The sequence below is a fragment of the Arachis ipaensis genome, chromosome B5 (assembly GCF_059453495.1).
Source record: "Arachis ipaensis isolate K30076 ecotype BB chromosome B5, ASM5945349v1, whole genome shotgun sequence".
NCBI classification, from domain to species: Eukaryota; Viridiplantae; Streptophyta; class Magnoliopsida; order Fabales; family Fabaceae; genus Arachis; species Arachis ipaensis.
Window position 1 is genome coordinate 66,103,635 of NC_142440.1, and position 72,089 is coordinate 66,175,723.

A 72,089-nucleotide genomic window follows, 5' to 3' on the forward strand; every position below is an offset into this window, starting at 1 on the left:
GGAGAAAACTGCCCCGCAATGTGCATAAACGAACATGGTGGCAACCTGCAGTGAGGCCAACTGACCTCTGCACCTTCAAAGGAGTATAACTCGAGCTGTAGAGCTCCAAATAATGTGCTCCCAACGGCATTGGAAAGTAGACATCCAGGGCTTTCCAACAATGTATAATAGTATGGGGTGGACAATACATTTGAGCCTCCAGAACTGGCGTTTTCGCCAACGTTTGAGGGCTAACGTTACCTCAAACGCTGCACACCAAAGCCAGCGACCATACCCTCTTCAAATGATCATAACTTGAGTTGTAGATGTCCAATTGAAGTGATTCCAAGTGGGTTAGAAAGCTGACATTCAGAGCTTTCCAACCATATATGATAGTCTATATTGGGCATAAAATTGGCAACATGACAAGAGGACAAAGTTGGCCCCATAAATGTGCATAAGGGAGGCCAACGTTAGGGTCAAAGTTAGACCCCTAACGTTGGCTCAAACTTTTGGTCCAACTTTTGCTAACCTCAAAACCGGTTCAATTGGTTCACTTCGGTTCTTCTCCAAACTTCAAGAGCAATCAACCAAGGCCTCTTTCAACCCAATTCCACCAAGAGCAAAGGCCCATGATCATCACTCAAAGGCACAAGAAATAGATAAAATAGGAATTTCATTTAATTGTAATTTGTTTTTAATTTCATTTCCATTTTGTAAAGCCTATATAAGGCATCATTTTCATATTTGTGAGGAGGCTGGCTCCAGAAGGGAGCACGAGGATTCAAGAGCTCTCTTTAAATTTTCTTTTCTTTGTTTTTGAATCTTGGGTTGAGAATTGAAGAAATTCTGTTTCAATCTCACCTTGAGAATTCTCTCTGTTTACTTGTCAGCATAATTTCAGTGAATTGTGATTTGAATCAAAACTCTCTTTACTGCTTTCTTCTCTATTTTCTTCTGCAATTATTCTCTGTTGGATCAAGGAAGGAATTGAGATCTAGACTTGGTCTCTAGTCTCATCCAACCCCTGAGATCTTCAACCTCTCATTTAGATTTTGCAATTGAGCCAAGTTGCTCTCTGTTTTGATTTTAAAGTGATTTTCCAAATCTGTTGAACCTGCTGCATCTTTTACTTCTCTGTTTGATTGTCATTTACACTTCCGTGTTTGATTTCATGAATTCCAGTACCTAATTTCTTTTATTCTTCTTGCAATTTAACTTTCCAATTACTTGATCTACTGCTTTCTTTTAATTTCCAGCACCCACTCCCTTTTAATTTCATGCAATTTACATTTCTTGCAATTTAAGATTCTTGCAATTTACATTTCTTGCTTTTTAAGTTTCAATGCAATTTACTTTCTGCACTTTAATTTTCCTTGTCATTTACATTCTGTTGGCTTCAATTGTCACTCAAATCACTCAATGTTAGCTTGACTAAACTAATCACCCACTAAAGTTGCTTGATCCATCAATCCCTGTGGGATCGACCTCACTCCCGTGAGTTTTTATTACTTGATACGACCCGGTACACTTGCCGGTTAGATTTGTGTGTTTTGGGAGAAATTTATCTTTCAACAAAATATTCATCAAGTTTTTGGCGCCGTTGCCGGGGATTGATTAGATCAACAATGATTATGTGGGTGAGAAGTCTAGATCAAGCATTTTCTTTATTTTTGTTCTCTGTTCTAAGTTGAAACCAAGGTGTTTGAGTTATTGCCTCACTAAGAAATTCTCATCTCTGATATGAGTAATTTCAATTTTCATTGATGTTTGCAAAATACAAATGGAGTTCAACTCATCATTTGGTCAAACAAAATTTTATGGGATATCAACCACCATCACCAATCTCTAATGATGGCTGGGGATATCACCAAGAAACTTCAAATTCTGGGCACTCCAATTCATGGAGCTATGCTTCAGAACCACAAGATGAGAAAGAAAATCATATGGGATATTTCTTTCCACCACAAAATAATGCAAGTCATGATTCTAATGGTGGCTGGGAAGGGAATCCTAGTGCTCCATATGATAATCATCCAAAGATATCATCACTTGACCATACTTCAACCGAAAGCCCCTTTCAAAACTCACCACCCACACAAACTTCCATGAACCACTCAAGGCTTTCAGAGCTTGAGTCCAAGTTCGAAAAATATGCGAAAGAAGCACAAATATCTGAGAAAAGGCAAGAAGCTTTCTTCAAAAATATGAATGAAGAAGTAGAGAAAATAAGGAGGAGCTTAGAACCACTGAGCAAGAAAAATGAAGGCCAATTGATGGATATAAAAGAGGAAGTGGAGGAGCAAGAAAGTGAAGAAGTCATTCCAAACTCAAGTGAGGCAGAGAAGTACATAAAGGAGGAGTTCATGGAACCACCAATACAAAAGGCTCTGGATGAATACAAAACTCCAACAATCACACAACCACCAAAACTTGGATTCAAAGAAGTGAAGGCAATTGACAAAAGCACCAAGAAGAGGATTGTGACCAAGACACCAAGGACAACATTCATGAGAAGGTCAACTGCAAACAATCCTCCCCCTGATCCAGCAAGCAAGATCAATCAAGCCAATTTCACAAGGAAGCTTGCTGAGGAGAGACCAAGACAGGGGGCACTAGCTGAAACTTCTCCTCCTTTGAAGTCATTTCTCTTAACAAATTGGAAGAAAAGGAAGAAAGTAAAGAACAGGTAGACAGTAGGTACAATTCTTCTCCTTGCTTTGTTTAAATTTCAATAAATTGGCATATGATTACATTCTAAGTTTGGTGTTGCCCTGCAACAAACTGTTTTCCATTTTCATGGATGATTGCATCAATTTTACATGAAAGTGACACACCAAGATTCTAAGTTTGGTGTGCCACCTATTTTTTTTATGCAAATCAATCCAGCAACATCACTTGTCTGCATAATCATATTGCCTTTTACAGTGTTATTTTTCTTCTTAGTTGGATAATTTTTGTTTTCTCTTTGTTTCATTTATTTACTTGTTTTTAATGCTTCCCTTCATTAACTATTTTTGTTCATACATCACCAAGACATCCTTATTCATAACAGATTCTTCATTTGGTGATTGTATTTAACATATAACAGTTTCTTTTGTTTAGTTTTAGTTCAAATAAATTGACATAGGATTGCATTCTAAGTTTGGTGTTGCTATGCAACACAGTTTGCTTCAAATCTTTACTGGATACTTGCATTAATTCCAAGTAAAAGTGTCACACTAAGTTTGGTGTGCCACTTATCTTTTATGCAAAGTATTATGCTCACCTTCTTAAGCTTGCAATCACAATGTCTCTGTCTCTTGTGCCTTGATTATTATCTTTAATTTTGCTTGCTTGAAACACATGTACTACTAACATTCCTTGTGAAAGACATTCATGATCCATCTTAGCCCCATAGCCACGGTTCTAATAGTTGCTTGAGGATGAGCAAGCATTCTGAGTTTGGTATGGGAAGGAGGAGAATGGGAGGAAAATGACAACAATAGAGAAGATGAACTACAAGGTTGTAAAGTTCCTTTTCCTCTCATTTGTTTCAAGCACTATGAACTGCATGATTGTCTTTACCTTCTCTGTATGCATGTGTGTATGAAAAGGCATAGTTTGATTTCTAAATTGCAACATGGTGCTATGTCATTATGATTTCCAACTTGAGTTTTGTGAATTCAAAAGCAACAAAAGTATCATGATCATAAACAAACAAGGCATTAAAGAAGATTTTAGCATGTGCATAAAAGTATTGGTAAGCTAGTATGTTTGATTGTTGCTTAATTGCATTAGATTTTATTTAATTGAAGTTTTCATCTAGGACATTTTGTGAAATCTTTTAAAATCATGAAAACCTTGAAGAAGCAAATGCAAAATAAAGCAAGAAAAGAAAAAGGGAAAGAATGAGAAAGCTGAAGGCTCTGAGTACCAATGGCAATTTATTTGCTAAGTACTTGTGGTGTTTATGTATCAAGCCAAATGCTTGAAAACAAAACACTTAGAAGTCAAGGTTAGGCTCAAAGTGCAAAAGCACTCCCTCAAAGCTCAAGGCTCTGAGCATCAATGATTAGAGAGTCTAGAAAAGAAAAGAAAAATGAGCTTAATGAAGTCCTCTAATCAAATGCTTGTGGTGCTTATGTATCAAGTGGTAATGCTTGAAAACAAAGCATTTAGAAGTCGTAGCTTTGTTATCAACTCATGGGGCAAAGCACCCAAAAAGGAGAAGCTAATAAGAAAATCAAAAGCTTGTTTCAAGGAAGAAATATAAGAAAAAGATTTCATAAATTGAGCTAGATGGAAGCATCAATCATTTACATTTCTTTTGTGATTGTAGCATGCTTAGAAAACTAGCTTACCATGAACATTGAGTTGCTATTCTTCTTACCTTGGTTTGTCAATCTTTATTGCATGATTCTTTTCTTGCTTGGGGACAAGCAAGCTTTAAGTTTGGTGTTGTGATGACAAGTCATCTTAGCCTATTTTAACTAGCCTTTTTCTTTTGTTTTCAATTGAATTATGCACTTTCTTGAGCCATAAGCAAGCCAATTGGGTAGATTTTCATGTTTCCCTTGATTGAACTAACCATATATGAATTCATGCCATTTCATGAGGTTTTGTGCTATATTTGTTGCATATTATGAAAGAATGAAGATCTCATGATTTTGAGCATAGCTTTGATTAGTTTGGTTGATTAATGATAGGTGAAGAAAGCTTGGAGAAAGGTTGAAGCAAAGAGGAATGGCTAGGAGTGAAGAGAGGACAATGGAATAAGTGAAATTGAACCATGAAGCAAAAGGTTGGACCTAAAGTTAGCCTCAAAGTTAGACCCCTAACTTGAAGGCTAACGTTAGGCATGAAGAATTCTCCCTGGGATCCCCACGTTTGAGCCAACGTTAGCCCCCTAACTTGGAGGCTAACGTTGGCAAGAGAAACTTCCTCCCTGGCCATCCAACGTTGGTGCCAACGTTAGGGGTCTAACTTTGACCCTAACGTTGGCACATGAATTACAAAGGGGGAAGGAGCCAACGTTTGCGCCAACGTTAGCCCCCTAACTTGGAGGCTAACGTTGGCGCCACACACCACAAGGCATACAAGGGGTATACTTCCAACAAGAATAACTTGAGCTACAGAGCTCCAAATGAGGTGATTCAAGAAGCATTGGAAAGTAGGAATCAAGAGCTTTCCAAGCATATATGGCACTGCATGGTGGACACTAAAATTGAGGGAGAAAACTGCCCCGCAATGTGCATAAACGAACATGGTGGCAACCTGCAGTGAGGCCAACTGACCTCTGCACCTTCAAAGGAGTATAACTCGAGCTGTAGAGCTCCAAATAATGTGCTCCCAACGGCATTGGAAAGTAGACATCCAGGGCTTTCCAACAATGTATAATAGTATGGGGTGGACAATACATTTGAGCCTCCAGAACTGGCGTTTTCGCCAACGTTTGAGGGCTAACGTTACCTCAAACGCTGCACACCAAAGCCAGCGACCATGCCCTCTTCAAATGATCATAACTTGAGTTGTAGATGTCCAATTGAAGTGATTCCAAGTGGGTTAGAAAGCTGACATTCAGAGCTTTCCAACCATATATGATAGTCTATATTGGGCATAAAATTGGCAACATGACAAGAGGACAAAGTTGGCCCCATAAATGTGCATAAGGGAGGCCAACGTTAGGGTCAAAGTTAGACCCCTAACGTTGGCTCAAACTTTTGGTCCAACTTTTGCTAACCTCAAAACCGGTTCAATTGGTTCACTTCGGTTCTTCTCCAAACTTCAAGAGCAATCAACCAAGGCCTCTTTCAACCCAATTCCACCAAGAGCAAAGGCCCATGATCATCACTCAAAGGCACAAGAAATAGATAAAATAGGAATTTCATTTAATTGTAATTTGTTTTTAATTTCATTTCCATTTTGTAAAGCCTATATAAGGCATCATTTTCATATTTGTGAGGAGGCTGGCTCCAGAAGGGAGCACGAGGATTCAAGAGCTCTCTTTAAATTTTCTTTTCTTTGTTTTTGAATCTTGGGTTGAGAATTGAAGAAATTCTGTTTCAATCTCACCTTGAGAATTCTCTCTGTTTACTTGTCAGCATAATTTCAGTGAATTGTGATTTGAATCAAAACTCTCTTTACTGCTTTCTTCTCTATTTTCTTCTGCAATTATTCTCTGTTGGATCAAGGAAGGAATTGAGATCTAGACTTGGTCTCTAGTCTCATCCAACCCCTGAGATCTTCAACCTCTCATTTAGATTTTGCAATTGAGCCAAGTTGCTCTCTGTTTTGATTTTAAAGTGATTTTCCAAATCTGTTGAACCTGCTGCATCTTTTACTTCTCTGTTTGATTGTCATTTACACTTCCGTGTTTGATTTCATGAATTCCAGTACCTAATTTCTTTTATTCTTCTTGCAATTTAACTTTCCAATTACTTGATCTACTGCTTTCTTTTAATTTCCAGCACCCACTCCCTTTTAATTTCATGCAATTTACATTTCTTGCAATTTAAGATTCTTGCAATTTACATTTCTTGCTTTTTAAGTTTCAATGCAATTTACTTTCTGCACTTTAATTTTCCTTGTCATTTACATTCTGTTGGCTTCAATTGTCACTCAAATCACTCAATGTTAGCTTGACTAAACTAATCACCCACTAAAGTTGCTTGATCCATCAATCCCTGTGGGATCGACCTCACTCCCGTGAGTTTTTATTACTTGATACGACCCGGTACACTTGCCGGTTAGATTTGTGTGTTTTGGGAGAAATTTATCTTTCAACAAAATATTCATCACTGCTAGTCTTCCATTGAGCTGCTGGACTTCCTTGACACAGGTCAGACTTTTCATGTGAAGTATGGCCTGGCACTTATCTGGGTTTGCTTTGATTCCTCTTTGGGTGAGCATAAAGCCCAAGAATTTGCCAACTTCTACTGCAAAAGTGCATTTTGCAGGATTAAGTCTCATCCCATGCTTTCTTATGGTATCGAACACTTCAGTGAGGTCGGATAGCAATGTTTCTTCGTTTTGTGTCTTTACCAACATGTCATCGACATAAACTTCCATTAGCTTCCCAATGTGATTGGCAAAGACTTTGTTCATCAGTCTTTGGTAGGTGGCCCCTGCATTCTTGAGTCCGAAGGGCATGACTTTATAGCAGTAGTTTGCTCTTGGGGTTAAGAATGAGGTTTTCTCCTGGTCGGGTTGATACATCGGGATTTGGTTGTATCCCGAGTAAGCGTCCATGAAGGAGAGGTACTTGTATCCTGATGAAGTGTCGACTAGTGTGTCTATATTCGGGAGTGGGTTAGGATCGTTTGGGCAGGCTTTGTTGAGGTCATTGTATTCAGTGCACATCTACCATTTCCCATTTGACTTTTTAACCAATACTACATTGGCTAGCCACAATGGATATTTTACCTCCCTTATGAATCCTGCCTCCAGCAAAGCCTGTACCTGCTCCTTTATAGCTTGCGACCTCTCTGGGTCGAGGTTCCTATATCTCTGCTGTACTGGCCGAGACCCTGGATATACGGCTAACTTATGGCACATTAGTCCGGGATCAATACCGAGCATGTCTGCAGCCATCCATGCAAAGTGGTCGGAGTTATCCTTTAGGAGCTTTATTAGTAGTTCCTTTAGGTCTCCTTTCAGAATTGCCCTTATACTTGTTGTTTTATCTTGAGTGTCTCCGATTTGAACTTCTTTGGTTTCACCTTCTAGCTGAGGGCGGAGTTCTTCGCGAGCTCAAATTCCCCCGAGTTCTATAGTATTGGTTTCCTTTCCTCTGGGGTCACCTTTAAGATTCAGACTTTTGTTATAAAAGCATCGCGCAAGTTTTTGGTCTCCCTTTATGGTAGCGATCCCTTCCGAAGTTGGGAACTTAATGCATAGGTATGGAATAGAGACCACAGTGGTGAGCTAGTTCAGTGTTGTCCGACCTATTAGGGCGTTGTAGGCTGAGCTCACGTTGACTACAATGTAGTCTATGCTTAACGTCCTAGACCGAGTTCCTTTCCCAAAGGTTGTGTGTAGTGGGATGTACCCTAATGGCTGAATTGGGGCGTCTCCTAGCCCGAATATGCTATTTGGATATGCTTTGAGTTCCTTTTCCTGTAAGCCGAGCTTGTCGAATGCGGATTTGAATAGTATATCTGCAGAGCTTCCTTGATTGACTAATGTTCAGTGTAGGTTGGCATTAGCAAGAATTATGGTAACAACCACGGGGTCATCATGCCCCGGGATGATGCCCGCGGCTTCTTCTTGAGTGAAGGTAATAGTGGGGAGGTCGACCGACCTGTCCCCTTCTCCAAGATGTTATACCTCCTTAAGGTGTCTTTTGCGCGACGACTTAGAGATCATTCTTCCTGCGAATCCTCCATTTATCATGTGAACATGCCTCTCAGGGGTGTGAGGGGATGTTCAGCTCGTCTGATCTCTTCATCCCATCTTCTCTTCTTCGTTTTATCTACTTTGTTGGCCAGGAATCTGTCTAGTCTTCCTTCCCGAGCTAGCTTTTCTATGACGTTCTTTAGACCGTAGCACTCATTGGTAGGGTGCCCGTAGACTCAGTGGTATTCGCAATATCCTGTCTAACTTCCTCCTCTTTTATGCTTAATCGGACGAGGGGGCGGTATCTTCTCAGTGTTGCATTTCTCTTTGTAGACATCCACAAGGGACATCCTGAGGGGAGTGTAGTTGTGGTATTTTCTAGATTTTTCAGTAGGCTGGTCTTCCTTTTTCTTGGACTCTTTATCCTTGTCCCGAGATGGATAGGAGAATCCAGATTTTGGGGTTTCTCCTAATCGAGAGTTATCCTCAATATTCATGTACTTTTCTGCCCGCTCTTGTACCTCGTTCAGAGATGTTGGGTACTTTTTGGATATGGAGTGGCTAAAGGGTCCTTCTCGTAGGCCATTGATGAGACCCATGATGGCTGCTTCTGTCGGTAGACTTTGTATGTCCAGACATGCTTTGTTGAATCTTTCCATGTAATTACGGAGGCTTTCCCGATCTCCTTGCTTAATCCTTAGCAGGCTCGAAGCATGCTTGGCTTTGTCTTTCTGGATGAAGAATCTAGCTAAAAATTTCTTGGCAAGGTCATTGAAGCTTGCTATTGACCTTAGCGGCAAACTGTCAAACCACTTTATTGTCGGCTTAGTCAAAGTGGTCGGGAAAACTTTACAATGGATTGCATCTGAGGCATCTGTAAGATACATCCGACTTCTGAAATTGCTGAGATGATGGCTTGGATCAGACGAACCGTCATACAGGGTCATGTCGGGGGCTTTGAAGTCCTTCGAAACTTTAGCTTTCATGATCTCCTTTTGTGAACGGGTTTTGGTCCTTATGGGGGCTATGTTTGTGGCTGGATCGAGTGGTCTTAATTTTGAGATCAGCTTCAAGCTTCAGAAGCTTGTCCTCCAGCTCTCGACACTAACTTGTTTCTCTACGAAGATCTCGCTCAGCCTCCCGCTGCCGGTCGGCTTCTTGTTCAAGCTGTTTTAGGCGATGCTGTTGTTCACGGATAGCTTCCAAGATTTTTGTGTTCGGGGGTTGTTTATCTCCCTTATCTTGAGGTGTATCTTTTGGTGTGGCATCCGTGTTCTTATGCAGCGTTCTGTCCTCAAAGCCAGAGTTGTGATAGCTGTCAAGGTTGTCTTCTATGACAATAGGATGACTTCCAGGTCACCGGCAACGGCACCAATGTTTCGAGGGTTACCTGAAACTGAAGGTCGATCTCGGAGGAGATCTGCTGTTTGTGGCCGGAGCTGTCGTGTCCAACTTGCTGAGCCTTGAGATGTTGCTGATCCTTGATCACCGGAGGGTGGTAGTACCTGCAAGAGGCTCTGATGCTTAAGTTAACACGGGCTTTAAGCAGGTTTTTTGTGTAGAATTGGAGTATGAGTTATACCTGGGGGCTCCAGTGTATTTATAGTAGTGTGGAGTGACCTCCCTTGAGATAAGTTAGTTTTCTTAACTTATCTTTTGTGGGTGAGTCCCCTTATCTTTGGCCAGCCACCTTTAGGTGGGCTGTGACCTTCTGCCTCGAGCCTACTTGGGCCCTTATAGTAATTTGGTCGAGCTCTTTTGGGAAGAGGTCGGTGTCGACCAACCTTTATAAGAGGTCGGTCGTTTTTGTCTTCATCCAAGCCGGATCATGTAGCTCGATCCATGGTATGAACAGATACCATGGCCAACCCAAGAGGCGAATGCAAGGCCATCACACTAAGAAATGGGAAGGTGGTGGAAGAGATTTCCTCAAACCACAACTTACAAGAAAAAGAAGCTGCAAATGACTCAGAAACCAAGAAGGAAGAAGAGACACCTGATCCAGCTCCACCAAAGCATGTCTTGAATCCCTATGTACCAAAAGCACCTACCCACAAAGGCTGAGAAAAGATGGGAAGGACAGCCAGTTTTCTAGGTTCTTAGAAATCTTTAAGAAGCTTCAAATTAACATACCTTTTGCTGAGGCATTAGAGCAAATGCCACTCTATGCCAAGTTTCTAAAGGAGCTCATGACAAATAAAAGAAACTGGAGAGAAAAGGAAACTGTGGTGCTCACGGAGGAATATAGTGCCATCATACAAAAGAAGCTTTCCCAAAAGATGAAAGATCCTGGGAGCTTTCAAATCCCCTGCATCATATGGGGATATAAGCATTGAGAAGGTATTGTATGATATGAGAGCTAACATCAACCTTATATCCTTGGCCATGATGAAAAGAATGAGAATTGCAGAGGCCAAACAAACAAGAATGACACTTCAATTAGCTGATAGAACATTCAAATTTCCTCATGGGGTGGTGGAGGAGTTGTTGGTCAAGGTGGGGGAGTTCATATTCCTAGCTGATTTTGTTGTGCTTAATATGGAGGAAGAAGCTAACACATCAATGATATTAGAAAGACCATTCCTAGCTACTGCTGGGGCCATAATTGATGTACAAAAGGGAGAGTTAGTCTTAAGACTGTATGAAAAAAAGATGGTGTTCAATGTTTTCAAAGCAATGAGCTACCTAAAGGAATCTATTGGTGAATGCATGATGGTGGATACAATGGAGAAGCTAGTTCAAAGAGTCTTAGAAAAGGAACAAGTGAAGAAGAAATAGAGCAAGATCAACAAGCATCATGTGATAAACTACCACAAAAAATCATAGAAGGCTCAATCATGCTAGATAAGGTAAGCAAGAAGGAAGTGGAAGCACTAAAGTTAGAGCTGAAGACCCTGCCTCCAAGCTTGAAGTATGCCTACTTGGGTAACAGTAACACATATCCAGTAATCATTAATTCAAGCTTGAGTGAAGAACAAGAAGAGGAGCTTATCAATGTGCTGAGATAACACAAGGATGCCATAGGATGGACACTTTCAAATTTAAAGGGGATTAGCCCTTTAATATGCATGCATAAAATCGTTCTTGAGGAAGGTGCCAAGCCCTCAAGACAGCCACAAAGAAGATTAAATCCAACAATGAATGAAGTGGTTCAAAAAGAAGTGCTGAAGTTCTGGTAAGCAGGGGTGATCTACCCAATCTCAAACAGCCCTTGGGTGAGTGATGAGCGGATAATTTATACGCTTTTTGGCATTGTTTTTAGTATGTTTTTAGTATATTTTAGTTAGTTTTTATTATGTTTTTATTAGTTTTTAAATAAAAATCACATTTCTAGACTTTACTATGAATTTGTGTGTTTTTATGTGATTTCAGGTATTTTCTGGCTGAAATTGAGGGACCTGAGCAAAAATCTGATTCAGAGGCTGAAAAAGGACTACAGATGCTGTTGGATTCTGACCTCCCTACACTCGAAGTGGATTTTCTGGAGCTACAGAAGCCCTATTGGCGCGCTTTTAATTGCGTTGGAAAGTAGACATCCTGGGCTTTCCAGAAATATATAATAGTTCATACTTTTCTCAAGATTTGATGGCCCAAACCGGCGTTCCAAGTCAGCTTAAGAATTCTGGCGTCAAAACGCTAGAACTGGCACAAAAGCTGGAGTTAAACGCCCAAACTGGCACAAAAGCTGGCGTTTAACTCCAAGAAAAGTCTCTACACATGAAAGCTTCAATGCTCAACCCAAGCACACACCAAGTGGGCCCGGAAAAAGATTTCTGCATTAATTACCTATTTCTGTTACCCTAAGCTACTAGTTTTCTATAAATAGGACCTTTTGCTATTGTATTTTCATACTTTTACAAAGATACTTTTACAAAAAAGACTTTGATAGACCTTTTCACGTTTGGCAGCTGCCTTCACGGCCATGCCTAGACCCTTTTGTTCTTATGTATTTTCAACGGTGGAGTTTCTACACACCATAGATTAAGGTGTGGAGCTCTGCTGTTCTTCATGAATTAATGCAAAGTACTATTGTTTTTCTATTCAACTCAAGTCTATTTCTTCTCCAAGATATTCATTCGCACCCAAGAACATGATGAATATGATGATTATGTGAAACTCATCACCATTCTCACCTATGAACGCGTGCTTGACAACCACTTCCGTTCTACATGCAAACAAGCTTGAATGTGTATCTCTTGGGTTTCTAATATAAGATTAGAACCTTCGTGGTATAGGCTAGAATTATTGGCGGCCATTCCTGAGATTCGGAACGTCTAAACCTTGTCTGTGGTATTTTGAGTAGGATCTGGGAAGGGATGACTGTGACGAGCTTCAAACTCGCGAGTGTTGGGCGTGTGACAGACGCAAAAGGATCAATGGATCCTATTCCAACATGATCGAGAACCGATAGATGATTAACCGTCCGGTGACAGCGTGCGTACAATATTTTCACTGGGTGAACGGAAAGTAGCCATTGACAACGGTGATGCCAAACATAAAGCTTGGCATGGAAAGGAGTATGAATGATTGGAAGAAGGCAATAGGAAAACAGAGGTTCAGGAGGAACAAAGCATCTTCATACGCTTATCTGAAATTCCTACCAATGAATTACATAAGTATCTCTATCTCTATCTTTATTTTATGTTTTATTTATCTTTAATTATCAATCCTCCAAAACCATTTGAATCTGCCTTACTGAGATTTACAAGATGACCATAGCTTGCTTCAAGCCGACAGTCTCCGTGGGATCGACCCTTACTCACGTAAGGTATTACTTGGACGACCCAGTGCACTTGCTGGTTAGTTGTGTGAAATTGTGACAAAGTGTGATTCACGTTTGAGAGCTCCAAGTCTTTGGCGCCATTGTTGATGATCACAATTTCGTGCACCAAGTTTTTGGCGCCGTTGCCGGGGATTGTTCGAGTTTGGACAATTGACGGTTCATCTTGTTGCTTAGATTAGGTACTTTTCTTTTTATTTTTCAGAATTTTTAAGAATGAATTCTAGAGTTTCAAGGTGATGTTCTTATCATCACAAAAGCTGATTGATTCTCATCAATTTAGCTGCTGAATGTAATGTCCTGCTGAAGCTTGGCTAGCCATGTCTAATCTTTTTAGACTGAAGCTTTAGACTAACATTGCATGATTCCTGGAATTCTTACTAAAAGTTTTGAATCTCTTTGTTCTCTCTTCCATATGATTTTCAAAAAATCACAAAAAAATTTATAAAACCATAAAAATCAAAAATATTTTATGTTTCTTGTTTGAGTCTAGTATCAATTTTTAAGTTTGGTGTCAATTGCATGTCTTTATTCTTGCATTTTTCGAATATATGCATTATGTTCTTCATTGATCTTCAAGTTGTTCTTGATGATTTCAGTGCTCTGATCTTTAATTTCTCTTATTTTGTGTCCTTTGTTGTTTCTTATATGCATTTTCAAATTGTTATAGTCCTTAGTATACAAACTTCTAAGTTTGGTGTCTTGCATGCATTGTTTATTTGATCTTAGTTGTATTCTTTATTGTTTCTCATCATTAAAAGTTTAAAAATTTTTCAAAATTATGTCTTTTCAAGTCAATAATACAGAGAATTGAAGATTCAGAACATGCAGCAGAGGAATTACACAAAAAAAGCTAGGCATTCAAAACGCCCAGTGAAGAAGGAAAACTGGCGTTTAAACGCCAGCCAGGGTACCTGGCTGGGCGTTTAACGCCCAAAAAGGTAGCATTTTGGGTGTTAAATGCCAGAATGGATACCATTCTGGGCGTTTAACGCCAGGAGGACACTAGAGGGAAGATTTTGTTTTTAATTCAAATTTTTTTCAAATCTTCATAATTTTTCAAAATCAAATCTTTTTCAAATCATATCTTTTTAATCATATCTTTTCAAAATCAATTTCTTTTCAATTTTTTTTATTTATTACTATTTTCGAAAATCCTTGCTACAATTAGTGATTTAATTCAAACTTTTCAAGTTGTTACTTGCCTATTAAGAAAGGATCAAATTTTAAATTCTAGAATCATATCTTCTAATTTCTTGTTAGTCAAGTAATCAACTTTAATTTTAAAACCTTCTTTTTAAAAATTGATTTTCAATCATATCTTCTCAATCATATCTTTTCAATCACATCTTTTTCAAAAATTAATTTTCAATCATAACTTTTTAATTACTAATTTCAAAATCTTTTTCAAAATCACTTAATTTCTTTCCTAATTTTAATTTTTGAAAATCATCAATCAAATTTTCAAAATTTCTTGTAATTATTTCAAAATCTTTTACTTTAATTTCGAAAATTCTTCCCCTCTTCTCACATCCTTCTATTTAAGGACTAACACTCCTCCACTATCAACAATTCGAATTCTATCCTTCTTGATAAGTTCGAATTCTCTTCTATCTACCTTTTCCTTCTATTCTTCTTTTCCTCTGACACCTCAAGGAATCTCTATACTGTAACATAGAGGATTCCATACTTTCTTGTTCTCTTCTCTTTCATATGAGCAAGAGCAAAGACAAAGGCATCCTTGTTAAAGCTGATCCTGAACCTGAAAGGACCTTGAAGAGAAAGCTAAGAGAAGCTAAAGCACAACTCTCTCTAGAGGGCCTAACAGAGCTCTTCAAGGAGGAAGAAGCCATGGCAGCCGAAAATAACAATGCCAACAATGCAAGGAAGGTGCTTGGTGACTTTACTGTACCTACTCCCGACTTCTATGGGAGAAGCATCTCAATCCCTGCCATTGGAGCAAACAACTTTGAGCATAAGCCTCAATTAGTTTCTATAATGCAACAGAATTGCAAGTTTCATAGACTTCCATTGGAAGATCCTCATCAGTTCTTAGCTGAATTCTTGCAAATCTGTGACACTGTCAAGACCAATGGGGTTGATCCTGAGGTCTACAGACTTATGCTTTTCCCTTTTGCTGTAAGAGACAGAGCTAGGATGGTTGGATTCACAACCCAAAGAAAGTCTGAACTCTTGGGAAAAGCTAGTCAATGCCTTCTTAGAAAAGTTCTTTCCACCTCAAAAATTGAGCAAGCTTAGAGTGGAAGTCCAAACCTATAGACAGAAGGAAGGAGAATCCCTCTATGAAGCTTGGGAAAGATACAAGCAATTGATCAGAAGGTGTCCTTCTGACATGCTTTCTGAATGGAGCATCATAGGTATCTTCTATGATGGTCTGTCTGAACTATCCAAGATGTCATTGGACAGCTCTGCTGGAGGATCTCTTCATCTGAAGAAGACGCCTACAGAAGCTCAGGAACTCATTGAGATGGTTGCAAATAACCAATTCGTGTACACTTCTGAAAGGAACCCTGTGAATAATGGGACAAATCAGAAGAAAGGAGTTCTTGAGATTGATACTCTGAATGCCATACTGGCTCAGAACAAAATATTGACTCAACAAGTCAATATGATTTCTTAGAGTCTGTCTGGAATGCAAGCAGCAACAGGCAGCACCAAAGAAGCTTCATCTGAAGAAGAAGCTTATGATCCTGAGAACCCAGCAATGGAAGAGGTGAATTACATGGGAGAACCCTATGGAAACACCTATAATCCTTCATGGAAAAATCATCCAAATCTCTCATGGAAGGATCAACAGAGACCTCAACAAGGTTTCAACAACAGTAATGGTGGAAGAAACAGGTTTAGCAATAGCAAGCCTTTTCCATCATCTTCTCAGCAACAGACAGAGAATTCTAAGCAGAGCCACTCTGACTTAGCAACTATAGTCTCTGATCTAATTAAAACCACTCAAAGTTTCATGACTGAAACAAGGTCCTCCATTAGAAATTTGGAGGCACAAGTGGGTCAGCTGAGTAAGAAAATTACTGAACTCCCTCCTAGTATTCTCCCAAGCAATACAGAAGAGAATCCAAAGAGAGAGTGCAAGGCCATAAACACGTCTCACATGGCCGAACCTGGAGAGGAGGAAGAGGCAGTGATTTCCACTGAGGAAGACCTCAATGGACGTCCACTGGCCTCCATGGAATTCCCTGACGAGAAACCATGGGAATCTGAGGCTCACACAAAGACCATAGAGATTCTATTGAATTTACTCCTGCCATTCATGAGCTTTGATGAGTATTCTTCCTCTGAAGAGGATGAAGATGTTACTGAAGAGCAAGTTGCTAAGTACCTTGGAGCAATCATGAAGCTAAACGCCAAGTTATTTGGTAATGAGACTTAGGAGAATGAACCTCCATTGCTCACTAAAGAACTGGATGACTTGACTAGGCAGAAATTACCTCTGAAGAGACAAGATCCTGGAAAGTTCTCAATACCTTGTACCATAGGCACCATGACCTTTGAGAAAGCTTCGTGTGACCTAGGGTCAAGCATAAACCTCAAGCTAGGGATCTCACTGGAGATGGCAGACAATTCAAAGAAACAGGCTTATGGACTTGTAGAGGATGTCTTGGTAAAGGTTGAAGACCACTACATCCCTGCTAATTTCATAATCTTAGAGACTGGAAAGTGTGTGGATGAATCCATCATCCTTGGCAGACCCTTCCTAGCCACAGCAAAAGCTGTGATTGATGTTGACAGAGGAGAATTGATCATTCAAGTGAATGAAGACTCCCTTGTGTTTAAAGCTCAAGGATATCCCTCTGTAACCATGGAGAGGAAGCATGAAGAGCTTCTCTCAATACAGAGACAAACAGAGCCCCCACAGTCAAACTCTAAGTTTGGTGTTGGGAGGCCACAACCAAACTTTGAGTTTGGTGTTGAACCCTGATGAGCGGATATTTTATACGCTTTTTGGGGGTAATTTCATATAGTTTTTAGTATGTTTTAGATAGTTTTTAGTTTATCTTCATTAGTTTCTAGGAAAAATTCATATTTCTGGACTTTACTATGATTTTGTGTGTTTTTCTGTAATTTCAGGTATTTTCTGGCTGAAATTGAGGGAGCTGAGCAAAAATCTGATTCAGGCTGAAAAAGGACTGCTGATGCTGTTGGATTCTGACCTCCCTGCACTCAAAGTGGATTTTCTGGAGCTACAGAACTATAAATGGCGCGCTTCCAATTGCGTTGGAAAGTAGACATCCAGGGCTTTCCAGCAATATATAATAGTCCATACTTTGCTCAAGGATAGATTATGTAAACTGGCGTTCAACGCCAGTTCAATGCTGCTGTCTGGCGTCCAGCGCCAGAAACAAGTTACAAGTTGGAGTTCAACGCCAGAAAAGGATCCAAAGCTGGCGTTGAACGCCCAAAACAGCCCTACGCACGTGATTAGGTTAAGTCTCAGCCCCAGCACACACCAAGTGGGCCCCAGAAGTGGATTTCTGCACCATCCATCTTAGTTTACTCATTTTCTGTAAACCTAGTTTACTAGTCTAGTATTTAAACAACTTTTAGAGACTTGTTTTGCACCTCATGACATTTTAGATCTGAACTTTGTATCTTTTGATGGCATGAGTCTCTAAACTCCATTGTTGGGGGTGAGGAGCTATGCTGTGTCTCAATGAATTAATGCAAGTAATTCTGTTTTCCATTCAAACATGCGTGTTCCTATCTAAGATATCCATTCGCACTTCAATGTGAATATGATGAACGTGACAATCATCATCATTCCCCCACGAACGCGTGCCTGACAACCACTTCCGTTCCACCATAGAATGAATGAATATCTCTTGGATCTCTTAATCAGAATCCTCGTGGTATAAGCTAGATTGATGGCAGCATTCAAGAGAATCCGGAAAGTATAAACCTTGTCTGTGGTATTCCGAGTAGGATTCAGGGATTGAATGACTGTGACGAGCTTCAAACTCGAGAGTGCTGGGTGTAGTGACAGACGCAAAAGGATAGTAAATCCTATTCCGGTACAATTGAGAACCTGCAGATGATTAGCCGTGCGGTGACAGCGCATTTGGACCCGTTTCACTGGAAGGATGGAATGTAGCCATTGACAACGGTGATCCACCAACACACAGCTTGCCATAGGAGGACGTGCGTGCGTGTGAATCAGGAAACAGAGGAAAGCAGAAATTCAGAAGACAAAGCATCTCCAAAAACTCCAACATATTCTCCATCAGTGCATACAAGTATAATTTGTGTTCTGCCCTTTTATTCCTTGCAATCAAATTTGAAAAGTGAATTATTTTATTGTTTTCCTGACTAAGAGTTACAAGATAACCATAGATTACTTCAAGCCAACAATCTCCGTGGGATCGACCCTTACTCACGTAAGGTATTACTTGGACGACCCAGTGCACTTGCTGGTTAGTGGTACGAGTTGTAAAAAGTGTGATTTACAATTCGTGCACCAAGTTTTTGGCGCCGTTGCCGGGGATTGTTTGAGTTTGAACAACTGACGGTGAATCTTGTTGCTTAGATTAGGAAATTTTTGTCTTTTGGGTCAGAGTCTTTTATTTTCTTTTCAAAAATTTTTCAAAAATAATTTTTCTATTAAATCTCGTGCCAAACTTTAAGTTTGGTGTTTTCTTGTTGGTTTTCCTTTGTTTTTCGAAAATTTTATTTTGGTTTTCTGAAAATTTTAAGTTTGGTGTTCTTTCTTCATGTTCTTGTGTTCTTGTGAGTCTTCAAAGTGTTCTTGAGTTTTTCTTGCGTCTTGATCTTAAAATTTTTAAGTTTGGTGTTCCTTGGTATTTTCCTCCAAAATTTTCGAAAACAAGGAGCATTAGATCTAAAAATTTTAAATCTTGGGCTATCTTATTGTTTCTCTCTCTCCTCTTTAAATTTAAAAATATCTTTTCTCTCTATTTTTTAAAACAAATTTTTGAAAATTATTTTTAAAATTCAGATTTTTTTCAAAAATTTAAAATCTTTTTCAAATCATATCTTTTTCAAAACTTCCTGACCACTTTCTCTCCCCTCATTTTTTTTCGAAAATCTTCACCCATTTTTATTTATTTTATTTTAATTTATTTTATTTTCGAAATAAGTAAATAAATAAATAAATAAATAAAAATAAATTTTTTATTTGACATCATTTCCCTTTCTCTATCATGGATCTAAGTGGAAATGAACAGTCTAGGAGGACTCTGGGGTCATATGCTAACCCCTCTACTGCTTCATATGGGAGTAGTATCTGCATACCCTCCATTGGAGTCAGTAGCTTTGAGTTGAATCCTCAGCTCATTATCATGGTGCAGCAAAGCTGCCAGTATTCCGGTCTTCCACAGGAAGAACCTACAGAGTTTCTGGCACAGTTTTTACAAATTGCTGACACAGTACATGATAAGGAAGTAGATCAGGATGTCTACAGATTATTACTGTTTCCATTTGCTGTAAAAGACCAAGCCAAGAGGTGGTTGAATAACCAACCTAATGCCAGCATAAGGACATGGAAATAGCTGACAGAAAAATTCCTGAATTAATACTTTCCTCCAAAACAGATGACACAGCTAAGGCTGGACATCCAAGGCTTTAAACAAGGAGATAATGAATCTCTTTATGATGCCTGGGAGAGATACCGAGAGATGCTACGAAAATTCCCCTCTAAAATATTTTCAGAGTGGGTTCAGTTAGACATCTTCTATTATAGGCTTACAGAAAGAGCTCAGATCTCTCTAAATTACTCAGCTGGTGGATCTATCCACATGAGAAAGACAATTGAAGAAGCTCAAGAGCTCATTGATACAGTTGCTAGAAATCAGCATCTGTACCTAAGCAGTGACCCTTCCATGAAAGAAGAGGCTAAAACAGTAACTGTTGAACTCAGTCCTGCAGAGCAAGCTGCTAAATTCAATCAGCAATTGGATTTTCTAACAAAGCAGTTAGCTAAATTCAAGGATAAACTACAAGAGACAAGGATGGCTAATATAAATATGGAAGTACAATTAAAGCAAACAAAGCAGCAGCTGTCAAAACAAATAACAGAAGAATGCCAAGCAGTTAAATTAAGAAGTGGGAAAGCACTAAATACCCCAGTTCAAGGCAGCAGGAAACCAAGAAATGAGCAACCCACCCAAAATCCATCTGAGGACAGTAAGAGCCCAGGGAAAAATAATTCTGGCGCTAAAACGCCAGAAGTTGGGTGGAAGGCTGGCGCTGAACGCCCAGACCATGCTCAGGACTGGCGTTCAACGCCAGAAACAAGCAAGGATCTGGCGTTGAACGCCCAAAAGAAGCACAGTTCTGGCGTTCAAATGCCAGGAACAGATGAGGGGCTGGCGTCGAACGTCACTCCAGCTTCTAAATCTGGCACTCAATTGCCAGTAAGAGATTAGACACACACAAGTGCTAACAACAACCCATCTAAAAAGGCTTCTTCAACCACTACTGTAGGAAATAAACTTACAGCAACTAAGGTTGAGGAATATAAAGCCAAGATACCTTATCCTCAAAAACTCCGCCAAGAGGAGCAGGATAAGCAATTTGCTCGCTTTGCAGATTATCTCAGGACTCATGAAATAAAGATTCCATTTGCAGAGGCACTTGAGCAAATACCTTCTTATGCCAAGTTCATGAAAGAGATCTTGAGTCATAAGAAGGATTGGAGAGAAACTAAAAGAGTTCTCCTCACTGAAGAATGCAGTGCAGTCATTCTGAAAAGCTTTCCTGAAAAGCTTAAAGACCCTGGGAGTTTTCTGATACCATGCACATTAGAAGGTAATTGCACCAAGACAGCTTTATGTGATCTTGGGGCAAGCATCAACCTAATACCTGCATCCACTATCAGAAAGCTTGGTTTAACTGAAGAAGTTAAACCAACCCGGATATGTCTCCAACTTGCTGATGGCTCCATTAAATACCCATCAGGCGTGATTAAAGACATGATTGTCAGAGTTGGGCCATTCGCCTTTCCCACTGACTTTGTAGTGCTGGAAATGGAGGAGCACAATAGTGCCACTCTCATTCTAGGAAGACCCTTCCTAGCAACTGGACGAACTCTCATTGATGTCCAACAGGGGGAAATAACCCTGAGAGTCAATGATGACGAGTTTAAGTTGAATGCTGTCAAAGCCATACAGCATCCAGACACATCAAAAGACTGCATGAAAGTTGATCTTATTGACTCTTTGGTAAAAGAGATCAACATGGCTGAGAGTCTCGAATCAGAGTTGGAAGACATCTTTAAAGATGTTCAGCCTGATTTGGAGGATTCAGAGGGAATGAAAGAACCTCTAAAATTTCCTCTAGAAGAGGAAAAACCTCCTAAACCCAAGCTCAAACCATTACCACCATCCCTAAAATGCATATTCCAGTGATCATAAGCTCTGCTTTAAATCCACAGGAAGAGGAAGCACTTATTCAAGTGCTAAGGACACACAAGACAGCTCTTGGGTGGTCTATTGGTGACCTTAAGGGCATAAGCCCAGCTAGATGCATGCACAAAATCTTATTGGAGGATAATGCTAAACCAGTGGTTCAACCACAGAGGCGGCTAAATCCAGCCATGAAGGAAGTGGTGCAGAAAGAGGTCACCAAATTACTGGAGGCTGGGATCATTTATCCTATTTCTGATAGCCCCTGGGTGAGCCCTGTTCAAGTTGTCCCCAAAAAGGGAGGAATGACAGTGGTTCATAATGAAAAGAATGAACTGGTTCCTACAAGAACAGTTACAGGGTGGCGCATGTGTATTGACTACAGAAGGCTCAATACAGCCACCAGAAAGGATCATTTTCCTTTACCATTCATAGACCAGATACTAGAAAGACTGGTAGGTCATGATTATTACTGCTTTTTGGATGGCTACTCAGGCTATAACCAGATTGCAGTAGATCCCCAGGATCAAGAGAAAACAGCATTCACATGTCCATCTAGAGTGTTTGCTTATAGAAGGATGCCATTTGGGCTGTGTAATGCGCCTGCAACCTTCCAGAGATGCATGCTCTCTATTTTCTCTGATATGGTGGAAAAATTTTTGGAAGTCTTCATGGATGACTTCTCAGTATATGGAGACTCATTCAGCTCCTGTCTTGATCACCTGAAACTAGTTCTGAAAAGATGCCAAGAGACCAACCTGGTTTTAAACTGGGAAAAATGTCACTTTATGGTGACTGAAGGGATTGTCCTTGGGCATAAAATTTCAAACAAGGGAATAGAGGTGGATCAAGCAAAAATAGAGGTGATTGAAAAATTACCACCACCTGCCAATGTTAAGGCAATCAGAAGCTTTCTGGGGCATGCAGGATTCTATAGGAAGTTTATAAAGGATTTTTCAAAAATCGCAAAACCTCTGAGCAATCTGCTAGCTGCTGACACGCCATTTATGTTTGACACAGAGTGTCTGCAGGCATTTAAAATGCTGAAAGCCAAGCTGGTCACAGCACCAGTTATTTCTGCACCAGACTGGACATTACCATTTGAGCTAATGTGTGATGCCAGTGATCACGCCATTGGTGCAGTACTGGGATAGAGGCATGACAAGCTTCTGCATGTCATTTATTATGCTAGCCGCGTTTTAAATGATGCCCAAAAAAATTACACAACCACAGAAAAAGAATTGCTTGCAGTGGTTTATGCCATTGACAAGTTTAGATTATACTTAGTAGGATCAAAGGTGATTGTGTATACTGACCATGCTGCTCTTAAATATCTACTCACAAAGCAGGATTCAAAACCCAGGCTCATAAGATGGGTGTTGCTTCTGCAAGAGTTTGATATAGAAATAAGAGACAGAAAAGGGACAGAAAACTAAGCTGATCATCTGTCCCGGATAGAGCCAATAGAAGGGACGTCCCCCCCTCTCTTAAGATCTCTAAGACCTTTCCGGATGAGCATTTATTTGCCATTCAGGAAGCACCATGGTTTGCAGATATTGCGAACTATAAAGCTGCAAGGTTCATACCCAAAGAGTACAACAGGCAACAAAAGAAAAAACTAATTACTGATGCAAAGTACTACTTGTGGGATGAACCCTATCTCTTTAAGAGATGTGCAGACGGAATAATCCGGAGATGTGTGCCTAGAGAAGAAGCATAGAGGATCTTATGGCATTGCCATGGATCACAATATAGAGGCCATTTCGGAGGTGAGCGGACAGCCACCAAGGTCCTCCAATGTGGTTTCTATTGGCCCACACTCTATAGAGATTCCCGAGAGTTTGTACGTAACTGTGACAGTTGCCAAAGAGCTGGTAATCTGCCCCATGGTTACGCCATGCCTCAACAAGGAATCCTGGAGATTGAGTTGTTTGACGTATGGGGAATTGACTTCATGGGACCTTTCCCACCATCATACTCAAACACTTACATTCTGGTGGCAGTTGACTACGTATCAAAATGGGTAGAGGCCGTTGCCACACCCACCAATGATACTAAAACAGTCCTAAAGTTCCTCCAGAAATATATCTTCAGCAGGTTTGGGGTCCCTAGAGTACTAATCAGTGATGGGGGCACTCACTTCTGCAACAAACAGCTTTACTCTGCCATGGTCCGGTATGGGATTCGCCACAAGGTGGCGACTCCATATCATCCACAGACTAATGGGCAAGCTGAAGTCTCCAATAGAGAGCTAAAAAGAATCCTAGAACGGACTGTAAGTACCCATAGAAAGGATTGGGCAAGAAGCTTGGATGATGCTCTGTGGGCATACAGAACAGCATTCAAGACTCCTATAGGGACCTCTCCATACCAACTTGTGTATGGTAAGGCATGTCACCTGCCCGTGGAACTGGAACATAAAGCCTACTGGGCAACCAGATTCCTAAACTTTGATGCCAAATTAGCTGGAGAAAAAAGATTGCTCCAGCTAAATGAGCTAGAGGAATTCAGATTCACTACTTTCGAAAATGCCAAGCTTTATAAAGAAAAATAAAAAAAAGTGGCATGACAGAAAGCTGTCATCAAGAATCTTTGAACCAGGACAAAAAGTTCTGTTGTTTAACTCTAGGCTCAGGCTATTCCAGGGGAAACTTAAGTCCCGGTGGAGAGGACCATATGTGATTACAAGTGTATCACCATATGGTTATGTGGAGCTTCAAGATATTGATTCTGATAAGAAGTTCATTATTAAGGGACAGAGAATCAAGCACTATCTTGAAGGCAATGTTGAGCAAGAGTGCTCAAGGCTGAAGCTAGATTAAAAGCTCAGCAAGGTCCAGCTAAATACAATAAAGAAGTGCTTGCTGGGAGGCAACCCAGCCATGGGGCATCACTTCCTCTAAGCATTTTGCCCTATTCTTGATTTTATTTGTTTATATAAAGTTCACTGATACTAAGGTAAAGAGTCAATTGTATAAGTTCACAGAGTTACAGAAGGATTCTGCACACAAAATAGAGAAAAAGAGCTCACTGGCAAGAAAATGCCAGTGAGAGTCTGTTTTGGGCGTTCAACGCCCAAAAGAAGCATCCACTGGGCGTTGAACGCCAGTAAGGATAGCTATCTGGGCGTTAAACGCCAGAAAGAAGCATCTTCTGGGCGTTGAACGCCAGAAAGAAGCTCCTTCTGGGCGTTTAATGCCAGATTTATAGCATCCTGGGCGTTCAGAAAAATGCCCAGTGACAAAGGAGTTCTTGGCATTCAACGACAGAAAGAAGCAACAGCTGGGCGTTGAACGCCCAGGAGAGGCAGCATTTGGGCGTTGAACGCCCAAAACATGCAGCGTTTGGGCGTTCAAACACCAGGATGGTGGGGAGGAGGTGAATTCGTTTTTACTTCATATTTTTCATTCTAATTTTAATTTTCATGTTTCAATTCATGATTTCTTGCATAAACATGTTAAGAACCCTGATTTCTAAAATCCCTATTTTCCAAAAAAACCCTATTTTAAAAATATCAAATGTATCTTAATCCATAAGCACAAATCCTCTTTTTATCCAATTCAACTCTTTTTCAAAATTTTCAAAACAAATCTATCTCTTTTCATTCAAAAATCTTTTCAACTAATCAATATCTTTTTCAAATTTCCATACTATCTTTTTCAAAAATCCAAATCTATCTTTTTCAAATATCTTTCATATCTCTTCAATTTTAAATTATATCTTTTCTTATCATACTTAAATTTTTCTTAAAAATCATATCTTCTATCTTATCTTCCTCCCTATTTTCGAAAAACCCACCCCCCTCTCCCTCTAAATATGGGTTCGGCCTCCCTCCCCTCCCATCCACCATTGCACCTAGCTCTCCTTCTCTCCCTCTCATTTCTTTTCTTTTGCTTGAGGACATGCAAACCTCTAAGTTTGGTGTGTTTATCCGTGATCACTAAACCATACCCACTAAGATCATGGCTCCTAAAGGAAAACAACCCACTCCAAGAGGCAAGAAAGAAAGTATTCCAAAACCACTTTGGAATCAAGGGAAGTTCTTAACTAAAGAACATTCAGACCATTACTACAAAATAATGGGTCTAAGATCAGTGATCTCGGAAGTTAGATTCGATCTGAAAGAAGACGAATATCCGGAGATCCAGGAGCAAATTCGAATCAGGAACTGGGAGATCCTAGCTAATCCTGAAACGAAAGTGGGAAGGAATATGGTCCAGGAGTTCTATGCTAATATGTGGCATACAGACAGGCAAAGACTATCTGGATCTGCTATCTATGACTATCGGACATTGGTCAGAGGAAAGATTGTTCATACCCACCCTGACAAGATCAGGGAGATCTTAAAGCTGCCTCAGCTGAAAGATGATCCAGGCTCCTTCAATAGGAGAATGATGAGAACAGACAAGGGGCTGGATAAGATTCTAGAGGATATATGTATCCCTGGAGCCAGGTGGACCACCAGCACGAAAGGTGTCCCAATTCAACTCAAAAGAGAAGATTTCAAACCAGTCGCCAGAGGATGGCTGGACTTCATTGGGCATTCCGTGCTGCCCACTAGCAACTGTTCTGAAGTCACTATTAGAAGAGTAGTGATGATCCATTGCATCATGATGGGAAAAGAAGTGGAAGTTCATCAACTGATTTCAATTGAATTCTACAAAATTGCAAACAAAAATTCCAAAGATGCCAGGTTGGCTTATCCAAGCTAGATTTCTATGCTCTGCAAGGACGCTGGAGTAAGGATGGGAATAACTGAGTATATCTCAGTTGAGCGGCCAATCACCAAAGCATCAATGGAAAAACAACAAGCACAGGATGACCCCATCAATAAGAGAACACAGGAAATTCTCCCAGAAATCCCTCAATTTGAATACTGGGAGTATCTTGAAACATCTATTACCAAGATGCAAGAAGCTATGGAACAAATACAGAAAGAACAGAAGGAACAAAGTAGCATTCTTTGCTATTTGCTTAAAGAACAGGAGGAGCAAGGGTGTGATTTAAGGGAATTGAAGCGCCAGAAATTATCTCTTGAAGGACCAAGCACCCCGCAGATTAGAGGAACATCCACTTCCCAGAACAAAGGTTGTTAAATTCCAATCTTAGCCTTAACTCTATGATAACTGTTCTTATTTTAGTTTTACCTTAGGAGTCATATAGTAGTAATTAGTATCTATATTTTTGATTTTATCCCCAATTAAGCTATAATTTAATTTTATCATCATCATTAAACATGAATAAAATAGAAGAATTTCTTTAGAATAAGAGGCAATATTTTTCGAGTTTTTAATAAGGTAAATTCTAATTATTTACATGTGGTGGCAATACTTTCTGTCTTCTGAATGAATGCTTGAACAATGCATATGTCTTTTGAATTTGAGGTTTAAGACTGTTAAATACGTTGGCTCTTGAAAGAATGATGAACATGAGACAGGTTATTGATAATCTGAAAAATCATAAAAATGATTCTTGAAGCAAGAAAAAGCAGCAAAGAACAAAGCTTGTAGAAAAAAAAAGCAAGCAGAAAAAGCCAATAACCCTTAAAACCAAAAGGAAAGGGTAAATAAAAAGGATCCCATGGCTTTGAGCATCAGTGGATAGGAGGGCCTAAAGGAATAAAATCCTGGCTTAAGCGGCTAAACCAAGCTGTCCCTAACCATGTGCTTGTGGCGTGAAGGTGTCAAGTGAAAACTTGAGACTGAGCGGTTAAAGTCAAGGTCCAAAGAAAAAAGAAGAGTGTGCTTAAGAACCCTGGACACCTCTAATTGGGGACTTTAGCAAAGCTGAGTCACAATCTGAAAAGGTTCACCCAATTATATGTCTGTGACATTTATGTATCCGGTGGTAATACTGGAAAACAAAGTGCTTAGGGCCACGGCCAAGACTCATAAAGTAGCTGTATTCAAGAATCAACATACTGAACTAGGAGAATCAATATCACTATCTGAATTCTGAGTTCCTATAGATGCCAATCACTCTGAGCTTCAATGGATAAAGTGAGATGCCAAAACTGTTCAGAAGCAAAAAGCTACTAGTCCCGCTCATCTAAATAGAATCTGAGCTTCACTCCAAAAACTATGAGATATTATTTCTTCTTAAATTATTTGTATTCTATTTTATTTATCTAGTTGCTTGAGGGCAAGCAACAGTTTAAGCTTGGTGTTGTGATGAGCGGATATTTTATACGCTTTTTGGGGGTAATTTCATATAGTTTTTAGTATGTTTTAGTTAGTTTTTAGTTTATCTTCAATAGTTTCTAGGCAAAATTCATATTTCTGGACTTTACTATGAGTGTTTTTCTGTAATTTCAGGTATTTTCTGGCTGAAATTGAGGGAGCTGAGCAAAAATCTAATTCAGGCTGAAAACGGACTGCTGATGCTGTTGGATTCTGACCTTCGTGCACTCAAAGTGGCTTTTCGGGAGCTACAGAACTCCAAATGGCGCGCTTCCAATTGCGTTGGAAAGTAGACATCTAGGGATTTCCAGAAATATATAATAGTTCATATTTTGCTCAAGGATAGATGACGTAAACGGGCATTCAACGCCAGATCCATGCTGCTGTCTGGCGTCCAGCGCCAGAAACAAGTTACAAGTTGGAGTTCAACGCCAGAAAAGGATCTAAAGCTGGCGTTGAATGCCCAAAACAGCCCTACGCACGTGATTAGCTTAAGTCTCAGCCCCAGCACACACCAACTGGGCCCCAGAAGTGGATTTCTGCACCATCCATCTTAGTTTACTCATTTTCTGTAAACCTAGTTTACTAGTCTAGTATTTAAACAACTTTTAGAGACTTGTTTTGCACCTCATGACATTTTAGATCTGAACTTTGTATCTTTTGACGGCATGAGTCTCTAAACTCCATTGTTGGGGGTGAGGAGCTATGCTGTGTCTCAATGAATTAATGCAAGTAATTCTGTTTTCCATTCAAACATGCGTGTTCCTATCTAAGATATCCATTCGCACTTCAATGTGAATATGATGAACGTGACAATCATCATCATTCCCCCACGAATGCGTGCCTGACAACCACTTCCGTTCCACCATAGAATGAATGAATATCTCTTGGATCTCTTAATCAGAATCCTCGTGGTATAAGCTAGATTGATGGCAGCATTCAAGAGAATCCGGAAAGTCTAAACCTTGTCTGTGGTATTCCGAGTAGGATTCAGGGATTGAATGACTGTGACTAGTGGTAGCACAAATTGCGAATCACACTTTTCACAACTCGTACCACTAACCAGCAAGTGCACTGGGTCGTCCAAGTAATACCTTACGTGAGTAAGGGTCGAATCCCACGGAGATTGTTGGTTTGAAGCAATCTATGGTTATCTTGTAAATCTTAGTCAGGAAGTCAATTATGTTTATCAATTGAATTGTGAATAACCCAGAGAACATAAATTAAAGATTACTTGTTGTGTAGTAATGGAGAATATGTTGGAGTTTTGGAGATGCGTTGTCTTCTGAATCTCTGCTTTCCTCTGTCTTCTGATTCACGCACGCACGTCCTCCTATGGCAAGCTGTGTGTTGGTGGATCACCATTGTCAATGACTACCTTCCATCCTTCCAGTGAAAACTACGCTCACGCGCTCTGTCACAGCACGGCTAATCACTGGTTGGTTCTCGATCCGGTTGGAATAGGATTTACTATCCTTTTGCATCTGTCACTAACGCCCAGCCTTCAGGAGTTTGAAGCTCGTCACAGTCATTCAATCCTTGAATCCTACTCGGAATACCACAGACAAGGTTTAGACTTTCCGGATTCTCATGAATGCTGCCATCAGTTCTAGCTTATACCACGGAGATTCTGATTAAAGAATCTAAGAGATACTCATTCAATCGGATATAGAACGGAGGTGGTTGTCAGGCACACGTTCATGGTTTGAGGAAGGTGATGAATGTCACAGATCATCACCTTCATCACAGTTAAGCGCGAATGAACATCTTAGATAGGAACAAGCGTGTTTGAATGGAAAACAGGAATACTTGCATTAATTCATTGAGACACAGCAGAGCTCCTCACCCCCAACAATGGGGTTTAGAGACTCATGCCGTCAGAGAATACAAAGTTTAGATCTGAAATGTCATGAGATCCAAAATAAGTCTCTAAAAGTTGTTTAAATACTAAACTAGTAGCCTAGGGTTACAAAATATGAGTGGACTATGATGGATGATGCAGAGATCCACTTCTGGGGCCCACTTGGTGTGCTGGGGCCCACTTGGTGTGTGCTGGGGCTGAGACTTTAAGCAATCCACGTGCAGAGGCCATTTGTGGAGTTGAACGCCAGTTTTTGTGCCAGTTTGGGCGTTCAACTTCAGTTTTTGATCCTTTTCTGGCGCTGAACGCCAGAATTGGGCAGAGAACTGGCGTTGAACGCCAGTTTACGTCGTCTATCCTTATGCAAAGTATGGACTATTATATATTTCTGGAAATCCCTGGATGTCTACTTTCCAACGCAATTGGAAGCATGCCATTTCGAGTTCCGTAGCTCCAGAAAATCCACTTTGAGTGCAGGGAGGTCAGAATCCAACAGCATCAGCAGTCCTTTTTCAGCCTGAATCAGATTTTTGCTCAGCTCCTTCAATTTCAGCCAGAAAAATACCTGAAATTATAGAAAAACACACAACTCATAGTAAAGTCCAGAAATATAAATTTTTCCTAAAAACTACTAGAAATAGACTAAAAACTAACTAAAACATACTCTAAACTATATGAAATTATCCCCAAAAAGCGTATAAAATATCCGCTCATCACAACACCAAACTTAAACTGTTGCTTGTCCTCAAGCAACTAGACAAATAAAATAGAAGACTAATAGGTTGAGAAGCAATAATATCTCAGAGTTTTTGATTGAAGCTCAGATCCTAATTAGATGAGCGGGACTAGTAGCTTTTTGCTTCTGAACAGTTTTGGCATCTCACTTTATCCATTGAAGCTCAGAGTGATTGGCATCTATAGGAACTCAGAATTCAGATAGTGTTATTGATTCTCTTAGTTCAGTGTGATGATTCTTGAACACAGCTTCTTTATGAGTCTTGGCCGTGGCCCTAAGCACTTTGTTTTCCAGTATTACTACCGGATACATAAATGCCACAGACACATAACTGGGTGAACCTTTTCAGATTGTGACTCAGCTTTGCTAAAGTCCCCAGTTAGAGGTGTCCAGAGTTCTTAAGCACACTCTTCTTTTTGCTTGGACCTTGACTTTAACCGCTCAGTCTCAAGTTTTCACTTGACACCTTCACGCCACAAGCACATGGTTAGGGACAGCTTGGTTTAGCCGCTTAGGCCAGGATTTTATTCCTTCGTGGCCCTCCTATCCACTGATGCTCAAAGCCTTGGGATCCTTTTCATTACCCTTGCCTTTTGGTTTTAAGGGCTATTGGCTCTTTCTGTTTGCTTTTTCTTTTTCTTTCTATATTATTTTTTTTTTCGCTACTTTTTTTTTTTCTGCAAGCTTTGTTCTTTGCTGCTTTTTCTTGCTTCAAGAATCATTTTTTTATGATTTTTCAGATTATCAATAACATGTCTCATGTTCATCATTCTTTTAAGAGCCTACATATTTAACAGTCTTAAGCAACAAATTCAAAAGACATATGCACTGTTCAAGCATTCATTCAGAAGACAGAAAGCATTGCCACCACATTTAACTAATTAGAATTTCTCTTATTAAAACTCGAAATTCTATTGCTTCTTATTGAAAAGATCTACTACTTTATTCATGTTTGCTGATGATGAGAAAAATAAACTATAGCTTAATTGGAGATAAAATCAAAATAGATACTAATTACTACTATATGACTCCTAAGGTAAAATTAAAATAAGAACAGTTATCACAGAGTTAAGGCTAAGATTAGAACTCAACAACCTTGAGGTTTGGGAAGTGGATGTTCCTCTAGTCTGTGAGGTGCTTGGTCCTTCAAGAGAGAATTTCTGCGCTTTAGTTCCTTTAAATCACGCCCTTGCTCCTCTTGGAGTGGGTTGTTTTCCTTTAGGGGCCATGATCTTAGTGATCACGGATAAGCACACCAAACTTAGAGCTTTGCTTGTCCTCAAGCAAAAGAAAAAGAAGGAGATGGGTAGAAGGAGAGCTCCTTCCCACCATCCTGGCGTTTGAACGCCCAAACACTGCCTGTTTTGGGCGTTCAACGCCCAAATGCTGCTCTCCTGGGCGTTCAACGCCCAGTTGTTGCCCTTTTCTGGCGTTGAACGCCAGATAGCTATCCTTACTGGCGTTCAGTGCCCACTGGATGCCCATTTTGGGAGCTGAACGCCAAAAATGGCCTTCACTGGTGTTTTCTTGCCAGTAAGCTCCTTATCTTTGTTTTGTGTGTAGATTCCTTCTGTAACCCTGTAAACTTATGCAAATGATTCTTTACCTTAGTGTCAGTGAACTTTATATAAACAAATAAAAATAAAAATAGGGCAAAATGCTTAGAGGATTGTTGCCCCATGGCTGGGTTGCCTCCCAGCAAGCGCTTCTTTATTGTCTTTAGCTGGACCTTGCTGAGCTTTTAATCTAGCTTCAGCCTTGAGCATTCTTGCTCAGTGTTGCCTTCAAGATAATGCTTGATTCGCTGTCCATTGACAATGAACTTCTTATCAGAATCAATATCTTGAAGCTCCACATAACCATATGGTGACACACTTGTAATCACGTATGGTCCCCTCCACCGGGATTTCAGTTTCCTGGGGAATAGCCTGAGTCTAGAGTTAAACAATAGGACCTTCTGTCCTGGTTCAAAGATTCTAGATGATAGCTTTCTGTCATGCCATTTTTTTTATTTTTCTTTATAAAGCTTGGCATTTTCGAAAGCTGTGAATCTGAATTCCTCTAGCTCATTTAGCTGGAGCAATCGTTTTTCTCCTGCTAATTTGGCATCTAAGTTTAGGAATCTGGTTGCCCAATAAGCTTTATGTTCCAGTTCCACGGGCAGGTGACATGCCTTACCATACACAAGTTGGTATGGAGAGGTCCCTATAGGGGTCTTGAATGCTGTTCTGTAAGCCCACAGAGCATCATCCAAGCTCCTTGCCCAATCCTTTCTACGGGTATTTACTGTCCGTTCTAGGATTCTCTTTAATTCTCTGTTAGAGACTTCAGCCTGCCCATTGGTTTGTGGATGATATGGAGTGGCCACCTTGTGGCGAATTCCATACCGAACCATGGCAGAGTAAAGCTGTTTATTGCAGAAGTGAGTGCCCCCATCGCTGATTAACACTCTAGGGACACCAAACCTGCTAAAGATATGTTTCTGGAGGAATTTCAGCACTGTTTTAGTATCATTGGAGGGTGTGGCGATAGCCTCAACCCATTTTGATACATAGTCAACTGCCACCAGAATATAAGTGTTTGAGTATGATGGTGGGAAAGGTCCCATGAAGTCAATTCCCCATACATCAAACAACTCTATTTCCAAGATTCCTTGTTGAGGCATGGCGTAACCATGAGGCAGATTACCAGCTCTTTGGCAACTATCACAATTACGTACAAACTCTCGGGAATCTTTATAGAGTGTGGGCCAATAGAAGCCACATTGGAGGACCTTGGTGGCTGTTCGCTCACCTCCGAAATGGCCTCCATATTGAGATCCGTGGCAATGCCATAGGATTCTCTGTGCTTCCTCTCTGGGGACACACCTACGGATAATTCCGTCTGCACATCTCTTAAAGAGATAAGGTTCATCCCACAAGTAGTACTTTGCATCAGTAACTAATTTCTTCTTTTGTATTCTATTGTACTCCTTGGGTATGAACCTTGCAGCTTTATAGTTTGCAATATCGGCAAACCATGGTGCTTCCTGAATGGCAAATAGATGCTCATCAGGGAACGTCTCAGAGATCTCAAGAAAGGGGAGGGACGTCCCTTTCACTGGCTCTATCCGGGATAGATGATCAGCCACTTGGTTCTCTGTCCCTTTTCTGTCTCTTATTTCTATATCAAACTCTTGCAGAAGCAATACCCATCTGATGAGCCTGGGTTTTGAATCCTGCTTTGTGAGTAGATACTTAAGAGCAGCATGGTCAGTGTACACAATCACCTTTGATCCTACTAAGTAGGATCTGAACTTGTCAATGGCGTAAACCACTGCAAGTAATTCCTTTTCTGTGGTTGTGTAATTTTTCTGGGCATCATTTAAAACGCGACTGGCATAATAAATGACATGCAGAAGCTTGTCATGCCTCTGTCCCAGTACTGCACCAATGGCATGATCACTGGCATCACACATTAACTCAAATGGCAATGTCCAGTCTGGTGCAGAAATGACTGGTGCTATGACCAGCTTAGCTTTCAGCGTTTCAAACGCCTGTAGGCATGCTGTGTCAAACACAAATGGCGTGTCAGCAGCTAGCAGATTGCTTTGGGGTTTTGCGATTTTTGAAAAATCCTTTATAAACCTCCTATAGAATCCTGCATGCCCCAAAAAGCTTCTGATTGCCTTAACATTGGCAGGTGGTGGTAATTTTTCAATTACCTCTATTTTTGCTTGATCTACCTCTATTCCCTTGTTTGAGATTTTATGCCCAAGAACAATTCCTTCAGTCACCATGAAGTGACACTTTTCCCAGTTTAAAACTAGGTTGGTTTCTTGGCATCTTTTCAGAACAAGTTTCAGGTGATCAAGACAGGAGCTGAATGAGTCTCCATATACTGAGAAGTTATCCATGAAGACTTCCAGAAATTTTTCCACCATGTCAGAGAAAATAGAGAGCATGCATCTCTGGAAGGTTGCAGGTGCATTGCATAGCCCAAAGGGCATCCTTCTATAAGCAAACACTCCGGATGGACATGTGAATGCTGTTTTCTCTTGATCCTGGGGATCTACTGCAATCTGGTTATAGCCTGAGTAGCCATCCAAAAAGCAGTAATAATCATGACCTGCTAGTCTCTCTAGTATCTGGTCTATGAATGGTAAAGGAAAATGATCCTTTCTGGTGGCTGTATTGAGCCTTCTGTAGTCAATACACATGTGCCACCCTGTAACTGTTCTTGTAGGAACCAGTTCATTTTTTTCATTATGAATCACTGTCATGCCTCCCTTTTTTGGGACGACTTGAACAGGGCTCACCCAGGGGCTATCAGAAATGGGATAAATAATCCCAGCCTCTAGTAATTTGGTGACCTCTTTCTGCACCACTTCCTTCATGGCTGGATTTAGCCGCCTCTGTGGTTGAACCACTGGTTTGGCATTATCCTCCAATAGGATTTTGTGCATGCATCTGGCTGGGCTTATGCCCTTAAGGTCACCTATGGACCACCCAAGAGCTGTCTTGTGTGTCCTTAGCACTTGAATAAGTGCTTCCTCTTCCTGTGAATTTAAAGCAGAGCTTATGATCACTGGAAAGGTGTCACCTTCTCCTAGAAATGCATATTTCAAGGATGGTGGCAGTGGCTTGAGCTCTGGTTTAGGAGGTTTTTCCTCTTTCAGAAGAAAGTTCAGAGGCTCTTTCATGTCCCCTGAATCCTCCAAATCAGGCTGAACATCTTTAAAGATGTCTTCCAACTCTGATTCGAGACTCTCAGCCATGTTGATCTCTTCTACCAAAGAGTCAATAAGGTCAACTTTCATGCAGTCTGTTGATGTGTCTGGATGCTGCATGGCTTTGACAGCGTTCAACTTGAACTCGTCATCGTTGACTCTCAGGGTTATTTCCCCCTGCTGGACGTCAATGAGGGATCGTCCAGTTGCTAGGAAGGGTCTTCCTAGAATGAGAGTAGCACTCTTGTGCTCCTCCATTTCCAGCACAACAAAGTCAGTGGGAAAGGCGAATGGCCCAACTCTGACAATCATGTCCTCAATCACGCCTGATGGGTATTTAGTAGAACCATCAGCAAGTTGGAGACATATCCGGGTTGGTTTAACTTCCTCAGTTAAGCCAAGCTTCCTAATAGTGGATGCAGGTATTAGGTTGATACTTGCCCCAAGATCGCATAAAGCTGTCTTGGTGCAATCACCTTCTAATATGCATGGTATCAGAAAACTCCCAGGGTCTTTAAGCTTTTCAAGAAAGCTTTTCAGAATGACTGCACTGCATTCTTCAGTGAGGAGAACTCTTTCTGTTTCTCTCCACTCCTTTTTATGACTCAAGATCTCTTTCATGAACTTGGCATAAGAAGGTATTTGCTCAAGTGCCTCTGCAAATGGAATCTTTATTTCAAGAGTCCTTAGATAATCTGCAAAGCGAGCAAATTGCTTATCCTGCTCCTCTTTCCGGAGTTTTTGAGGATAAGGTATCTTGGCTTTATATTCCTCAACCTTAGTGGTTAAAGAAGCCTTTTTAGAGGGGTTGTTGTCAGCACTTATGTGTGTCTGATCCCTCACTGGCAATTGCGTACCAGAGTCAGAAGCTGGAGTGACGTTAGACGCCAGCTCACTGTCTGTTCCTGGCGCCTGAACGCCAGAAATGTGCCCCTGTTGGGCGTTCAGCGCCAGATTCTTGCCCATTTCTGGCGTTGAACGCCACCCCTGCCTTGTTTCTGGCGCTGAACGCCAGTTTTGGGCATGGTCTGGGCGTTCAGCGCCAGCCTTCCACCCATTTTCTGGCGTTTTAGTGCCAGAATTATTTTTCCCTGGGCTCTTACTGTCCTCAGGGGAATCTTTGGTGGGTTGCTTATTTCTTGAATTTTTGATGCCTTGAGGTGGGGTATTTAATGTTTTCCCACTTCTTAATTGAACTGCTTGGCATTCTTCTGCTATTTGCTTTGATAGCTGCTGCTTTGTTTGCTTAAATTGTTCTTCCATATGTATATTAGCTATCCTTGTCTCCTGTAACCTGTCTTTGAATTCAGCTAGCTGCTTTGTTAGAAAATCTAATTGCTGATTGAATTCAGCAGCTTGTTTTACAGTACTGAATTCAGCAGTTACTGTTTTAACCTCTTCATTCATGGAAGGGTTGCTGCTTAGATACAGATGCTGATTCCTGGCAACTGTATCAATGAGCTCTTGAGCCTCTTCGATTGTCTTTCTCATATGGATAGATCCACCAGCTGAGTAATCTAAAGACATCTGAGCTCCTTCTGCAAGCCCATAGTAGAAGATGTCTAACTGAACCCACTCTGAAAACATTTCAGAGGGGCATTTTTGTAGCATCTCTCTGTATCTCTCCCAGGCATCATAAAGAGATTCATTATCTCCTTGTTTAAAGCCTTGGATGTCCAGCCTTAGCTGTGTCATCCTTTTTGGAGGGAAATATTGATTCAGGAATTTTTCTGTCAGCTGTTTCCATGTTCTTATGCTGGCCTTAGGTTGGTTATTTAACCACCTCTTGGCTTGATCTTTTACAGCAAATGGAAACAGTAATAGTCTGTAGACATCCTGATCTATTTCCTTATCATGTACTGTGTCAGCAATTTGTAAAAATTGTGCCAGAAACTCTGTAGGTTCTTCCTGTGGAAGACCAGAATACTGGCAACTTTGCTGCACCATGATAATGAGCTGAGGATTCAACTCAAAGCTACTAACTCCAATGGAGGGTATGCATATGCTACTCCCATATGAAGCAGTAGAGGGGTTAGAATATGACCCCAGAGTCCTCCTGGACTGTTCATTTCCACTTATGTCCATGATGGATTTCTATGGATATAACTTGGACTGATTTATCTTTTTTATTTATTTTATTTTATAAGAAGTAAATACTTAAATAAAATAAAATAACTAAAAAGAATTTGAATTTTGAAAATTATAATTTTTTTTTAAATTTAAAAATAATTAGTTAAAAAAACGAAATTTTTTTGAAAAAGAGGGAAGATATTTTCGAAAATTAGAGAGAGAGAGAGTTAGTTAGGTAGTTTTGAAAAAGTTAAGAAACACACAAAAAGTTAGTTAGTTAGTTGAAACAAATTTGAAAAGATAAGAAGTTAGGAAGTTAGAAGAGATATTTTGAAAAGATATTTTTGAATTTAGTGAGGAGAGAGAAGAACAATAAGATAGTACAAGATTTAAAATTTTTAGATCTAATGCTCCTTGTTTTCGAAAAATTTGGAGGGAAAACACCAAGGAACACCAAACTTAAAAAATTTTAAGATCAAGACACAAGGAAAACTCAAGAACACTTTGAAGACTCACAAGAACACCAAACTTAAAATTTTTAGAAAACCAAACCAAAATTTTCGAAAATCAAAGGGGAATCAACAAGAAAACACCAAACTTAAAGTTTGGCACAGGATTTAATAGAAAAATTATTTTTGAAAAAGAAGGTTTTAAAAAGAGTATAAAAGATTCTAACCCAATCAAATTAATGTTCTAGCCAAATGAGTTATGGGACCTTATTAAAGTTTGGCACAGGATTTAATAGAAAAATTATTTTTGAAAAAGAAGGTTTTAAAAAGAGTATAAAAGATTCTAACCCAATCAAATTAATGTTCTAGCCAAATGAGTTATGGGACCTTATTAATAGAAAAATTATTTTTGAAAAAGGTTTTTTTTTTTTTTTTAAAAAATATGATAGCCAATTACTATGAACATAAACACCACGTTCTAATTAACTGAGCTATAAATTTAAAGTGTTTTAACAAGGGATAAATAATAAAAGACTCTAAACCAAAAAAAAAAAAAGAAGATTTTTCCTAATCTAAGCAACAAAATAATCCGTCAGTTGTTCAAACACGAACAATCCCCGGCAACGGCGCCAAAAACTTGGTAGCACAAATTGCGAATCACACTTTTCACAACTCGTACCACTAACCAGCAAGTGCACTGGGTCGTCCAAGTAATACCTTACGTGAGTAAGGGTCGAATCCCACGGAGATTGTTAGTTTGAAGCAATCTATGGTTATCTTGTAAATCTTAGTCAGGAAGTCAATTATGTTTATCAATTGAATTGTGAATAACCCAGAGAGCATAAATTAAAGATTACTTGTTGTGTAGTAATGGAGAATATGTTGGAGTTTTGGAGATGCTTTGTCTTCTGAATCTCTGCTTTCCTCTGTCTTCTGATTCACGCACGCACGTCCTCCTATGGCAAGCTGTGTGTTGGTGGATCACCGTTGTCAATGACTACCTTCCATCCTTCCAGTGAAAACTACGCTCACGCGCTCTGTCACAGCACGGCTAATCACCGGTTGGTTCTCGATCCGGTTGGAATAGGATTTACTATCCTTTTGCATCTGTCACTAACGCCCAGCCTTCAGGAGTTTGAAGCTCGTCACAGTCATTCAATCCTTGAATCCTACTCGGAATACCACAGACAAGGTTTAGACTTTCCGGATTCTCATGAATGCTGCCATCAGTTCTAGCTTATACCACGGAGATTCTGATTAAAGAATCTAAGAGATACTCATTCAATCGGATATAGAACGGAGGTGGTTGTCAGGCACACGTTCATGGTTTGAGGAAGGTGATGAATGTCACAGATCATCACCTTCATCACAGTTAAGCGCGAATGAACATCTTAGATAGGAACAAGCGTGTTTGAATGGAAAACAGGAATACTTGCATTAATTCATTGAGACACAGCAGAGCTCCTCACCCCCAACAATGGGGTTTAGAGACTCATGCCATCAGAGAATACAAAGTTTAGATCTGAAATGTCATGAGATCCAAAATAAGTCTCTAAAAGTTGTTTAAATACTAAACTAGTAGCCTAGGGTTACAAAATATGAGTGGACTATGATGGATGATGCAGAGATCCACTTCTGGGGCCCACTTGGTGTGCTGGGGCCCACTTGGTGTGTGCTGGGGCTGAGACTTTAAGCAATCCACGTGCAGAGGCCATTTGTGGAGTTGAACGCCAGTTTTTGTGCCAGTTTGGGCGTTCAACTTCAGTTTTTGATCCTTTTCTGGCGCTGAACGCCAGAATTGGGCAGAGAACTGGCGTTGAACGCCAGTTTACGTCGTCTATCCTTGTGCAAAGTATGGACTATTATATATTGCTGGAAAGCCCTGGATGTCTACTTTCCAACGCAATTGGAAGAATGCCATTTCGAGTTCTGTAGCTCCAGAAAATCCACTTTACGTGCAGGGAGGTCAGAATCCAACAGCATCAGCAGTCCTTTTTCAGCCTGAATCAGATTTTTGCTCAGCTCCTTCAATTTTAGCCAGAAAAATACCTGAAATTACAGAAAAACACACAACTCATAGTAAAGTCCAGAAATATAAATTTTTCCTAAAAACTACTAGAAATAGACTAAAAACTAACTAAAACATACTCTAAACTATATGAAATTATCCCCAAAAAGCGTATAAAATATCCGCTCATCAACTAGCTTCAAACTCGAGAGTGCTGGGCATAGTGACAGACGCAAAAGGATAGTAAATTCTATTCCGGTACGATTGAGAACCTGCAGATGATTAGCCGTGCGGTGACAGCGCATTTGGACCTTTTTCACTAGAAGGATGGATGGTAGCCATTGACAATGGTGATCCACCAACACACAGCTTGCCATAGGAGGACGTGTGTGTGAATCAGGAAACAGAGGAAAGCAGAAATTCAGAAGACAAAGCATCTCCAAAAACTCCAACATATTCTCCATCAGTGCATACAAGTATAATTTGTGTTCTGCCCTTTTATTCCTTGCAATCAAATTTGATAAGTGAATTATTTTATTGTTTTCCTGACTAAGAGTTACAAGATAACCATAGATTGCTTCAAGCCAACAATCTCCGTGGGATCGACCCTTACTCACGTAAGGTATTACTTGGACGACCCAGTGCACTTGCTGGTTAGTGGTACGAGTTGTAAAAAGTGTGATTTACAATTCGTGCACAAAACCCCCACATTCAAACTCTAAAGTTTGGTGTTGGGAGGTTCCAACATTGCTCTAAACATCTGTGAGGCTCCATGAGAGCCCACTGTGAAGCTATTGACATTAAAGAAGCGCTTGTTGGGAGGCAACCCAATCTTTAATTATCTATGTTAAATTTCTATTTTCTTTTGTTATTTTATGCTTTCTGTAGGTTGATGATCATGTGAAGTCACAAAAACAATTGAAAAAGAAAAAACAGACTGATAAATAGAATGAAAAATAGAACACCCTGGAGGAGAAGCTTACTGGTGTTTAAACGCCAGTAAGGGTAGCAGAATGGGCGTTAAACGCCCAGCCTGGCACCATTCTGGGCGTTTAACGCCAGAAATGGGCACAGAGCTGGAATTTAACGCCAGAAAAGGGCAAGAAGCTGGCGTTAAACGTCATAAATGGGCAGCAACCTGGTGTTTAACGCCAGGATTAGCAGAAAAGGGCGTTTTGCACGCCACTTGGTGCAGGGATGAAAAATCCTTGACAACTCAGGATCTGTGGATCCCACAGGATCCCCACCTACCCACCTCTCTCTCTCTTCTTCACCCATTCACCAATCACCTCAATACCTCTTCCCCAAAAACCCCTCACCTATTAAATCCCACCATTCTCTTCACCACTCACATCCATCCTTCATAAAACCCCACCTACCTCACCATTCAAATTCAAACCACTTTCCCACCCAAACCCACCCATAATGGCCAAACCATACCCGCCTCTCCACTCCTATATAAACCCATCTTCACTCCTTCATTTTCACACAACATACACACTACTTCTCCCCCTTGGCCGAAACACTAAGCCCCCTCCGTCTCCTCTATTTCTTCTTCTTCTACTCTCTTCTTTCTTCTTTTGCTCGAGAACGAGCAAACCTTCTAAGTTTGATGTGGTAAAAGCGTTGCTTTTTGTTTTTCCATAACCATTTATGGCACCTAAGGCCGGAGAAACCTCTAAAAAGAGGAAAGGGAAGACAAAAGCTTCCACCTCCGAGTCATGGGAGATGGAGAGATTCATCTCAAGGGTGCACCAAGACCACTTCTATGATGTTGTGGCCAAGAAGAAGGTGATCCCCGAGGTCCCTTTCAAACTCAAAAAGGGTGAATATCTGGAGATCCGACATGAGATTTGAAGAAGAGGTTGGGAAGTTCTCACCAACCCCATTCAACAAGTCGGAATCTTAATGGTTCAAGAGTTCTATGCCAATGCATGGATCACCAAGAACCATGATCAAAGTATGAACCCGGACCTAAAGAATTGGCTTACAATGGTTCGGGGGAAATGCTTAGATTTTAGTCCGGAGAATGTAAGGTTGGCATTCAACTTGCCCATGATGCAAGGAGATGCACACCCCTACACTAGAAGGGTCAACTTTGATCAAAGGTTGGACCAAGTCCTCATAGATATCTGTGAAGAGGGCGCTCAATGGAAGAGAGATTCAAGAGGGAAGCCGGTTCAACTAAGAAGGCATGACCTCAATCCTGTGGCTAAGGGATGGTTAGAGTTCATCCAACGCTCAATCATTCCCACTAGCAACCAGTCTGAAGTTACTATAGACCGGGCTATCATGATCCATAGCATCATGATTAGGGAGGAAGTAGAAGTTCATGAAGTTATATCCCAAGAACTCTCCAAGGTGGCGGACAAGTCCTCTACTTTGGCAAGGTTAGCCTTCCCTCATCTCATTTGTCACCTCTGCAATTCAGCTGGAATTGACATAGAGGAAGACATCCTCATTGATGAGGATAAGCCCATCACTAAGAAAAGGATGGAGAAAACAAGAGATCCCACTCATGGACATGAGGAAATTCCTCACCATGAAATCCCTGAGATGCCTCAAGGGATGCATTTTTCTCCACAAAACTATTGGGAGCAAATCAACACCTCCCTAGGAGAATTAAGTTCCAATATGGGACAACTAAGGGTGGAGCACCAAGAGCATTCCATCCTCCTCCATGAAATTAGAGAAGACCAAAGAGTCATGAGAGAGGAGCAACAAAGGCAAGGAAGAGACATTGAGGAGCTCAAGCACTCCATAAGATCTTCAAGAGGAAGAACTAGCCGCCATCACTAAAGTGGACCCGTTCTTTAATTTCCTTGTTCTTTATTTCTCTGTTTTTTGAAAATTATGCTTTATGTTTATCTATGTTTGTGTCTTTATTACATGATCATTAGTGTCTTAGTGTCTATGCCTTCAAGCTATGAAAATGAATCCATCACCTTTCTTAAATGAAAAATGTTTTTAATTGAAAAAGAAAAAGAAGTGAATGAATTTCAAATTTTAAAACAGTTTAGTTATTTTGATGTGGTGGTAATACTATTGTTTTTCTGAATGAATGCTTGAACAGTGCATATTTTTTGAATTTGTTGATTCATGAATGTTAAAATTGTTGGCTCTTGAAAGAATGATGGAAAAGGAGAAATGTTATTTGATAATCTAAAAAATCATAAAATTGATTCTTGAAGCAAGAAAAAGCAGTGAAAAGCTTGCAGAAAAATATATATATATATATATGCGAAAAAAATGCGAAAAAAAAGAAAAAAAAAAGAGAGAAAGAAAGAAAAAGAAAAAGCAAACAGAAAAAGCCAATAGCCCTTTAAACCAAAAGGCAAGGGTAAAATAAAAAGGATCCAAGGCTTTGAGCATCAGTGGATAGAAGGGCCCACAGGAATAAATTCCTAGCCTAAGCGGCTAAACCAAGCTGTCCCTAACCATGTGCTTGTGGCGTGAAGGTGTCAAGTGAAAACTTGAGACTGAGCGGTTAAAGTCATGGTCCAAAAGCAAAAAGAGTGTGCTTAAGAGCTCTAGACACCTATAATTGGGGACTCTAGCAAAGCTGAGTCACAATCTAAAAAGGTTCACCCAGTTATGTGTCTGTGGCATTTATGTATCCGGTGGTAATACTGGAAAACAAAATGCTTTGGGTCACGGCCAAGACTCATAAAGTAGCTATGTTCAAGAATCAACATACTTAACTAGGAGAATCAACAACACTATATGGATTCTGAGTTCCTATAGAAGCCAATCATTCTGAACTTCAAAGGATAAAGTGAGATGCCAAAACTCTTCAGAAGCAAAAAAGCTAAAAGCCCCGCTCATCTAATTAATACTGATCTTCATAGATGTTTTTGGAATTCATTGTATATTCTCTTCTTTTTATTCTATTTGATTTTCAGTTGCTTGGGGACAAGCAACAATTTAAGTTTGGTGTTGTGATGAGCGAATAATTTATACGCTTTTTGGCATTGTTTTTAGTATGTTTTTAGTATATTTTAGTTAGTTTTTATTATGTTTTTATTAGTTTTTAAATAAAAATCACATTTCTGGACTTTACTATGAGTTTGTATGTTTTTCTGTGATTTCAGATATTTTCTGGCTGAAATTGAGGGACCTGAGCAAAAATCTGATTCAGAGACTGAAAAAGGACTACAGATGCTGTTGGATTCTGACCTCCCTGCACTCGAAGTGAATTTTCTGGAGCTACAGAAGCCCAATTGGCGCGCTCTCAATTGCGTTGGAAAGTAGACATCCTGGGCTTTCCAGAAATATATAATAGTTCATACTTTTTCCAAGATTTGATGGCCCAAACCGGCGTTCCAAGTCAGCTTAAGAATTCTGGCGTCAAAATGCCAGAACTGGCACGAAAGCTGGAGTTAAACGCCCAAACTGGCACAAAAGCTGGCGTTTAACTCCAAGAAAAGTTTCTACACATGAAAGCTTCAATGCTCAGCCCAAGCACACACCAAGTGGGCCCAGAAAAAGATTTCTACATTAATTACCTATTTCTGTAACCCTAGGCTACTAGTTTTCTATAAATAGGACCTTTTGCTATTGTATTTTCATACTTTTACAAAGATACTTTTACAAAAAAGACTTTGATAGACCTTTTCACGTTTGGGGGCTGGCCTCACGGCCATGCCTAAACCCTTTTGTTTTTATGTATTTTCAACGGTGGAGTTTCTACACACCATAGATTAAGGTGTGGAGCTCTGCTGTTCTTCATGAATTAATGCAAAGTACTATTGTTTTTCTATTCAACTCAAGTCTATTTCTTCTCCAAGATATTCATTCGCACCCAAGAACATGATGAATGTGATGATTATGTGACACTCATCACCATTCTCACCTATAAACGCGTGCCTGACAACCACTTCCGTTCTACATGCAAACAAGCTTGAATGTGTATCTCTTGGGTTTCTAAACTAAGATTAGAACCTTCGTGGTATAGGCTAGAATTATTGGTGGCCATTCCTGATATTCGGAACGTGTAAACCTTGTCTGTGGTATTCTGAGTAGGATCTGGGAATGGATGACTGTGACGAGCTTCAAACTCGCGAGTGTTAGGCGTGTGACAGATGCAAAAGGATCAATGGATCCTATTCCAACATGATCGAGAACCAAAAGATGATTAGCCGTGCGGTGACAGCGTGTGTAGAACATTTTCACTGAGAGAACGGGAAGTAGCCATTGACAACGGTGATGCCCAACATAAAGCTTGCCATGGAAAGGAGTATGAATGATTGGAATAAGGCAATAGGAAAGCAGAGGTTTAGGAGGAACAAAGCATCTTCATACGCTTATCTGAAATTCCTACCAATGAATTACATAAGTATCTCTATCTCTATCTTTAATTTATGTTTTATTTATCTTTAATTATCAATCTTCCATAACCATTTGAATCTGCCTGACTGAGATTTACAAGAGGACCATAGCTTGCTTCAAGCCGACAGTCTCCGTGGGATCGACCCTTACACACGTAAGGTATTACTTGGACGACCCAGTGCACTTGCTGGTTAGTTGTGCAAAATTGTGACAAAGTGTGATTCACGTTTGAGAGCTCCAAGTCTTTGGCGCCATTGTTGATGATCACAATTTTGTGCACCAGTGAGCCCAGTGCAAGTAGTCCTCAAGAAGGGAGGAATCACAGTTGTCCCAAATGAAAGAAATGAGTTGATACCAGCAAGAACAGTGGCTGGATGGCGCATGTGCATAGATTATAGGAAGCTCAATGAAGCCACAAGGAAGGACCACTTTCCTCTACCCTTCATGGATCAAGTGTTGGAGAGGCTTGCTGGACATGAATACTACTGTTTCTTGGATGGATACTCAGGCTACAATCAGATTGTAGTAGACCCTAAAGATCAAGAGAAGACTTCCTTTACTTGTCCTTATGGTGTTTTTGCATATAGACGAATGCCCTTTTGATTGTGCAATGCACCTGCCACATTCCAAAGGTGCATGCCGTCCATTTTTTCTGATATAATTGAAAGGTTTATTGAAGTTTTTATTGATGATTTTTCTGTGTTTGGTGATTCATTTTCTAAGTGCTTACACCATCTTGCCTTGGTGCTAAAGAGATGCCAAAAGACCAACCTAGTTTTGAATTGGAAAAAGTGTCATTTTATGGTCACCGAAGGGGTGGTCCTTGGCCACAAAATCTCTAAGAAAAGCATAGAGGTGGACAGAGCCAAGGTGGAAGTGATTGAGAAATTACCTCCACCTTGCAATGTCAAACAATTAGAAGTTTCTTGGGGCGTGCTGGGTTTTATAGAAGGTTCATTAGATATTTTTCAAAGATTGCCAAACCTTTAAGTAACTTGCTTGTCTCTAATGTACCTTTTATCTTTGATAGAGAATGCATGAAAAAGTAGGCTCTCCTCTGCACCTATTATAGCACCACCTAGTTGGGATTTACCTTTTGAACTTATGTGTGATGCATCAAATTTTGCCATTGGTGCTATCTTAGAAAAAAGGAAAGACAAGCTAGTGCATATCATCTATTATGCTAGCAAGGTTCTTAATAAGACTCAAAGGAACTACACCACCACAGAGAAGGAACTCCTTGCTATAGTCTTTGCATTTGTTAAGTTTAGATCATATCTCATTGATTCTAAAGTCATTGTGTTTACTGACCAAGCAGCACTTAAGTACTTGTTAACCAAGAAAGAATCCAAGCTCAGATTGATAAGATGGATCTTGTTACTCCAAGAGTTCAACATTGAGATTAAGGATAGAAGTAGAGTAGAGAACAAGGTGGTTGACCACCTATCAAGAATCCCAAATGAGGAAGATGAAGCACACAACCTTGCAGTGAATGAGAGCTTTCCGGATGAGCAGTTGATGATGATCCAAGAAGCCCTCTGGTTTGCGGATATAGCCAATTTTAAGGCTATTGGAGAGCTGCCTTCCAACATCAAGAAGCATATGAGAAGAAAGATCATCAATGATGCCAAGCACTATATTTAGGATGAGCCCTATCTCTTCAAGAAGTGTGCTGATGGGATTCTAAGAAGATGCATTTCTCATGTGGAAGGACAAGAGGTCCTTTGGCATTGCCATGGATCCACATATGAAGGACATTTTAGTGGAGAAAGGACTACAACCAGGGTGTTGCAATGTGGATTCTTTTGTCCTACATTATTCGAAGATGCAAAGGAGTTTGTGACAAGGTGCAATGAATATCAAAGAGCTGGCACCTTACCCAAGAAAAATGAAATGCCACAAAAATTCATCATGGAGTTGGAGTTGTTTAATGTTTGGGGGATTGATTTTATGGGACCATTCGGATTTTAAGAAAAATTGTCGTGTCGGTGTAGAATTTTCTCAAATGAATGAATTCTTCGTTGCAAGTACAGTTCAAGACCAACAAACAATCGTCCCAATAAAAAATTTAGTTGGTTGTCACAAATAAATAACCCCAATGAAAATAAACCGAAGTATTTGGACTCCGGGTCGTCTCCCTAGGATAACAATGTAATGCTTAGTTATTCGCTATGAAGGGGTAAAAAGGGGGTTTTTGGTTCATGAGATGACAAGAGAATAAATTTAGCAAGTGAATAAAGGAAGTAAGATAAATAACTCTTGGCTAAGACTTGGGTAATTGAGATCGCCATCCTTGTCAACAAACCGAATATTGATAATCATGAGAGGCCAACCTATTAAGTCTACTTCCCAAAAGCTTTAAGTACGTAACGTTTACTCCTAAGCTTGAAGTACGTCAAATAGATTTGATCACATCCACCCTTAAGTCCTAACCTACCTACTAATTAACTTAGTAGTGGGTTAGCGTCAATGGATGTCAGATTGATCACCATGGGTTCTCAAATCACCAAATCTATCATACCCAATGACTCAAGGTTACCCAATTCCCTTGGCTTAGGCCAAGAGTTGACAAAACTACTAAAAAATTAAAGAGAGCATTTCATCAAACACATAGAGTGCAATAAAAGTAAGCATCATAAATTGCAAGAATAGTAAAATCTAACAACTATTAAGTGCAAGAGAAATAAGATCACAACTCAATTCATCAATAAAAAGAACTTCAACACTAAATTGCATTAAAAACAAATCAAATCTAACATGAGTTCATCATCACAAAAGAGAGCAAAACGAGAAATTAACATCACAATTAAGAAAATCAAGATGTGGAAATGAGAAATTATAAAAGAGACAAGATGAGATCAAGTAATTGAACTTGAATTTAAGATAATCTACCCTAATCCTAACCTAATTCTAGAGATAAGAGGGAGCTTCTCTCTCTAGAAAACTAACTAAAGGCTCATGTTGGCTAAAACTAATTGCTCCTCCTTTGCTTGGACTTCAATTCTGCATGAAATACACTCAGAAACAAGTTGGATTTGGGCCTGGGCAGCTAGAAATCGCACCCAGTGTTTTGCCTTCAAGTGGGCCATGTAAGAGTGTTGGCGCGCGCGTGCCATGTGCGCGTGCGCGTCGATTGGTAATTTCTCCATCCGCGCAGAAGCGGCATGTACACGTGCGCGTCCATGGGCGAGATCTCTTTTGCGCGTGCGCGCCTTGTGCGCGTGCGCGTCCTTTGATGCACTCCCAATCTTTGTTTCTTCATGCATTCTCCCCTTTGTATGCTTTTCTACTCACTTCTCCTATCCAATACTTGCCTTATAACCTGAAATTACTCAACATACACATCAAGGCATCGAATGGAATTAAAGTGAATCAAAATTACCAATTTAGGGCCTAAAAAGCATGTTTTTCACTTAAGCGAAAATCAAGGGAGAATCATAAAACCATGCTATTTCATTGAATAAATGTGGAAAAAGGTGATAAAATCCCCCAAAATAAGCACATGATAAATCACGAAATCGGCGTTTATCAAATCTCCCCACACTTAAACTAAGCACATCAAGGCATCGAATGGAATTAAAGTGAATCAAAATCACCAATTTAGGGCCTAAAAAGCATGTTTTTACACTTAAGCGAAAATCAAGGGAGAATCATAAAACCATGCTATTTCATTGAATAAATGTGGAAAAAGGTGATAAAATCCCCCAAAATAAGCACATGATAAATCACGAAATCGGGGTTTATCAAATCTTCCCACACTTAAACTAAGCATGTCCTCATGCTAAAATCAAGAAGAAGCAAATGGTATTAACATTTATTCAATGCAACTACTAAATGCAATCTATCTATATGCAATCTATTTACATGATGTAATAGCTTAGTCAAAATAAATCAATCTCCAAGAATACACATACAAGCACAAGGGCCAAGATATTAGCGATCAAGCAAACCACAATTGGATTGAATCATTGAAAGAGTTCACAAACTTGCAAGAAAAGGTGATCATGGGTGGAAACACGTAATTGAGCAATCGAACCCTCACCGGATGTGTATCCGCTCTAGTCACTCAAGTGTATGGGGTTGATTCACTCAATTCTCCCCTAATCATGTTTTTCAAGATTTGTTTTTCATCTAACAATCAACAATTACTTTATGCATGCATACACATATCACGAGGGCTTTCCCATAGGTTGTAATGGGGCTAGGGTCAAGGTAGGATGCATATGGTCAGGTGAGCTTGAAATTTGAATCTTTGATTAACTTTAACTTCCCACCTAACCTATGACAACCTATACAATTGTAAATAATCCTAGCTATCCATTTCTCACTTTTTCACATACTCATGCATTCTCTTTTTGATTACCACCCATATGCATTGACTTTTATTGAACCTTGTTTTGGGGCATTTTTGTCCCCTTTTTATTGTAATTCTTTTTCTTTCTTTTCTATATATTTTCTTTTTTTTCTTCTTATATATATATATATATTTTTTTTTTCTTTTTGTTTTTCTCATTTTTTTTCAAACTAAAAATATATACAAGAACATCAATGCATATGGTTTACACATGATTAATACATGAGTATGTTTCCAATTCCCAAAATTCTCAACACAAATACAAAAACACGCTTTTATCTTTACCCAATGTTCCAAACTTTTCCAAAATCAAATAATGAACACTCTCACTAGCCTAAGCTAATCAAAGATCCAAACAAGGGACATTTGTTGTTTTTCACTTAAGCTTGTAATGTGCTACAATTATGAACAAATGGGTTAAGCATAGGCTCAAAATTGGCTAACAATGGAAGATAAAAGGTAGGCTATTTGGGTAAGTGAGCTATTTGAACAATGGCCTCAATCATATAAATGTATGTATACACAAAATAATGGACATAAAGAATCAAACAAATCAAATATTACAATCATAGAATGAGAATGATGCACACAAGAATGAAAAGAAGTGGTCATAGGATGTAACCACACAATTAGGCTCAAGTCTCACATGCTTGTGTTCTTTGCTCAAAACATGATCCACAAATATATAGTTCAAGCAAGTTCTAAAAATTTTTTTTTAACCAATTGGGTGGTACCCTAAAAATGAATTTCTTAAAAATTTTCATCATATTGACTATGCTTATTCTAATGCAATGTTGTGATTTATAAATTTTTTTTTTAAAAAAAAATTTCCTAGTTTATCCCTTTTTCAATCAAAACATAATTCTTATATAAAAAGGGTCAACTAGATTTTTAACAATCCAGAACACTTTTCTAATCAAAACAAGAGCATCTACAATAGCAAATATATATAGTCATCCCAAAATGATCTAAAATATAAAGTGCAAAATAAAATAAGGTAGCAGAAAACATAAATAGATGTCCGAAAGTTCACCACGTCAATGTAAACACCGGTCACGAACGGTGACCTCCCGACACTTTAGAATCAAGCATCGTCCTCGATGCTACTGCTAAAGCTCGGGATGGGGGTCGACAATCGCGCCGGGCTCCTCAGGCTCAAGCTGTGGAACTAGGACTGGCTGCGGCTCTGGATGTGGCTGCGGATCCTCAGGGGGCTGCTGGACCTCGGTGGTGGTCTGTGTCTCTGGAGGTGCATCCTGATGGATCGGCTCCTCAGCCAGCTCATCCTCCTGATCCTACTTGTCAGAATCTGGAGAGTCTGGAGCAGCGGTAGCTTGATGCCCTGTAATACAAACACCTGGTCGACGCGATCGAGACGTCGCATGACACGACGCTCGAAGCACTCCATAAAGCGAAGAAGGTGCTGCACCAGCAGATAGGTCGGCTCAGGTACTGGTGTTGGTGGTTGTAAGGGTGTTGCGGCTGCTGAGGAGGAGGCGGGTCCTGCTACCGTGGAGGATGAGGGTCTAGCTGCTTCAACCACCGCTCTCGCTCGAGAACGGTGGCTGGTCGGGGGCTTCTCGTGCACCCATCCACCCCATGGAATGGTAACCTCCTTGTCGTCGTCTTCTGGGGGTGGTGGTGTCACATCATCATCCTCCCACAGGACATCAGCTAGCTCAGCTAAATTAGTAACCAGTGTAAGAAACGGTAGCAAGCCGCGAATATGAGCTCTCCACATGCTATGCCTGATCATCCAGGGGAAATACACCTCTTTCCCTTCCATGACACACCCAATCAGAACTAGCATATCCATCGGAATCTCTGAGAAGTGAGTGGTAGGCAGGACATAGTAGGCAAATATCTGCTGCCAGGTCCTAGCCTCCTTAGACAGATATGTAGATAGCATCCCCTTAGGCTTCTTGTTGTTTGAATCCATCACCTAGGGAGCGTCTAGTGTAGCAATCACGCGCTTAAGCGCCTCATAGTCAAAAGTCGTGGAGAGGAGAGCTACCTCTGCCTGCTGGTAGGCACAAGTTTCAGGAGTACCAACTCTGCAAAGCAGTGCATCTCCTATGGCGGCCTCAGTGATCATAATCTCTCTACCCCTTTAACTGCACTGAATCCAAGCCCGGTTGGAAGAAGTTACGGTAAAACTCCTTAACCCTTGAGATGTTAATCCTTCCCAAGTCCCTATCAACGAAATCTAATCCCAACTCTGAAATGCAGGTGTTTATGGCACGCCTTACTTCATTAGGAAGGTTCAGCTTCTTCTTAATGTATAGATTCTTCTTCTTATAACTGGAGAAGCGTAGGTCGTAGTAGAGGTTGGGGAATTTGGTTGAATCAGTGGATGGGAGTAGCTGATTTTCTTTGTCTTCTTCATTTAGCGGATTCTTGGCATAGTTAGCATATGGTGAGGGGGTAGAGGTCTTAGAGCGCTTCCTCTTTTTGGAAGTAGTGGCTATAGCGTTTCTCTTATCCGACATCCTGAAAAATAGAGATGATACAATATAAGCAGATAGCCAAATAGATACAAAGCACTCAAATAAAAGCATACTCATGAAGTGAATAAAGAAAGGAGATTTCTTGGAATACAATCAAACAGAATTTAAAATTCAAACAAAACATCAAACCAAGAATTCAAACCATATTTTTCACATTACTTGTTCATCAAGCTTAGGAAACACCATATCCAAAATAATGATAAAAAGAGTTAGGTTGAAAACCAAAAGAAGTTTGTTGGTTAAACAAGTTAAAGTTAGAGATCAGTTTGAAAATCAGTGATATGGTGGTTACTAGTTCAATTCAAAAAGGAATGCACAAAATAAGAATATAAACATGTTCACGATCATGAAATGCAATAGGTCATTGATGATGAAATATGATATGGCTAGAAAGCAACTAACATGGAACAAACCATCAATCAATGCAATGATCACTAGAGTCAAATGAATTTGTGTTGGTGAAGTCAAATCATTAAAGAAAGAATCAATCAAGAAGCATCCAACATTAAATTCAATAGTGTATAAAAGTTACAAGTTGAAAAAAGGTGAAAAACCTTATGGTCTCTGTGGCTTAATGTCAATTATGAATGAACATGTGAATCAAATTAGCCTCACAGATTAAAACTTTCAACTTGTATATTTATGCAAAAGATGCCTGACATTTTAAGGAAATCATAAGTGATGGTCAATTAGAAAAGTCATTCAAACTATTCAATGCCTATATGCAAATCATCATGTATAACAAGCAAAGAGTATAAGCAAGACCAAAACTTGTCCCTGAGGATTTTCCAAAATTATTTAGGTAACAAAGTGCTAATTGAAACAGAAATCATCAACTAGAGTTTGCTATACCAATCAAAGCATTGTGAGTTCATGGAATATGGTTAAGAAAAAATCTGGCAGTGTCTCAGTAGTAAATTGGCTATTTCTAAGGTTCAAACAGCAAATCATGTTCCATATGAGTTCATCAGTACTTGAAAACACAAAACCATATATATGAATTCACATGGAGATAACAACAGCCAATAATGCAGCAGCGAATCAAATAGTACAAAGAACAGCAGCAGTTGCTTCGTCAATCAAAACACAAGCAAGCAGCATCACCTATCAAATGAACACAGAACAATCCAAGAGAACAGAGAAATTCGACGAAACATAGCAACTTCACACAGCAGCAAGAGATTTCAATTAATCCTAAATCTACTACTCAGCCCAGATTCGCTAACCACCTAAACCAAACTAAACTAACTAACTAAGCTAATCTACTAAACTAATGCAATTAACATAAAGCAGTAAAGAGGGAAGCAGAACCGGGGAAGTAGAAACCTGTAAGCCAAGCGGAAGCAGAATTGGAAAGAAGGGATGGAGAGGAAAACAATATGGGGTTCCCAACGGTGATACCCGCTCTACTGACGACGGCGCCGTGGCTGTACTCGTGGTGGAGCAGGCCGCCGTGATGCTGTGAAAGAGTAGAAACAGAGAGGGTCGAGTGGAAGAGAGGGAGTGAGGAAGAGGGGGTTGGGTGGTGACAGCGGCGGCGATGGTCGCGGGACGCTCGCCGGAGGGCGGCCAGTGGTTGATTGCTCAGATATGAGAGGTTGAAGATGGAGGGAGAGAAGAAATAGAACATTGGAGAGAAGAAGAGGGTTGTTGCGCGAATGCGCTAGGGCTTCGCGTCCCTGGGGTAAGTGAAAATTCGAATCCACGCGTGCGCGCACCATGCACGTCCACGTGGGTGGAGATAATTAAGGATTGTCGCGGAAGTGCCATACGCGCCTACGCGTAGATGGGAGAATTAGGGATCGGCGCGGACGCGTACGGTGCACGTCCGCCGGGTGCTGGGCCAGAGGCACAAAAGAGGCCCAGAGTTGGCACAACTCTCGGGTCCTTTGGCCTGGGTGATGCTAAAACACATCGACGCGCGCGCGCACTATGCGCTTGCGCGTGGATGGCTTGAACTTATGGAATGGACGTGGAGGCGCCAAGTTGGCCAACGCGTGGGTAGTGAAACAAGGAGTGGCGCGAACGCGTACAGTGCGTCCGTGTGGGTCGAGAAACAGAGTTGGCCCAAAAGTGGAAGAACTCTCTGGTCCTTGGCCCAGAGTGTCGAAATGTGTAGCCATCGCGCGCACGCGCTTTGCGCTTGCGTGTGGCTTGGGTTTTTTTTTTTTTTTTGAATATCAAAGAGAGCTTATAACCTTCCTATCCTCCTCTAAAATTTTAAAACTAGATAAGGTGCAAAATCAAGCATATTTTTTAGATATAGGGAATTTTTCAAACAAATTGAGGAAACTTGCAAGCCAAACAAAAACTCAAATTCAAAGAATCATCCCTAATTAAAGCATAAAATGTATAGACACCTTAACAAGCAAAGCGAAAGGTACCAAGAAGCAAGGGATTTATATACAATGGAACTCAATTCATTCATTCGTTATATCTACAAGGGAATGGAAAGAGTTTACCATGGTGGGGTGTCTCCCTAATAAACCACTATTTTATGGTTTATCTTTTGCTTAATTGAGTGGTTTTTATCAACTCTTGACCCACTTACTCATACTATTTGCATGGTTTTACAATTCCTTCCCAGAATTTGTGCTATGATTGAAAACATGCTTCTTTGATCTTATATTTGCTAATATTAATCCTCTCTTATTGCCATTCGATTCCTTGATATGTGTGTTAAGTGATTTCAGAGATTACAGGGCAGGAATGACTCAGAGGATGGAAAGGAAGGATGCAAAAGTGGAAGGAATACAAGAAGTTGAAGAAGTTGCTAAGCTGTCCAGCCTGACCTCTTCGCACTCAAACGGTCATAACTTGAGCTACAGAGGTTCAATTGAGATGGTTCCAGTTTCGTTGGAAAGCTAACGTCCGGGGTTTTGCAACGATATATAATTTGCCATAGCTTCCTTGAAGCCAGGTAACGCAATCGTGTGGATCACGCGGACGCGTGACCTGGCAAAAATGTAATCCACGCAAACGCGTGGATGACGCCTCCGCGTCACTTTGCCGCGACCTGAACGTAATAGAAATTACTGGGGTTGATTTCTGGGCTATTTTTGACCCAGTTTTCGGTCCAAAAAACACAGATTAGAGGCTATAAAGTGGGGGAATGCCTCCATTCATCAACATGCTTTCATAATTCATAATCTTAGGTTTAGATGTAGTTTCAGAGAGAGAGATTCTCTCCTCTCTCTTAGGATTAGTATTTAGGATTTCTCTTAATTTTAGGATTGCTTCTCAATCCCAGGTTCAATGTTCCTTTTATTTATTTTATCAATTTAGTTTATGAACTCTTTATGTTTAGATTGATTTTCTTTTATTAATGCAATTGAGGTATTTCAGATTTATCACTTCTTCTATTGTTTGTTATTAATTGATGTTCTAAGTTAGATCCTAACTTGATTTTAGAGTTGATTGATATTTGGAGACCCTTGAGTTGAATTACTCAAGAGAAAAATTGTAATTGGGTTTATTGTTGGCTGGCTCTCTAGTCACTAACGCTAATCCTTCCCAAGGGAGAGAATTAGAACTTGTGAATAGAAGTAGACTTCCAACTTACTTGACTTTTTTTTTACTTTACTTGGTAAAGGATAACTAAGTAGAGGCAACCTTCAATTATCAATTGATCTTGAGAAAAATCCAACAAGGATAGAACTTCCAATTAATCTCTCCTAATCAAGGCTTTTTATTGTTATTATTTTATTTCCTCTGCCATTGCTATTCTTGCTTTTTATCTTAATCAAAAACCCCAAAACAGACTTTTTCATAACCAATAATAAGAACACCTCCCTGCAATTCCTTGAGAAGACGACCCGAGGTTTGAATACTTCGGTTATAAATTTTAAAGAGGTTTGTTACTTGTGACAACCAAACGTTTGTACGAAAGGAGTTTTTGTTAGCTTAGAAACTATACTTACAACGCGATAATATATTTGTGAATTTCTTTACCGATAGAAAATCCATTCATCACTCCCACCAAGCACTTTTGGTTTAGGTCCTTAAGTTGGACATTTGGGAGGCTTCTTGTCAAGGTGGCTTATGTTTGTACCCATCCTTAAACCTCCAAAAGTGCTTGTCCTCCAATCGATTGTCAGAAGTTCCAACCATTTTCAATAAGCTTTGGTGAGGTCCTCTCCAAGACACGAGCTCCCAAAATTGATTTTCAGAATTCTAATTGATTGCATTGACTTTGTCCGAGTGACGAGAAAGCAGAATTCTCATGGATGCACCAAACTACTCTCTTTGACCCATTTACTTGAGCATTACCCCAATCCATGTTCTTCAATTTTGAGCTTCCAACCATAATGAGTCTAGATTTACAATGCCAACCACTAAACATCCTTCTCTTTTACTTAATTCCACAAAGCGCCCTAACTTGGCCATCCGTCTCAAGCAAACCATACTCAAGTGGGATAATAAAGCTGAGAGTTAGAAGTTTTATCCACTCAAGCAAAGGATTGGGTGGCGAACTAGGTGAAGGAGTTCCCAAGGGTCTTGATAAAGCATGCTCTACTCCCGTCCATCCTCTTCTGGGAAGTTCCACCATTTGGCAAGGTTCTTCAAGTTTCTCCTCATGCCAAGCTTCCTCAAGTTCACATTCTTTTTCACCAATTTCTTCTATCTCCTCCCCATCACTCTCATCATAGATAGGAGGTCTAGTGAAGTATATCTCCTCATCAAGTGCAAGCATTTTGGGGAAGGACTCTTCAAACTCGAAAGGATCATATGTTGACGCCGAATCATCATAGATAGGAGGGCTTGTTGCTTGGAACACTTCTTCCAGTTCTTCACTTACAATGGGTTTTGAAGGCTGTACATCCTTCTCAACCTTGCTTTCTAACCCATTGGGAGAAGGCTCAACAATATCGTCAAGGGAGTTGATCAATGTGGGCAAAAAATCACTAGTGATGGAAACCACTTCTTGATCATTTTCCTCCAACTCTCCATTTACTTTTGCAACTTTACTCTCCTTTTTAACATCCTCTATGAGCTCAACATATCCCAAACATCTATCCACTACTTCCTTTTGCTCGCTAATCTCTATCTTCTCCTCTTGTTGAATTTCTTGCTTCAACTCTTCTTCCTCACCTTGGAGCTTCAAAATTATTCCCTCGCTAGGCTCCTTGATAGCTTCTCCGTATTCAACAATGGGAGTGCTCAGGGTACATGAACCTAGGTGAGATGTTAGGTGATTCACGGCTTTTTCCATGCTAGCTACCCTTACTCTTAGCTCCTTAAACTTAGCTTCATCCTCCTCTTGTCGCCTTAAGATGCGAGATTCAAGATCTCTTAGTTCTAATATGAAGGCTTCGTCGGGAGGTGGTGGTGAAAGATAGGGTTCAGTGTTTGAGGAAAGATTGTCAATATTGGAAGGTGCTTCATATTAGGGAAATTCTTGAGGTGGTATATGCGGAACTTGTGGTTCTTGGGAGTATTGGTATGGGGATGGTGGTTGTTCTAGATGTGATTCAAATGGTGGTTAATATGGTGTGGGTGAGTTATGGTCATATGGAGTTAAATAGTGATGTGAGGCTTGTGAGTATGGGGTGTGGCTATATTGAGGAATGGGATCACATGCATATGATGATTGTGGTTGACAACCACAATAAGGATTATCACACACATTGGATTGATACACATTAGGATCAAGATTATATCCATAGGAGTTCGTAGGAGGTTGTTGCCATGAAGGTTGTTCATAAGCTTGAGGTTCCTCCCATCCTTGAATTCCAAACCCTTGATGCATATTCTCATTGGAGCTTTCATTTCCTACAACATAGTTTGAACTACACTCATAGCCAAAAGGATGAGAATTCATAGTGAAAGAGAAAATAAAAAAAATCAATAAGAAACAAAAAAAATAAAATCCTAACTAGTAAAAACTAGCAAACAAACCAAAATTCAAGTTATTCACAATATATACAATAGCCAATAACATAGCACCATTGTGTTCCCCGGCAATGGTGCCATTTTGATTTTAAGAAAAATTGTCGTGTCGGTGTAGAATTTTCTCAAATGAATGAATTGTTCGTTGCAAGTATAGTTCTACACCAACAAACAATCTTCCCAATCAAAAATTTAGTTGGTTGTCACAAATAACTAACCCCGATGAAAATTAACCGAAGTATTTGGACTCTGGGTCGTCTCCTTAGGATAACAATGTAATTCTTAGCTATTGGCTATGAAGGGGTAAAAAGAGGGGTTTTTGGTTCATGAGATGACAAGAGAATAAATTTAGCAAGTGAATAAAGGAAGTAAGATAAATAACTCTTGGCTAAGACTTGGGTAATTGAGATCGCCATCCTTGTCAACAAACCGAATATTGATAATCATGAGAGGCCAACCTATTAAGTCTACTTCCCAAAAGCTTTAAGTACGTAACGTTTACTCCTAAGCTTGAAGTACGTCAAATAGATTTGATCACATCCACCCTTAAGTCCTAACCTACCTACTAATTAACATAGTAGTGGGTTAGCGTCAATGGGTGTCAGATTGATCACCATGGGTTCTCAAATCACCAAATCTATCATACCCAATGACTCAAGGTTACTCAATTCCCTTGGCTTAGGCCAAGAGTTGACAAAACTACTCAAAAATTAAAGAGATCATTTTGTCAAACACATAAAGTGCAATAAAAGTAAGCATCATAAATTGCAAGAATAGTAAAATCTAACAACTATTAAGTGCAAGAGAAATAAGATCACAACTCAATTCATCAATAAAAAGAACATCAACACTAAATTTCATTAAAAACAAATCAAATCCAACATGAGTTCATCATCACAAAAGAGAGCAAAACGAGAAATTAACATCACAATTAAGAAAATCAAGATGTGGAAATGAGAAATTATAAAAGAGACAAGATGAGATCAAGTAATTGAACTTGAATTTAAGATAATCTATCATAATGCTAACCTAATTCTAGAGAGAAGAGGGACCTTCTCTCTCTAGAAAACTAACTAAAGGCTCATGTTGGCTAAAACTAATTGCTCCTCCTTTGCTTGGACTTCAATTCTGCATGAAATACACTCAGAAACAAGTTGGATTTGGGCATGGGCAGCTCAGAAATCGCCCCCAGCGTTTTGCCTTCAAGTGGGCCATGTAAGAGTGTTGGCGCACGCGCGTCATGTGCGCGTGCGCCTCGATTGGCAATTTCTCCATCCGCGCAGAAGCGGCATGTACGCATGCGCATCCATGGGCGAGATCTCTTTTACGCGTGCGCGCCTTGTGCGCGTGCGCGTCCTTTGATGCACTCCCAATATTTGTTTCTTCATGCATTCTCCCCTTTGTATGCTTTTTTACTCACTTCTCCCATCCAATACTTGCCTTATAACCTGAAATTACTCAACACACACATCAAGGCATCGAATAGAATTAAAGTGGATCAAAATTACCAATTTAGGGCCTAAAAAGCATGTTTTTACACTTAAGTGAAAATCAAGGGAGAATCATAAAACCATGCTATTTCATTGAATAAATGTGGAAAAAAGTGATAAAATCCCCCAAAATAAGCACAAGATAAATAACGAAATCGGGGTTTATCACATTCCCACCCTCATACTCAAATTACTACATATTGGTGGTTATGGACTATGTGTCAAAATGGGTAGAGGCTATAGCTACTTCAACAAATGATAACAAAGTAGTGATCAATTTCTTGAGGAAGAATATATTCAGCCGGTTTGGGGTTCCAAGAGCTCTTATAAGTGATGGAGGAACTCATTTTTGCAACAAGCGAATTGATACACTCCTCCTAAAATATGGTGTCAAGAACAAGATAGCAACCCCATACCATCCACAAACCAATCGTCAAGCTGAAATTTCAAATAGAGAACTGAATAGAATCCTTAAGAAGACTATTGGAAACATAAAAAAAGATTGGTCCAAGAAGCTAGATGATGCACTATGGGCTAATAGAACAGCTTTCAAGACACCTATTGTCATGTCTCCATACCAATTGGTGTTTGGAAAGCCTTGTCATCTACCAGTGGAGCTTGAACATAGAGCATTTTGGGCTCTAAAGGTGTTGAACATTGATAATCAAGCTGCTGGAGAAAGAAGATTGCTACAACTCAATGAGCTAGAAGAATTCAGATCTCAAGCTTATGAAAATGCCAAAATTTACAAGGAAAAAACAAAGAAATAACATGATAAAAAGCTAGCAAGAAGAGAGTTTGTAGAAGGTCAAAAAGTGCTATTGTACAACTCAAGGCTCAAGTTTTTCCCAGGGAAGCTAAAGTCAAGATGGTCTGGACCCTTCACAATCATCAAGGCTTCTCTTTATGGTCATGTGGATCTTATGGAGGATAAAACATAGAGTACTTTCACTGTCAATGGCCACAGGCTTAAGCACTACTTGGGAGACTCATTGGATGAGCAAAGAGTGAACTATACCCTCAGCTGAAGAGGAAGAATCGTCAAGCTAGTGACGTTAAAGAAGCATTAGTTAGGAGGCACCCCAACACTCATATCCTATCAATTTCATGCTTTCTAGTGTAGTTTATGTTTAGTTACTTAGATTGTTTAATTTCTAGTTTCAGTAGTTAGTTAACTAGTTGATAGTTCCTTGATTTATTTTTTTCAAAAGTTTCTAGCTTGCTGGAAATGCAATCCTGTATGCCTATATGAGGTTGATTAATTGGGCTGAGAAACTAGCTAAAGAGCTAAGTTTAGTGCGGCCACTAACCCACTTAATTTGAGTTTACATCAAAACAATTGAATTAATCTTAGGAGTAAGCCCACAATTAAGTTTGGTGTGGCCACCATCATAAGAGATTCATACGTACAGCCTAATGGATTCATGTTTAAAGGCAATTAGTAAATTGGTGGGTGCATCAAATGGCTAATTTATTGTGTACATATGAAATGGAAGTGGAAGAATGTGAAAGAATTAAATTTATTCCACTCATAATGTACACAATAAAATCCAATCATGAGACCAATTTCTACATGCAATGAATCCATGTTTGTTATCCAAAAGACACCTATTAAATGCCATTTAACTGAAAGAATATGAAGCAATTTTTTTGTGATTACTGATAGGGGTTTCGAACTGAATTTTTAGGAAGGAGGTGGGGCCCACATGACATTGATAACTTGATGAGGGAAAAACGATTCCATACAAACTCACCGGCAAGTGTACCAGGTCGCATCAAGTAGTAATAACTCATAAGAGTGAGGTTGATCCCACAGGGATTGATGGATTGAGCAATTTTAGTTAGGTGATAAATTTAGTTAAGCGAATATTTGATGATTTGAGTGATTTTGATTGACAGAAGCTAAATTGCAAGAAAATAAAAGTGCAGAAGGTAAATTGACTGAATCTAATGGTGCTGAAGAAGTAAATTACAGAAACTTAAAGTGCAAAAAATTAAAATAGCTGAAACTTAAATTGCAAGAAAAGTAAATAACTGAAACTTAAAGTACAAGAAATGTAAATTGCTGATTCTAAATTGCTGAGAAATGTAAATTGCTTGAAGAATAAAAGGGATTTGGGTACTGGGATTCAGAATTCAACAAGAAAATGTAAATTGAAGTAAATAAAAAAGCTATTAGATGAAGAGATTCAGTTCAGTAGCAAAACAGAAAGGGAAAATTGCTTGAAGAAAGAAACAGCAAGAAAACTTAGCTCAATTATGAAATTCTAAAAGAGAAATTGAAGATCGAAGAAGAGCAATGAGATGAAAAAGCAGATCTAGATCTCAATTACTCCCTTGACCAATCAGAAAAGCAATTGCAGAAGAAATGAAAATGAAAATCAGAAAAGAAGATTCAGATCCAATTCTTAGAACTATTGAGAAGAAAAGTAAAAGATGATTCTCAGATTAAGAATCAATGGAGCTCTTCAATCTCAATTCAAAACACCCAAAATAGAAATTAGAAGTTGCAGAAGAAATAAAATGAAAATGGAAAGAAAACTAGATCCAATTCCCAATTCCCAAATTCAAAATAAATGAAAATTAAAAGTGAGAAAAATAAAATAAGCTAAAGGTCCCCTTTACAAATCAAATTAACTCCTATTTATACACTTTCTATTTTTGTCTTCAAAGCTTTTGGAATGGGCTTTTCAAATGTGGCCTTGAATGAAGAATGAGTCTTCCTCCCAAGAAAAAAGCACGAAAAAGTTGGCAAAAGGGAGCGCTACGCTCGAATTTTCCAATGCTCCTTCCTTGGCTGGCAAATTTGGTGTATGGGGTAGCTCCAGTATAGCGCTATGTTCACTAAAGTGAACGTTCCTTGTTGCCTAACTTTAAGCCCAGCCTTCCTTTTGGTGCCCCTCTTCGAGCGCTACGTTGCACCTTTGGAGCGCTGGCCTTGCTCCCTTCGCTTGTCAATCCACGAAAAAGGGAAAGGAAGGCAACATAGCGTTCTTTCCTTTGAACGCTATGCCTTGGCCTTTGCTTTTGCTGCACCATTTGGTGCTTCCTCTTGGGCGCTCAGTTTGCAACTTTGAGTGCTCCTTGTGAGCTTTGATGCGCCACGCTTTATTTTCATGGGCCACGCTTTAAAAAGCGTAGCCTAAGGTCCAAAGCGTGCTCAAACTTCAAAGTGTGCCAAAAATTCCTCTTTCCATCATTTCTTCACCTACAAGCAACCAAATAACTAATCAAAGTCTCACCAAAATCACTAGATCTTTGTATCATTTATAAAATCAATTAATTCTAGCATAAATCCTATGATTTTGTGTAAAAAATGATGTTTAATTGATTCAACATAACCATGAAAATCCACTCCAATTACTTACTTATGGTGCAAGAAAGTGCATAAAACCTAATGGAACTAATGAAAAATGCTTGCAAAACTAGGATAAGATGACTTGTCATCATAACTCGCCAAGTCAGGGAGTCAAAGTGTACTTTGCACTTTGGAACTCAAAAATCAGAAGAAAGTTGAAGAGATAGGGGTTGGCGCCTCAACCCACGTTGGGTGCCACTACCAAGTGGAAAAACATTCAATTTTTATCTTCAATTCCCACCTTCCAGATCCCTCTTCTCACCCCTATATATTGCACTCTCCCTTCCCTCTTCCCCACACTACAAACCTCATTCCTCACAACCGAAACACCCGTTATGCACTTTTGCTTTCTTTCTTTCTTTCTTTCTTTCCTTATTCTTGCTTTCTTGATTAGGACAATCAAGTCCTAAGTTTGGAGTTGGAGTAAATCTTTGATTTGCTTTCTTTCTTTGCTTCTTTCTTTATCCCTTCATCACACTTCTAATTCTTCTCTTCTCACCCAAATGGCACCACCAAAAGCCACTTCATCAAAGAAAAGATAGACTAAGGAAGCTGGCTTTGGCTCATCACGCTTTAATAAGTTCAAGTTTCTCTCATCATTCCACCAAAACCAGTTTTATGGGTGGTGAGTGAGAGGCAAATAATCCCTGAGGTTGGTTTCCAACTAGGGAGGAATGAGCACAGAGAAATCAACATTAAAATCAACAATAGAGGCTAGACACTCTTGTGCAACACCCCAAAGAAGGTGGTGGTAAGCTTGGTGAGGGAATTCTATGCCAATGTTGTCCCCCAACCAGGGCAACCATATGACTATCAAAGCTATATGAGGGGGAAAAGTATTGATTATAGTCCTGCCAACGTAGACAAGATGCTGATCGTGAAGCGCACAAGTTCCGCCCAGAGCTTTAAAGAAAGGGTGAAACAACTTGACCCTGCGTTTGAAGATATCTGATGAGTCGAATTCACACCCCATTCAAAATTGGTGAATTAGTCCTTTTGGCAAGCGCACCAAAATTATCGTCAAGTAATAACCCACAGTGGAGTGGGATCGTATCCACAGAGATTGGCAAATTCGACCAGTTTTAATTGATTGATGAATTAGTCAAGCGGATCAACAGGATTGTAGAGTGCAGAATTGTAAATGACATAAATGTAAATGACTAGAATATAAAGAAAAGCAATAAAGTGCAGAAATATAAATGGCAGAAAGTAAAGTGTAGAATCATAAATGACTTGAATGTAAATGGGAGTGGGGTATTGCTGAATGTAAAATTAAGCTATAAAGAAATGGATAGATAAGAATGGGGAAATTCATTGAGATTGGGAGAAGTTGTCTCTTTGGATCAAGTCTAGCTTATATCCTCTTCAATCATGCGACTCATTGACCTCTTGGCAATCATGATTGATTGAGCCCCAGTCCCTTGGTGACTCAATCTCTCAGATCTTGATCAATAGCTAATTCCTTGGTCTAATTGCTCATGAAGAGAGATATGCTTGGTCTCTGATTATACCACACACCATCATAGGTCCAAGTAGAGGGAGGATTATATGTCACATATCCAAACACCAAAACCTAGATTCTACTCTAGTGTGAGAAGGGATTTCAAGCATGGTTTCATGTTTCTTTTCCCAAGGTTCCCATGAAACCCAATTGCATTCAATCTCTTTCCCAAGATAATTGAACACTAAGCATTAAGAACGAAATTCCTTCTAGAAAATCAAAAAGAAGATGAAGAGAAGAAGGATTTCACTATCATTCATCCATCAAGTACAACAGAGCTCCCTCTCTCAATGAGAGGGAAGTTAGCTACTCATAGCTCAAAAAGTACTCAAAAGTGAAGTGTAAAAGTGGATCTAAAACTGACTGCTTAACCCCCTCTTCAGTACTCCTTGGGGTATTTATACTACTCCTAGAAAAATAAAAGAATTACAAAAGTAAGAAAGGAAAATTACATTTTGGAGGAAAAAGAAAACACTCCATAAGCATGACTTCTCAGCTGGCGTGTGGCTGGCGTGCCTCTGGCGTGTCACGTGCTCATCATTTCCAGCTTGGTGTGCCACGCCTAATCCTTCAAGTGGCACGCTCATCCCTCTTTCCACCTTGGCGTGCCACGCCTTCGATCTCAAGTGGCACGCCATAGTGGATTTCTTGTGTTGGCGTGCCACGCCTTCGAACTCAAGTGGCATGCCCCTTGCCTTTCTCACTTCTCTTTGCCTCTGGAAATTTGTACTGGCGTGCCACACCCAAGGTCAGGCGTGCCACGCCCTTCCTTTATGCTTGGCTGGCTTCTCTGGAATGTTGAACTAGCGTGGCACGCCCAGGGTCTGGCGTGCCACGCCCCTCTTGTGAGTGAGTGGTTGCTCTGTTTGGCGTGCCACGCCACGAACTCAAGTGGCACGCCCCAATGCTCCTCTTCTGAATGACACTGGTGTGCCACGCCTGGCTACTCAAGTGGCATGCCTAAGTGAAGAATGGTGAATGGTGTGCCACGCCTTCGAACTCAAGTGGCACGCTCCATGTAATTGGCCTCCTTCATCCTCTCTGGAAACTTATACCAGCGTGCCACGCCCATGATCTTGTCTTGGTTCCAGTAGTTTGCGTGCCACGCCTCAGCCTTCAAGTGGCACGCCATAGTGAAATGTTAAGGTTGGCGTGCCACGTCTTCGATACCAAGTGGCACGCCCAGTCCTTGCTTTTGGTCCTTTGTGCATTGGCGTGCCATGCCTGGTTGCTCAAGTGGCACGCCCAGTCTTCAATTGCCTTCAGCCCCTTCTCTGGATTGTTGTACCAGCGTGCCACGCCAAGCTGCTCAAGTGGTGCGTCCATGAATTTGTGAACTCTTCAAGCTTGGCATGCCACGCCTGGGTTCTCAAGTGGCACGCCCAAGTGACTTCTTGGGGCTGGCGTGCCACGCCTTCGACACCAAGTGGCACGCCATAGTGAAGGTTCTTCTTGGGATGGAGAGTTGGCGTGCCACGCCCCTTTGCTTAAGTGGTACGCCCATAGTGGTTGATGAGTCAGGCGTTCCACGCCCAGCTTGGCGTGCCACGCCCCTTTTGTGTCCTCCATTGTAGCTCTCTGGAATTTTGTATCAGCGTGCCATGCCCAGTCTCTGCCGTGCCATGCCCATATGAACGCTTTGAATCTCTTCTCTGGACTTTAGTACTGGCGTGCCACGCCTAGCTCCTGGCATGCCAGTCCAGTGCGTTTTTGTGGCGTTTGCTTCAAGTGTCATGCCAGTTTCATACGCCCAGCTTCTTGTTTGTCTTCTACCCCATTTCTTTGATGCTTTTCTCACCTGAAATTCAGCATAACTCATCTCAAAGTAGTGTACCATAATATTCATCAAATCATACATGAATTGTACTGATCAAATGAGATTTATGCTCTTTTATGGTCTTCTTTATACAAGAAAGAAGGGTAGATGATGCAAGTCATCAAAATCCTAAATGAGATTTGTGTTCTCAATGTTCAATGGATCAATAACAAGGATGGAAGGCCAAACCAATTATGGAGAAGAGATTTGAGCCCCCAAGCTAGAGGGTGGTTAGACTTTGTGAGAAGATCCCTCAACCCCACCTCCAACACTTTAGAGGTAACATTGGAAAGGGCTGTGTTAATCTACAGCATCATGAAAGGGGAAAACATCAATGTGGGGGAGATGATTGCTAACAATATTCATAGGGTGCTGAAGAGCACCAAGGATAGCACAAGACCTGCATTCCCAAGCATCATCCAGAGGCTTTGTGATGAGGCTGGAGTGGAGAAGGTGATTGATGAGATCTTGGTGGAGCAGGACAAACCAATCACATCCAAAAAGATGGAAAAGGTGGTGGCCATCAACCCACTGCAAAGAGCAAGGGAGCATAGGGCTCATGTGCCAAGACCACAAGGGCCACCACAACAAGAAGAAGCTTATGTTCAACCACCATATTTGCCACTTCCAGCACCATATCCACAATTCCCTGAAGGTTTTAACTGGGAGGAAATGCAAGGAAACATTCACCAAATACAAGGAGACATCAACCATTTGAGAGAGGATGTGACTCAACTAAGGGAGCAGTAGAAACAATGGGACCAAATGCAAGAAAGTATTCATCAACTCCAAGGGAGTATGGAGTACATGAAGGAGTAACAAGGCCAATTCCACTGGGGAGAAATGCAAGGTAGCCTCAACAAAATCATAGAGCAAATCAATGGCAGCAAAGGAACCTTGCTGAGTTTAGGCATCTCTATGAGGATAAAACCACATCAACGAAGCAGTATGATATAAACACACAAGCGAAGCTGAATCACTTGTGTAATGCTATGGCCGCCTTAAACCCCGGTTATCCAACATTTATGCAAGGTATGGAAGATTTAAGTTCTTGGCAATAAGAGATACTAGCCAAGCACAAAGAGGATGAAAGAGTTTCTATGAGAAGGCTAGGCTTTTGGAAGCCAGAAGACATTCCTGCACAAGAAGGAGCATCCATGAAGAAGGATGGTGATGAGTCTTCCTCGAGGAAAAAGGATAAATGGAAAGGGCCGATGAATTGAAGCTGCTCAAGGAATACAATGTTGTTGAGTCCCATGGTTAAAAATTTCATCTCTGAACTTCTGTTTAGTAGTTTGCATTATTATGATAGTTGTTATTTAGTTTTCTTATGTTTTAGAGTCTTTTTATAAGTCCTTTATGTTTATGTTTAAATTTGAGAGAGAGAATGTCTTTGTTTGTTAAGTCTTCATCTACATCAATAAAAGTAGTTTGTTCTCATAGAATCAATAATGAGTTGTTGCAAAAACAAGAGAAAGAGACTAAGACCCAAGTGACAAAATTCAAGATTAAGAGATAAGAAACAAGTATGGAATCATGATTGAACATCTATAAGTAAATAAACCATAATGAACAATTAGACATAGAGGATATAACAAGTAGATGCTAAGGATGACCCTTGAATATCCATAGAACCAAAAAGTAGTAAGTAAAAGACCCAAGGCTCTGAGCATCAACTACTAGGATAAAAGAAAGAAATAAATAGCTCAAAGAGCCAAGATCCTAATAGATGCTTGTGGTGAAGATGTGTCAAGAAGAGAGACCTGGGTAAGTAAATTCTTAGTAGTGTTTCAACACCTAGTACCCTAAAACCAACTAGTTTGGGAGTGCTAATTGAAAGCTCAATCTAAAGGGTCATCTTGAGACAAAACACTTAGAGTTGTGGTCAATCAAATAATAACAAAAGAGAAGTGAAAAGAAAAAGAACAAGTCTTACTACTTCAAGGTGACAATCAATAGAAATGGCTCTAAAGGCAAGCACTTAAAAAGAATCCTCAAAGGTTTAAGAGTTCATTGTGGTATGAAATTAATAAGGTCCATGCATGAGTTATTACTTAACCTTTATCTTTAATTGTGGACATACTCTTATAAGGGTCAAGTCTCAATCCATTAAGAATGATTCACATTGATTTGCTTGGGGACAAGCAAAGTTTAAGTTTGGTATTGTGATGACTTGCATCATCTACCACTTTTTCCTATCTAAAAGGACCATAAAAATAGTGTAATCTAATTCAATCAATGCGATTTCGTGAGTTAAATGGTGAATATTATGGTACATTGCTTTGAAATGAGTTTTTGTTGAATTTCAGGTGAAAAGAGCAACAAAAGAAAAAGAAAGCTAGAAAGAGAAGCTGGACGTGTGAGCTAGGCGTGCCACTTGGTGCAAATGCCAGCAAAATTGAATGGGCGTGGCACGCCAGCCAACAGACGTGGCACGCCAGTTGACAAGTCCAAAAGAGAACCCATAGAGCTTTACTATGAGCGTGGCATGCCAAGGCCGGGCGTGGCATGCCAACTACATTTACCAGAGAAGCATTCTTGGAGCTTTCCTATGGGCATGGCACGCCAAGGCCAGGCTTGGCACGCCAACTATATATTCCAGAGAGTAATTTTGAAGACACAGAAAGGGGCGTGGCTCAGCAGGCTGGGCGTGACACGCCAACACTATTATGTACAATGGGCGTGCCACTTGAGGTCAAAGGCGTGGCACGCCAATGCAACTAAGCAGAGGGGAGTTGTTGGTCCAAAACACTGGGCATGCCGCTTGGCCTCGAAGGCGTGGCACGCTAACCTTGTTCGTATGCTGGGCGTGCCACTTGTGTTCTAGGCGTGGCATGCCAAGTTTGAAGAGCTCAATACCAAAATAGTGTGCCACTTGGGCTCGAAGGCGTGGCATGCTAACCTTGTTCTTATCCCAGCCGTGCCACTTGGGTTCTAGGCATGGCACGCCAAGGCTTGAAGAGACTCAACACTATAATGGGCGTACCACTTGAGATCGAAGGCGTGGCATGCCAGTTCATTAGTCCAGAGAGGAAGAATGCAGCTTCTACAAGAGAGCGTGCCACTTGAGGTCGAAGGCTTGGCACGCCAACACAAGCAACCAAGGAAGAAAAACAATGGGCATGCCACTTTGGACTTTAGGCATGGCACGCCAAGGCAACATGAAGAGGGGCGTGCAACTTGATGATTGAGGCGTGGCATGCCAATATCACTCGCTCCAAGGGCGTGCCACTTGGGACCTAGGCGTGGCATGCCAGTGTAGTTGACCAGAGAAGAGAATGAAGCCCTCATCAAGGGCATCGCACGCCAACAACTGGCTGTGGCACGCCAGTTTAATATTCCAAAGAAGAGGGAGAAGAGTTCACTAAGGGCGTGGCATGCTAGACCTGGGCGTGCGACGCCAGTTCAAGTATCTAGAGAGGAAGAAGAGAAGAAGCCACTATGGGCATGCCACTTAAGATCAAAGGCGTGGCATGCCAGGCTAGCTACAGGAGAAGGGCGTGCCACTTTGAAGCCAGGCGTGGCACGCCAGGCCAAGCTGAGAAGCTGGGCGTGACACGCCGCTCACACGCCAGGCACATGGTTCATTTTATGAGTTTTTCCTTTTATTTTCAATTGTAATTTTCTTTTTCTTTTTGTAACTTTTAATTTCTAGTGCTATGAGTAGTATATATACCCCCTAGGAGTACTGAAAAGAGGGTTAGCTAGTGGGTTAGAAAGTTGGATTGATAAGTTTAGCTCTAGTTTTACTTTTACGCTTTACTTCATCTTCTTACATCTCTTGTACTTTTCTCTAAGCTATGAGTAGCTAAACTCCCTTTTATTGGGAGAGGGAGCTCTGTTATACTTGATGGATTAATGATAGTGAATTTCTTCTTCTCTTCATCTTCTCTTTGATTTGCTAGAAGGAATTTCGTTCTTCATGTTTAGTGTTCAATCATCTTGGGAAAGAGGTTGAATGAAAAATGGGTTTCATGGGAACCTTGGAAAAGGAAACAAGAAACCATGCTTGAAATCCCTTCTCACACTTGAGTATATCTGGGTTTTGGGATTGGATATGGTGACATGAAATCCACCCACTATTTGGATCTATGAGGATGTGTGGTATAATCAGGGACAAAGTATATCTCTCTTCATGAGCAATTATACCAAGGAATTGGCTGATTATCAAGATTTTAGATATTGAATCACCAAGGGATTGTGGTTCAATCAATCATGATTTCCAAGAGGTCAATGAGTTGCATGATTGAAGAAGAGATGATCTAGATCTAATCCAAAGAGGGCAACATCTCCCAATTCCAATGAATTTCCCTTATTCTTATCTTCCCTATTCTTTATAGCTTTTCTTTAATTTCTGTCATTACCCATTCCCCATTTATTATTCAGTCATTTATGTTTCAACACTTTACATTCTTGCCATTTATTTTTCTGCACTTTATTGCTTTCTTTTATCTTTAAGTCATTTACATTTCTGTTAATTTAGGACTCTGCTATCAACAATCTTTATTGATTTGCTTGACTAATTCACCCATTAATTAAAGTTGCTCAATCTACCAATCTCTGTGGGATTCGACCCCACTCATAGTGGGTTATTACTTGACGATATTTTGGTGCGCTTGCCAAAGAACAGATTTATTATATAGTGAGTGAAATCCGGTCATCAAGGATAGTATTGAACCATAAGTTTGATTATACATCTCTTAGACGGCTAATCCACGACTTCGTTCGGTATTGGAGACATCAGTGCAGCCAAGGTATGGGGCGATTAGGGCCTTTGTAGTATAGGCTAGAACCAAGACACAGCATTCTCCGATCCGGAAGATCCGACCTTGTTTGTGGCATTTTGAGTTGGATCACCAGGGGAATTGACTGCATGAGCTTCACCCCCGTTCAGGTTGGATAACCGCTGACCCGACGTTTGATCTGAAGCTGAGGACGCTAATGACCACTGACCTGGCATTAGTCATTTATAGCCTGCCATGGAATGAATCATCAGAAGTTGGAGTAGTTAGTGAGAAAAGTTGATCCAAAAGGAAGAAGTATCTCCGAAGCCTCAACCGTTCACTCATCACTGATTTCACATCTATCTAGTAATGTTTTATTTATTTATCTATTTTATGTGTTTTTCACAACAACTATCATCTTTTCGAATCGCCTGACTAAGATTTACAAGCTAGTCATTGCTTGTTCAAACCAACAATCTCCGTGGGATCGATCCTCACTTACCTGAGGTATTACCTGGACGACCCGGTGCACTTGCCGGTCTATCTGTGCGAATATTGCGGAGTCAATTTCGTGCACCAATATGCCAATTTTTCCAACTTAGTATATTTAATCTCAAGTCCTTGAAGGGCCTTGCTAACGAGATACACTAACTTTTTTTTGTCAAGATTCATTTTCAATAATCAGAACTGAAAATACGACCTCATCAATTATTGATAAAAAGAGATATAAAGGCTATCTAGAAAAAGGTTTAGTTAAAATTGGAGAAGAAGAGAAAATTTCTATAAAATTTAAGAAAGATTTTTCACAATCTTTTTGTCCATCAAAATTTTTTACTTTTCTTCATCATTTCAAAAAAATGGGTGAGCTTTTACTGCCAAGGAACCAAAAAACTGTCGCCAGACTTCCTATCAGTCGCTGCACTTCTTTGAGATTTTGTGGCCACACCGTATCGAGAATATCCTAGCACTTCTCTGGATTAGGCTCAATCCCTTTGTGAGTTATAAAGAACCCTAAATATTTGCCACCCTAGACACCAAAAGCACATTTAGAGGGGTGAAGTCTCAAATTTGGACTGGATTGTGATTGTAATACCCAGAACCTTTGAAAAAGTGCTATCATGAGCTAATTTCAAATTCAGTATTTTTGTATCTTTAAATTCAAAAATTCTTTATTAAAGAAAATTAAAGCAAGTTTCGATTAATCAAATTTGAAATAAATTAAGATTATTATCCAATTTTACAATTATTGAATTATTTTCTATATTCAAATTATAAAGTTGGTAGTTGTGAAATAATAAGGATTTTTATATGATTTGGATTAAATAATAAATATTTTAAATATTAATACTGCTACTTTGGAAAATAAAGGATTTAATTATATTATTTCTAACTATTTGATTTGGACATTTTATTGAAAATAATTTGTAAAAGTGATGAGCAAATAGTATTTTCGATATACAATTAGTGTTGAATTTAATGTGGGTTTCAGTTACTATATTTTTCCCAATTTTATTTAAAATTACTAAAATGACCCTAACTCTAATTCTACTAAAAAACCCTAACCCTAAAAACCCTACCCAGTAACCTGTTGTTCCCCCATGCCCCAGCAGCCACAACACACACGGTTTCCTTCCTCTCTTTCC